Consider the following 72,089-nt stretch of genomic DNA (forward strand, 5'->3'; position numbering starts at 1 on the left):
GGCCAAGCAAGGTTCACACGTAAGAACGGGCATCGGCAAGAATTTGTGACCATCTGGTCCCTATCCCGTTGATTTTAGAGGGTGGTATATGACCATCCTTAAAAAAATATCTGCGAGGTTAGAACCTGTGACCTAGCCTAGTACACTGCACCAGCATAGATAAGGCTGCTCAGTAAGTCATTTAGAATAATTATCGCCCTCCAACCTACCATCCTTAAAGGCCTTTATTTGACGCTCACCTGTAAACTCCACCCCCTGACCTGTCACTAAGCTCTGTCCACTGCTTTCATTTAACAAATCAATGTATCCCTGACTACTTCTGGAGGTGAGTCTATACTGGTCTTAATGTCAGCAGAATGTGAATGAGATCAGGATGCAGGTTGCCACCAGGTATAAACAACGCTCATGGTTCACTCACTTTCACATCCCAGTTCTATTTGAACCCCAGCCCCCTCTGTTCACAGATCTGAAAGGACTAGACCGGTGAAAGCATTATAGGGCTATGTGCAGGAGCCATACAATGCTGTTTTATACGTCAGAGACCTGTCAAAGTAATATTTGCAGAAAAACAAGCTTTTTCATAGTCACAAAAATGCTGTTGTAGGTACATTTTTTGGGGGTTAGCTTTTATATTTTCAAAAGTCAAATATACAGTTGATATAATTTAGAATGCTTATAACTTAGGGAAATGTAACAATTGATCAAAGATTGACAGATGGAAAGCTTTGGTTTAATGGAATGTTTAGTGCTAATACATAACATAACAGTATTGAGAAGACACATTTAAATCAGTTGAACTTGAACAATGTCAGATTGCTTGACTGACCGGGCAAAATAAATGCATGTCAGCAAATGTTCTAATACATGGGCCTGAGGTACGTTGGGGCCATTTTGGAGTATAAAACTAACCTGATATGTGCAGACAGACTGGTGTTGCTCACTCTTCAACACCTGTCTACAGTAGTGGAATGCACTAAGCTTGCCAGAACTCTTGGTGTGATTTGTTTTCCCAATATGATTGAGTGCAAAGACAATGTACAGGTTAATTAAGCTATAATATAAAGCGTTCAATGTGCCATAGGCTAAATTATTGGAAATACCTCATTTATTGCACTAAGTTCAAACACATCACGCCCTGAGGTTCAAAGCAACAGCAGTTTTCAGGCAAGGCACAGCCTTTCTGGCTACAGGTCAAAGGGACTGATAAGTCAATGATACCGTTGCTTTCCTTACGCATTTGCAGAACAGATTGGGGTTTGGGATTAGTTTCAATTTAAGCACAGGAAACAAACCATACTTGTCTGCAATTGTCTAACCTTTGACAAAGTCAGTTTCAATATCGGAAGGTACCTGATTAAAAACTATTGTAAAATTCCTTGATAGATTTTTAGCTGGGTCATGCAATGAAAAAGACATCTCCTTTTAGGGCAAGTTGATGTCCTGGTCATTTAAAAAGGAAATCAACATGCCTTTGTGCATTTCTATGATAAGAAATAAACATGACCATAAATACTGTAGGACTTCTAGGGGGTAAGCTGTACAACTCAATGATTAAGGTTTCACTGCTAAGTTAGTGTTAGGCAAGGGAAAGATGTCCATACAGGAAAAGTGATGGGTACTGGTATGTTAAAGAAAGTTTAATTAATAAACAAAAATGTACACCAGAACGGTTGCTTACATAAAATGTGTTAAGGGGCCATTCACACGAGGGTTCTTAGTAAAAGCTAGGGAGTGCAGTCTTTTCCTCACACTTTCTTTGGTGACGTTTGTCTCTTTCAAGAACTCGCTGATTAAGAAGCCATAGAGGGGAAACATTTAACTAGCAGAAAATAAATGCCTTCAGAAAGGTCCAGCTTTGTCCTTGAGTCGTAGAGCTGGAGAGAACAATGTTAAGATGAAAGAAGTTAATGCTATGAAGGTAAGGACTTTAATGCTAACAGGAAATTAACATGCTAATATTTTGCCCCATACACATTCAAGTTGTACAATACAGGTACAATGCTTGTGATACAACAGAGTTTTGCACAATGGTTGTGTAAACATGTTTGGGCAGACAAAGTGTTGTATCACGAACATTTCACACAATGTGTTATATAAGAGTTGTGCACAGGGCTTGAGAGTCGAGGCTGTGGAGGGGAACAGGGATTCTAGAATAGGGTGTGTCCCCTCCCGACCTCTTTCTTTATGGGGTTAACTCCCTTGTTCAGTCCCGTCTCGGGAGGTTTAACGTCAATACATACCCCAACAGTGAGACTGGACCAAACCTACGTGGAAGGCTCCACACAGTTTGTTAGGTTCCTTTTTCAACACCTTCGGTTTTCCCCAAAAAATAGTCAGCGAATTAAAATACACAATGTACAGAATGTGTGCATTTCAAATACACAGGGTATCATTAGAATACACTATAAAATGGAGTGTGTGTGTGGAGGGGAGGAAGTGTTGCCCAACGCTTCAGGGCCCTTAAACAGACCCCTATTAAAGGGGAGGGAGAGGCAGTGAGGGTGCCCCGCTCCCCTGCCTGAGGGAAGACCTTCCACATCAGTGCCACTCACTCCCATGTAGCAACATCCCTTAAAACAACGACATCTGCTTTATAAAATGAGAATAATCATATAACAATATTAAACACTTTCCTAAAAATACATTCATAATGAACTCTGTCGACCTCAACTTGGGCATACACGTTCACTCATGAGTCCATCTGGCACTTGCTTGGAGTTTTGCGGTGACCTCTGGGCCAGCTGTGACAGGGAGAAAGGGAGTCGGCCGGTCAGAGGAACATGTACTGGTTGTCGATGGCCCGCTTGCGGCCCCTGTCTGGCTCCAGTTCGTAGTCGGAGTCTCGCTGAGTAAAGGGTGGGTGGGGGTTGGGGTGACGCAGTAGGGGTCTGCGGCCCACCGACTCGCTCCGACGCAGGGGACCCGAGGTGGGGAGGTCTGGGAGGGGAGCGGTGTATAGATGAGGGTGTCCGGGCTGGGGCAGGGGGCCTGCTGAGGGGAGCAGGCTGGGGCAGATGGCAGGGCTGCAATGGGCCAGGCTGGGCTCGGAGCTCCAGCAGTTCAGGGAGAAGGGAACCAGAACAGCCGCTGAAATCTGACCTGAGAGAGAGGACACAATGACATAACATTATTTATGCTGACATAAAGGATTTCACTTGTAACATCCTGTGCGGATTCCCATATACTTTATATCCAAGTAGTTGTTTACGGCACATCTATAATAAAATTGTATTTTCTTTGTGTGCAATTTAAACAAAAATACATTTATGTAAAGTTAAGTGTTAGCAGTAGCCCTAAGTTCAAAAGTATTGGTGGGGGTGGGTGTTTGTGTCCAGTGTAGGTCAGGGGTCAGTGACGAGGGCTCACCTTGGGAGTTAGCCACCACGAAGCTTGAGAGGGTGACGTCACAGGCAGTGCCACACTCCAGGGGTATGGGGTAGAGGCGAAAGTGACTGAGCATGTCCATGACGGATGGGAAGCGCAGGTGCTGCACCCTACACTGACCCCACTCTGTTAGAGACAGACGCAGGTGCTGCAGAAAGAGAGAGGCGGAGGGAGATACAGCGACATGAACAACAATGTCAATTATGCTTTTATTCAGATATCTTCATGATATCAAAAACTAAGAAGGTATTCTTCTAGAATCTATGGTAGATCCAAGGTGTGTGCACCCCACCTTGGCCTTGCTCTGGTAGTTGAAGGTGAGGACGTAGTCTCCGCGGCGAGTCTCACTCTGCCTCACTAGGAACACTCCATGGCCCTCCAGGCCCAAGTTCTGGACCAGGTGGGCTGCCTTGACCCGCGAGATGGGCCCGTGGAACCAGGGGTATGAACACAGGAAGTGGTCAGTCTTATGGAACACCTGCTCCGAGAGGGCAAAGGTCGCAGTTCCTAGTGGGGGGACAACAAGGGAAGTGTAAGAATAGAATGTAACATGGTCATTTAGCAGACCCTTTGACCCACAAATAGCTCATCTTTTGGGGGGGTACACCCACTGGATAGTTGCAGTGAAATTTGTTATTTAACAGGGTCAGCCATAGTAGTATGGTGTAGTATAGTCGTATAGAGCAAAATTGGGATTAATTGCCTTGTTCAAGGGAAAATCGACAAAATACTGATTACCTTGTTGACTCGGGTATTCAAACCACCAACCTTTCTGTTACTGGTCCAACACTAACCCCTAGGCTACCTGTCGCCCTGCCGGAATTTTCATAAGATATACATGTAGCCCATGCAGGAATCATACCCACAACTCTACAAACAGTTACAAGTGACTGGGCCAACCACTACAGCATCATTTCAAACATAAAGATACAATATCATCCTGAGATATTAATTGTTACACACTTCCAGGTTGGGGTCCGACCCTTCCTGTCCCTGACACCCACCCTGACTCCCTGACTCGGAGTTCCCTCTCCGTTTGGCCATCGCAGCATTGTCCACAGGGTAGGTTAGGAGCTCCAAATCCACACTGCCAGACCTGTGTAATAAACAATGACTTCAGTTAGCAGCAGCCAATCCAGACTGGGCTAAAATGTTAGCCCATCCTTCTTGACATGACGCTGCCATCAACTGCACAAGGCTGAAATGTACTATGTAAATAAATAATTAGATTTTTCCATTGCGTTAATGATGGCGGACTGATTGATACATCTTTTCAAGATGAGTGACGAGAAGAGAATCGTCTAGCCCAGGGGTGGGCAATTCCAGTCCTCGAGTGCCTGATTGGTGTCACAGTTTTGCCTCAGCCCCAGCTAACACACTTGACTCCAATAATCACCTAATCATGATCTTCAGTATAGAATGCAATTTGATTAATCACCTGTGTTTGCTAGGGATTTAGCCCATTGGGTATCTCACGACAACCCCATATGCCATGTCTTGAAATATGCAGACAGATGGATTAAAAGTAAGTGTACATTGTATACTGAACAAAAATATAAATGCAATATGTAAAGTGCTGGTCCCATGTTTCATGAGCTGAAATAAAATATCCCAGACATTTCTCACACTCACATAAAAAGCTTATTTCTCTCAAATGTTGTGCACAATTGTGGTTACATCCGTGTTAGTGTCCGATTCTCATTTGCCAAGATAATCCATCCACCTGAAAGGTGTGGCATATCAGGAAGTTGATTAACCTGCATGATCATTACACAGGTGCATCTTGTACTGGGCACAGTAAAAGGCCACTCTAAAATGTGCAGTTTTGTCACACAACACAATGCGACAGATGTCTCAAGTTTTGACGGAGTGTGCAATTGGCATGCTGACTGCAGGAATGTCCACCAGAGCAGTTGCCAGAGAATGTTAATTTCTCTATCATAAGCCGCCGCCAACATTGTTTTAGAGAATTTGGCAGTATGTCCAACCGGCCTCAAAACCACAGACCACGTGTATGGCATCGTGTGGGTAAGCGGTTTGCTGATGTCAACATTGTAAACAGAGTGGTATGGGCAGTTATAAGATACGGACAATGAACACAACTGCATTTTATCGATGGCAGTTTGAATGCACAAAAATACTGTGACGAGAACCTGAAGCCCATTGTGAGGCCCATTTTTTTTTTTAAAGGTATCTGTTTTCCCAGTCATGTGAAATCCATAGATTAGGGTCTAATTTATTTATTTCAATTTACTGATTTCCTCATATGAACTGCAACTCTGTAAAATTAAATTGTTAAATGTTGCATTTACATTTTTGTTCAGCTAACTTTCTAGGTCCGACCATAACTTTTGGACTTCATACCATTCCCAAGTATTCTCATTTATCAGGATGCATACACCACTACTGTTACTACAGTAGGTGGCAGCATGGGCCTCTCCAATCCAGCTCCTCTTTAAATAATACATTTCTCTCTTTTTTTTAAATGTAACTCTTGCAAGAAAAAGAGATTGTCAGCAGATGTGGTTAAGTGTTCGACAACCATATGCTTCCCCCCCCCCATCATGGAGCCCTATTTATATATTTATCTATTTATATAGCCCTATTTGATAAAAGACCAAAGACCATATTATGGTAAGAACAGCTCAAATAAGCAAAAAGAAACGACAGTCCATCATTACTTTAAGACATGAAGAGTTACCTCTGCTGCAGAGGATAAGTTCATTAGAGTTACCAGCCTCAGAAATTGCAGACCAAATAAATGCTTCAGAGTTCAAGTAACAGACACATCTCAACATCAACTGTTTAGAAGAGTGTGTGAATCAGGCCTTCATGGTCAAATTGCTGCAAAGAAACCACTACTAAAGGACACCAATAATAAGAAGAGACTTGTTTGGGCCAAGAAACACAAGCAATGGACATTAGACCAGTGGAAATTTGTCCTTTGGTCTGGAGTTCAAACCGGAGATTTTTGGTTCTAACTGCAGTGTCTTTGTGAGACACATGTAGGTGAACGGATGATCTCCGCATGTGTATTTCCCCCCGTAAAGCATGGAGGAGGAGCTGTTATGGTGTGGGGGTGCTTTGCTGGTGTCACTGTCTGTGATTTATTTAGAATTTAAGGCACACTTAACCAGCATGGCTACCACAGCATTCTGCAGCGATACACCATCCCATCTGGTTTGTTTTTCAACAGGACAATGACCCAACACACCTCCAGGCTGTGTAAGGGCTATTTGTCCATGAAGGAGAGTGATGGAGTGCTGCATCAGATGACCTGGCCTCCATAATCACCCGACCGCAACCCAATTGAGATGGTTAAAGGATCAGTTGGACCGCAGAGTGAAGGAAAAGCATCCAACAGTTGCTCAGCATATGTGGGAACTCCTTCAAGACTGTTGGAAAATAATTCCAGGTTAAACTGGTTGAGAGAATGCCAAGAGTGTGCAAAGCTGTCATCAAGGCAAAGGGTGGCTACTTTGAAGAATCTCAAATGTAAAATATATTTTGATTTGTTTAACACCTTTTTAGTTACTACGTGATTCCATATGTCTTATTTCATAGTTTTGACGTCTTCACTATTATTCTACAATGTAGAAAATAGTAAAACATAAAGAAAAATCCTGGAATGAGTAGGTATGCAGACTTTTGACTGGTACTGTACATGCTATATTTAAGCAATGAGGCCCGATGAGGTGTGGTATTTGGGTTGTTCTTATGCCCGGCGCAACGCGGAGTGCCTGGGTACATACCTTAGCCATGGTATATTGGCCATATATCACAAACACCAGAGGTGCCTTATTGCCATTATAAACTGGTTACTAGCGTAATTAGACCAGTAACACGATTTGCTTTGTCATACAGTGCCTTGCGAAAGTATTCGGCTCCCTTGAACTTTGCGACCTTTTGCCACATTTCAGGCTTCAAACATAAAGATATAAAACTGTATTTTTTTGTGAAGAATCAACAACAAGTGGGACACAATCATGAAGTGGAACGACATTTATTGGATATTTCAAACTTTTTTAACAAATCAAAAACTGAAAAATTGGGTGTGCAAAATTATTCAGCCCCCTTAAGTTAATACTTTGTAGCGCCACCTTTTGCTGCGATTACAGCTGTAAGTCGCTTGGGGTATGTCTCTATCAGTTTTGCACATCGAGAGTGAAATTTTTTCCCATTCCTCCTTGCAAAACAGCTCGAGCTCAGTGAGGTTGGATGGAGAGCATTTGTGAACAGCAGTTTTCAGTTCTTTCCACAGATTCTCGATTGGATTCAGGTCTGGACTTTGACTTGGCCATTCTAACACCTGGATATTTTTGAACCATTCCATTGTAGATTTTGCTTTATGTTTTGGATCATTGTCTTGTTGGAAGACAAATCTCCGTCCCAGTCTCAGGTCTTTTGCAGACTCCATCAGGTTTTCTTCCAGAATGGTCCTGTATTTGGCTCCATCCATCTTCCCATCAATTTTAACCATTTTCCCTGTCCCTGCTGAAGAAAAGCAGGCCCAAACCATGATGCTGCCACCACCATGTTTGACAGTGGGTATGGTGTGTTCAGGGTGATGAGCTGTGTTGCTTTTACGCCAAACATAACGTTTTGCATTGTTGCCAAAAAGTTAAATTTTGGTTTCATCTGACCAGAGCACCTTCTTCCACATGTTTGGTGTGTCTCCCAGGTGGCTTGTGGCAAACTTTAAACAACACTTTTTATGGATATCTTTAAGAAATGGCTTTCTTCTTGCCACTCTTCCATAAAGGCCAGATTTGTGCAATATACGACTGATTGTTGTCCTATGGACAGAGTCTTCCACCTCAGCTGTAGATCTCTGCAGTTCATCCAGAGTGATCATGGGCCTCTTGGCTGCATCTCTGATCAGTCTTCTCCTTGTATGAGCTGAAAGTTTAGAGGGACGGCCAGGTCTTGGTAGATTTGCAGTGGTCTGATACTCCTTCCATTTCAATATTATCGCTTGCACAGTGCTCCTTGGGATGTTTAAAGCTTGGGAAATCTTTTTGTATCCAAATCGGGCTTTAAAACTTCTTCACAACAGTATCTCGGACCTGCCTGGTGTGTTCCTTGTTCTTCATGATGCTCTCTGCGCTTTTAACGGACCTCTGAGACTATCACAGTGCAGGTGCATTTATACGGAGACTTGATTACACACAGGTGGATTGTATTTATCATCATTAGTCATTTAGGTCAACATTGGATCATTCAGAGATCCTCACTGAACTTCTGGAGAGAGTTTGCTGCACTGAAAGTAAAGGGGCTGAATAATTTTGCATGCCCAATTTTTCAGTTTTTGATTTGTTAAAAAAGTTTGAAATATCCAATAAATGTCCTTCCACTTCATGATTGTGTCCCACTTGTTGTTGATTCTTCACAAAAAAATACAGTTTTATATATTTATGTTTGAAGCCTGAAATGTGGCAAAAGGTCGCAAAGTTCAAGGGGGCCGAATACTTTCGCAAGGCACTGTACCCATTGTATACGGTCTGATGTACCATGTCTTTCAGCCAATCCAGATTCAGGGCTCGAAGCACCCGGTTTACAATTCCTTTTTTATATTGTCTTTTCATGTCTTTTCAACGACCATGTATCTCATTGGCATTGACTAATTATATTGTTACTTCCTAGATAAGAACAGTTACTTGGAGACAATGGAGTCTAGATTGTATGGGGGGGGAGAGAGGGAAATAATATTTTCTCAACTTACGATAAGATGGTCGTGGGCATCATTGTTTGTAGCCTAGTGTGCTTATCACTTTTTTCTGCTTCTTCCTCCTCAGGGCATTGGGCTCTCTTTCAACTGGAAAGGCTTACTGCAGCCTGTTCAGGGCTTCATCAGCACTTGTGAACGCCATCCTCTGTGTTCCCATACCATGTGAAGATATTTAGAGTTCTTCTGTTTCCAGAAGGCCATTTTTGTTGTCCTAGTCGTCCACGCTCCTCCTGCATATGCATATCTGACGATAGACTCTACTTTCCTTTTGAGTAAATCTACTTCTTTAACAACAGATTGTAAGAGTTTGCTTGTTTTGGGGAGTGTTGAGAGCATTTCAGCTATGTTTTCTAACGGAAGCCATGGCTTGTTGGCGTCGCTTAACACAGATTGGTTCGTGGCTGTATATAACCGACCGCTCACTCTCCTCCAGTTGCTTGGGCATATATTGATCTTTTGACTTTAGAGGCTTAATTTAAACAATATTGTCTAACTTCTACATAGAATCACAGTTTTGAGGGTACAAAACGGAGCTACTCACTCCCCATGCAATTGTATCAGTATGTGCATTGGCCTCTCCTAAAGATACTGCATTACTCACAAGAAAGTAAACATTTATATCACACTAGGTCAATATTAATCCAACAATTTGCTTATTCCATCATATAAACCACAAACGGGAGCTTTGGAGTTGTGGTTACACTAGGGGAGAAGTGAAAGAATGAAAGAAAGAAAGAAAGAAAGAAAGAAAGAAAGGAGGAAGCGGGAGAGAGGGATGGGGGCCATCAAGTCTACAGGAAGCAGCAGGACGGAGGCACACAAAAGCGTCGGGGCTCGGTCAGGAAGGATGTCTTGTTACAGTAAATCTTGAAAATGCTAGTGTTATTGTACGTGATACCTCCACTCCACCCCCAATATCACACACACTGTCTGTCTGTGAAAGAGAGTAAGAATGAGAGAGATGGAGTTTTTCCTCCTCATACATATTCACAGGTCCTCCACCCAGAAGGAGAAAGACGAAGCCTCTATATATTTCTCTAAGACACACACACACACACACACACACACACACACACACACACACAATATTGAGTACAATCTTGTGTACTGTGACTAACTGCCTGATTTGGAACAGCATGATAACATACATGTTGAAAGCGCAGCTATGCCATGGATAGAGAGCACAATCCCATCATCCGAAATAGAAAATGACAGCACTATCAGGGTCAATAGCTCACCATTCCCTGCACACTTCAACCATTTTACAGGGTGTCCATTTTGATGACAAAGGTGTTACCATACTGTGTCAGTACTGCATAAGAGAAATGCATGAGACTGACATAAGTATTGTACCTCTGACGCATTCATTAGCCTTTGTCAGCAATTCCGACAGCTACAGTAGCTAGCTTGTGATAGTCTAGCAAATACAGCACTGCCTTCTGAGATAGAAGTTTAATGTTTGGCGCCCCAATAAAAGGGGGTCCAACCATTAGCAAGAAGATTAGCGTTTTAAATCTGTGTGTGTGTGTGTGTGTGTGTGTGTTGAAGGCCTTGGGGCATGGGGGCTGCAGAGCTGAAGCCGTGCTGGACTGAAAACCAGAGTCTGGGGAGGGGAAGCGAGATGGAGAATTCCAGACATCTGCAGAAATGAGAAAGGTCCTGAGATTCCCCCACTGAGACTCAGACCTCCCCCACACTTCCTCTTTCACACGGCTGCGCCTGACACATACCTCCCCACATACACACACACACACACACACACACACACACACACACACACACACACACACACACACACAGAGAAACACGCTCCCACACACACACACGGAATAAAGCTAGATGAAGAAAATACAAAATAGATGGGGAGGGAGAGTAGCATGTTAAATAACTAGTGTACTGATAACATTACAGTGTGCCGTGTCCCTCACCTGTTGATACATTCTTTAATTTCTGTTGTCCAGGAGCTGACTTGCTGGTTATTTTCCGTCTCAAATATGAGACTACCTGGATAGTGATTAACCTGGAGAGGAGACAAAACTAGTGGTAAAGGAGATTGTATGCACACACACACACAGAAATATGAACACACCTTCAAGAACAGGAATGGAAAGAAACAGACAAGTTTGGCAGAGGGTGTGTGTGTGTGCTTGCTTGCGTGTATACACTTTTCTTGTGGCGAGGGACACGACACAAGGCAGGAAGATGGATCAGCATCACTAGCAGGGGAGAGTCTCCTCCTCACCTTTAAAACAAACGTGTTCATGTTGTCGGGCATCTCCAGGCGGTTGCAGCGGCGGATCTCCAGGATGTCTGCACAATGAACTGTCAGTTTGGGACTAGAGCCCTGGAAGATGGACACACCCACAGAGAGAGAGAGACAGAGAGAGAGAAGACATTGAAACAGCATGTCATGTTCTAGACCCCTCAAACAACACTCTGTTCCAGTAACACACCACATTGACGGAACTCCCTTTAAAACGCCACATAAGTCATACCGGTGTGTTTGTGCCACATTAAGAGAAGTTTCAAGCTAGAGTTTGCCTCTGCTTTACGTACATCTTCGTTCGTCAGGACCATTTTAGTCAGTGTTTGTGGTGAGGAGGTTAAGTTTGTGTTGGTTTGGAGAGTAGAAGTATTAGGTTGCATGAATTGTATCTATTGCTGTTTTGATGTTTTCCTTTTGCTCTACAGATCTCTCTGACAAGAGCTCCAGAACTGGATGGAGAGGGGTACCAGATGGTGGAGGAACTAGTGGGAAACACACATTCACTGGGACATGCAGGTTGTGTGTGCGTGCCTCTCCTTCTCAGTTTCAGTGTGTGTCTAAAGTATGTGTGCCTGTGTGTATGAGTCTTTGCTGTTGAAAATCCAGCTTGGCTCTTACCCTGGAGCGTCCCTCAGTGGAGCTCTCTGGGCTGAGCACCAGGCCCTGTTCAGACTGGAGAGACCGAGAGAGTGGGCTGGAGGAAGGCTACTGCTCACGAAACACACACTCTCCAGCCCAGCTCAGAAGGAGGAAAGGAGACGAGAGGAGGAGAGTTCACCATTTTCCAAATTGAATCTCATCGCTTTCTTTCCAGAGCAAATGGGTGGAGGGAAAGAAAGCAGAAGGTGCTCATTGTGTGCTGATGATAGCTAGGCTTTTGTGTGTGTCATGTGTGAGCTGTTCCACGTGCTGGCTGCCGGGATGGATGGAGTGCATGTGATATCAACCCCAGTCACCTCGTTATGAGGAATCCTTATGCTATGTGAAGGCAGGTGTACCATGGAGAGAGTGGGTGGGTGGAAACAATATGTACTGGATTTGCATATGGTGTAGTCAGAACGGCATAACCCAAAATGTACATCTCCTCACTCTACAGACAATTACTAAGCCTAGATCTCCATTATTTTTTGTAGATAATCCCTAAAATCCCTCCTTTACAATAAATCCTAGAAATGGGGATCAAACAGCAGAGCATAACAAAGCACAGTTGGCGCAACACTCAGGTCCTAAGAGGTGTATTCCAGAAGGCTGACTCAGATGAGTGTGACCCTATGCAAATGTGACAGTGTGTGAGCGGGAGGAATGTCTATGGATGCATCCCAAATGGCACCCTATCCACTATATAGTGAATTAATTTTGGGACGTGGCCTATGGGCCCTGATCAAAAGTAGTGCACTACATATGGAATAGTGTGCCATTTGGAATAATCACAGACAGGTTGGGCACATCAAAAGGAGATTCCTTTCCCCCTCGTTTCCTTTCCTCATGAGTCTTAGTATAAATTAATAACACAGAGCCATTGTTCATCCAAACAGCTTTAGGGAGAAATTAAAAGTATTCTGAGAAGGAATCTGAGAAGAAATGATTAACATTGCGCACGGTGATCTTAGGCTTGTGTACGGTTGCTCGGTCATGGAAACTCATTTCATGAAGCTCCCGACAAACAGTTATTGTGATGACATTGCTTCCAGAGGCAGTTTGGAACTCGGTAGTGAGTGCTGCAACCGAGGACAGGCGATTTTGTACGCGCTGCACGCGTTCAGCACACGGCGGTCCCATTCTCTGAGCTTGTGTGCTTCGTGGTTGAGCCGTTGTTGCTCCTAGACTTTTCCACTTTACAATAACAGCACTTACAGCTGTGTGCTCGATTTTATACACCTGTCAGCAACAGCTGCGGCTGAAATAGCCGAATGCACTTATTTGAAGGGGTGTCCAAATACTTATGTATACATAGTGTTTGTTGATTGATAAGAGCAAGAAAGATCAATAGCTATTGACACTGTCAAACAAGTGGAACAGACTGGCAAAAAAAAAGGTAGGAATATCCAACCCTCACCATCTCAGATTGCACCAAAAAAATGTGTAGTTAGAAATATAAGAGAAATTAAGATAATTGATTCCACAGGATTCAAAACATAATTCTTCCTAACAATGAGTAAGACCTCAGGAATCCAATAAAATGAATCAAAAGCCATCCACACACAGCTGCCCCACACCCCATGCCAATCCCACCCCGAAAACCAGTGTACTGTATGTCCACTATCATCAGTTCAGTATACTTTATGTCTGACAAGAAGTACAGGGCTGCAGCTTCTTCATCCTTTGCAATGTATTCCCTGTAAATCTGGTTAGGGCTGTTGCTGTGATCATATTATCACCACACCAGCAGTCATGAGTCATGAATGCAGTAAAATTCCACGTGACTTTTGAGTTACATAATCTCCTTTTGTGCACTCTGGACATGCTTTGGTAGTACTCAACTTGCTAACTATCATCATGCCCTGGTACTCAGGGCTCAATTCTCCCTCTAACTACTCTGACATCAATGCAAATTATATCGAAAATCACATCAAACACGTATCAAAACAGTAGGCCTATCATACTTATAAAACTCACCTCACTGTGATCATCAATTTGAAGAAATAAGTTCAACAGCAGGTTGAAACAATGTAAAACATGGTTGTTGTGGATGTTGTTTCAAAGCCTAACATGACGAAATGGACAGTGCTTTCTAAGGTGAAGATCAATTAAAAACACACATAAGCATTAAACCTAAAATAAAAAACAACCTGAATAAAAATGATGATTGTGCAGTTACATGATACATAGCCTACCGCATATTACGCATGGCCAGTGGCGACCCGTCATTCAGGGCACACCTGTTTTGAGCTCCACATTTTCTGCCTGTTTTGCATATTATGTTGGCATTAGTACGTGTCACATTTCAGTTTGCAAACAATGTATAAAAAAATATCATTTGGTTAATAAAGCCGCATACAAACATGGTCTCTTTTTTGTTTCCTTGATTAAGGAAGCTCCAAAATGAAGATGTTTCAGCCTATTTCAGTGCTTTCTGTGGTGGTGGGGCAAGCCAGCAGAAAATACGGTGCGGCGTGATTGGCTCAGTGTTCTGTAACTCATGGGTACACTACATCCCTGCCAAGTCTAAGGATAGACCTCAAAAAATTCTAGCCCCTTGGGTGCTGCCATAGAGTTACATTAGAAGTGCCCATCCAAGAAGGCTCAAAGTCATTGGCCACTGAAAAAATACATCACATCACATTATATGTACAGTAGCTTTGATTGGACTGATCATGTCAACATCATACTTTCAAAATCTTAGCTTAGTCATCGTCATGAATCAAGTTGACAATCTACTGATAAATCCTTTTTAAATTGCAGATAAAACGGATTGGTGCTCATTGGCCATTGGACATCAACATTACACAATAAGTTGGAAATTGCAAATTCAACAATAATTGGTTTGGAAGGAATCAGTGAAAGTGGCTGTCTGGTCCCAAATCTGGGATTAAGGGGCTCTTTTCCAAGTTTTTAAAATGATAAACATTCAACATTGGCCATGCTGTCAATGAAGCACGATTTGGGCTGTGCTCAAAACAACTGTTAACTTGGAACTTCCGAAAACTTGACTTCATTGAGTTCAAGAAAACTGGAAAGTAAGGAATACACGAGCTCTGACTGGGAAAATACATTTTGAACAGTCATCCAACTCGGAATTGTAAATCTGGCCTCTTTCTGGAGCTACAACCTGAAGATCAATGACATCATCATGACTCAAACTTGTTTTTTTTCCCCCAGAGTTCCCAGTTGTTTTGAAAGCGGCATAAATCCAGAGAATGCCAGACTGTCGCACCACATAGCCCATATAGTTTGTTGATTTCTACGACATTCCAAGGTTGAAATCATTCACAACTAAAATAGCCAAATAACTAAATCTAGCATATAGGACCGGTTTCAAATTATCAATTTTACGTTCAATATGCGCACTTGCTACATAACGGGAAACACATAATTTATATTTTATTCAGTTAAGTTCAATTATATTCCTCTTTAAAATCATTAAAATAAAACAATTGCACAGGTTTTAGAAGCATACAGCCTATGGCATGGTGCATAGCCAGATTCCATAAGCCTACAGTAGGCCAACTCATATTCTATTCACCTGAAATACAATTTCTTTGCATCATGTGGTTACTTTAGACCTGACTAAAATAAAGGATTTATTGTGATGGTGTACATTAAAATTGGTTGTAGATGTTCAAAAAAGCCACATCAGCAGCTTATGTGTGTGGAGGCCTAGTTATGCTAAAGGTGTTTGTTAATTAACGGTTAATTACCGTGAGACCAGTGGACTTTTGCATGACAATAACCTGCTGGGAAAAAAAATCACGACAGCCACAGCCCTAAATCTGGTGATGTTTTGTTTGTTTTGACCACTAGAGAGTGAATTCCTTTCATGGAGGACTGGCTTGACTTGTGAAGATCACCACACAATTGCTTTTCATCATGAGCAAAAGCTATTGGTTTTTAATCCAAAATTGCAAAGAAAATATTGTGATCCATAATTTAATCAACACAAGAGACCAGCAAAATGTATAAAAGGATGTGGCAGTAGCAGGAACAGCGGCATCTAGTGTGAAAGTTCCCAGTAATTCATGGTATATAAAGCAAGCAACTTCAACAGCTCATTTCTCTCAACAGGGGGAAAAAAGCATCACCAGTACAGTACAGTACAGTACACCAATACATTACAAAGGATGAAGAAGCAATACTTCAATCCGCAGATCCATAACAAGGCCTTGTCAGACATACTGAACTGAATACTGTGTAGTGGTTGATGGGGTAGGATGTGTGGGTGGCTTTTTACTATTTTATTGGATTCCTCATGTCTTATGCAAATCAGATGTTTGCTACTATATTTTTTTAATATTATGTTAATCCTATAAATTAAAAGGGCTAATTTGGGTGCAATCATGAAGCTTAATTTCTCAGATATCTAAATTAATGTTCAATAAAACAATTTAGCAGGAATGCTAATATTATCGGTTTCTAAATACAGAAACGATTTCAGAACAATCAGAGATGGTAGGGGTCATGGCATGCTGGCGTAAAGAAAAACTCCAGAACTCTTCAACCTTTAATACAAACAGGAAAGAACACCAGAGAGGCTACATGTGACTGATGTATTAAGAGTACGTGACAGGAAGGCTTTGTGAGGGTGATGACATTAGAAGCCTGTGAGCACTTGAAAACTAATGTCTATGCACAAGGACTACTCTCAACAATTTCCACTGAACAGCATCACTCTGTTACCGTGGAATTGCCCTTACTGTAGCTGTCTACTTTGAAATGCCAGACACCATCTCCTCAATTGTAAACACGACGCATCGAAACTGTTTGTCCGTTTCCAAGCTTGTTTAGTAAATTTTTGTGTACTTCATAAGGTATGCTCTGAGCCTGTGAAGCCACAAGTGATGAGGAAATAGAACATGGTGTAGGCAGTAAGAGATGTGACACAAATCAAGAGTTTGATGCGAAGCAGAAATTACTGGGTGACAACAGCGAACAGCACACATGCAGAACGGGGGTCTCATGCTACTCAGTCAGCGCCCATCCCAACCACATTGCACATCAGAGATCAGCTGCGTAAAAAAAAACAGTGGTGGGGTGCCTTTAATTGTTGTTTGAACTGCAGAAACCCACTCAATATGACGCGGAGAGACAAGTGAGTGCACGTCGGCCTTTCACATCTGTCTTTCAGCTTCAGTCACACACAAACATTACATTTGATATTGTGGTTTGAGGAAATTGCCAATTTAACCCAGACACGTGGCAAAGCAAATACTCACACGATCACATTCACAAACCCAAACATGCGTGACTTAGACTACATAATAAGCCTATGCCTACATAGTAAGCCTATAGGCCTACTTCATCTACACATTCACAAACAAACTTAGGCTACACATACTGTATGTACAGGCTTCAACTTACAAGACAACACAAAAAAGTGTTGGTGTCAGCTGTAGACCTTAACATTGTTCACCCAAATTACAAACCGACAGAAACTGCTTACGGCGTAAGGAAACCAACGTACAAGGTACGACAGTAATCCATGCTTTGGTTTAGTTTCCCTGGCGGTGGCTGGCACTGTTTCTAAATGCCAACATTTTAGCACAAATCCCACTCAAGTCATGGGACCAATATTTGAAATCTAAAAAAAAATAACAATATTCAAATCATCTATAAGTGACTTTGGTGAGCTTCACAATAAATTCGAGATACTTTCTGATGATTTGGACATGCGCAGAAAATGCTTATATTGGTCCCATGACTCGTATGGGATTTGTGTTACAAATGCTAAAACGTTAGCATTTAGAAACAGTGGCAGCAAGGAAACTAAACTAAAGCACATATTGCTGTCATCACACCTTGTCCATAGACTAAGATTCTTGTTTGTAATGAAAATCACTATATTAAATAAATGCAATGTAATGTAATTTGTAATGTAAATGTAATTTTGTAATTTGGGTGAACTATCCCTTTAAACAAAGACATATTGGTTGTTCAGACCCACCCCCACAGTCATACTGAACCAGAGAGGAGACACAGGAAGTTTGGGGTCCCAGGGCGCCTCCCAGGGTCCCATTCTCAGGCCGTCTCCATGACAACACCCCCCTCACCCAGAATTCCGCTATCCCCTAAGAGGCTCAAGACCGCTGTCACTGTCCACCCAGGGCAGGACTCCAAGCCTGCTTTGCTCTAACATTCCGCTGACTCTGGGGTTGTCGTCATCATCAGAACTGTCTCTAGAGACTTTCCAAATGTTCCCCTCCGCTATTAGTACACACACAATACAAGGGGATTTGATTTTCATTTGCCACATTTGATTTAGATTTAATTTGGTTGACAAACTCATTAGGTTAGGTTATTGAGAATTTGGTAGTTCACGTTTAGAATAGGTCCTTTACCACATCCACCCATGGCCTCCGGTACACTAAGCTATGTGCTTGCTAATCAGCTTCAGCATGGATGCTTTGCATTCTTCATGGTGAAGCAGGTTTTCAAACCCTACATCCTCAGAAGTGTCACAGAAAAGAGTGCTGTTCTCTGGAGTCTCTAAAGGGAACAGCAGCGAATAGAATGGTGATAAAGCTCTCAATCAGATCTAGCGAGATATGACATCAGCAAGGATGTGGGGACAGCGGGGCCGAGGTAAAACTGAGAAATGACAGGTTTCTAGGAAACATTTCAGAGACACCGACTTTCAATGTGTGCCAGGGAAACAAAGTGACAGAGGTCAACAGAAATGAATAGACCCTATTTAGAATTTGTGTCAAGTATCTTCAAATTAAATGGTAATAATAGATATTACAGCGCATTAAAAGGTTCTACACATAGGATTTTCTAAAATTTTTGCATTGTAATTTCAGAAAATGTCCAGAATATATCTGTCGCTAATAGTGGAATGATAGTGTATCACCGTGCTACTTACCCACCAGTGTTGTGATTGGCTATGATATTCGCCTATTGATTTCTCACGCAGGACCGGAATCTGTTGTCAAACTGGGAAACCTGTTGTGACTTTGTGGCTACGTATCTAGTGGAAAACGCTCTGTCATTTCCTGGTTGCTAAAATTCTACACTGCTCGCTCAATTTCAGTTTATGTGAGAAAACAAGCTCTTTATTATGTAGGAAATCATTGTGCCATCTAAATTGCTGTGAAATATTGTTTAATACGATGAAATACAATTTCTACACCAGTTTCAAACAGAGGTTTTGGTCCACCAGCTTCAAACAGTTGTAAAAACTATATTTTTTGTTGTGTTACTGTGTAGAAAGAAGAACATTTATGAATTCAGTGTATTGCTAGTAGTTTTGAATATTGTCCAGGTTTATATGATCAGGACTATTTTCTAAGTAAGAGAACATAAAAAATTGAACCTGTCTTCTCTTGAGATTAAAGCCTTATTTATAGTTATACTGCAAGATATGAAGTGCCACAATGATGTTTGTTTTTCAAATTATGCATTTTATTGAAACAGAAATATGAGGTAAATAGCCCACATTATTATGAAAAATAAGTACCTTTTTTGTGATTTTATAAACAGAACATTGCATTTGGTTGTTTTTTAAAGTCCACAACAATGCTTAAACCCCATCAGGAGAAAACTGGGAAATATCTGAGAAATTTTGATTTTTGGGTGTAGTTACCCTTTAATTCAAGTGCACACCTAGCCAGAGGTTGTTTTTTAGCAGTGTTTTTGTAGCACCCTTGATCGTAGAGTTTGCAAAACAAGTACCCACTGGATTGATGAAAATAATCATAATATTCTGCCAGGTAACCATAGGCTACTTGGTAGTTACCATTTAATTGAGAAGGTTTTTGTGAAAGCCTTTCCATCTACCAGAAGACTGTTTGACTTAGCATCATCGCTACACAAAGTGATAGACGCTCGCACCGCACACAGACGGGCATTCTCGTTGTCTCTTCAGGAAATATCTATCTTGGGCAAATTAAATAATTTTCAATACATTTAGTTGTTCCTAGTGATTATTCACCATCTTCATTAGGTGTTTTCATAATTTATCTACAGATAATCACCAAAAAGTTGAGGCCTAACAGTAGCCTATACAATTTAAGGAGACAAATTAACGGCTTTCTCACCGATGCGATAGTCTACGCTGATTGACGAGAAGTGTCACTCACTTTAGCGTCACGGTCTGGCAAGCCCCAACATCCTAGGAAAGGAAACCTGGGAAATCCTTTGTGGATTTCGACTCATCGTTACCACTTACATTACTTACATGGGGCGAGCAAATTCACGAGGATCATGCTCTCTCCATCAGTGTAAAGAAATTTGACTGCACAGTATAGCTAGCTACACAGTATAATGACGAGATACTCATGTCGCCGCCCTAACAATAGGAGTTGTTGTCCCAAAGGCGGGAAGGCAGGTGAGAAATCTAGGTCCAAAATAAGCCCATAGAAACACTTGGGCTTATTTTGGACAGATTTTGGCGAGAGTGAAACCTTCCTCTCTGCAGAGTTTCCCTGTCATTGCTCACTTTAATAGATCACCAGAAGATGCATTTCGTTCATTCTAGCGGGAGAGGACTCGACGTACTAGTGAATTTAAACTTTTAAATGAAAAGTAGCCTGAAGTGGTAAATGAAGCCAGCTGAAAATGAGTCTGTAACCGATGGATTTGAAAAACAGTGTGTGTGTATGTGTGTGTGTGTGTGTGTATATATCAAGGTTATTATTAGTAAACAAAAACTTAAAATAAAATCTAAGATTGGAAAAACAATTTAGTAAACTGAAATAAAAACTATAGGCTACTGAAACTGACTGCAAAACTAATTTTATTTTTTTATTTTCTATGTGGCAAAAATCTAAATGGGTTTAATCAAGCTTTTTTTCAAATGGGCTTTTCTAGCATCTGAATCTGACATGTAAAATGCTGCCAGTAGACGGCAATGTTTCAAATAGGCCTATCTTGTGCAATATTATCATTAGCTATCAGAAGCTAACAGGGAATAAGCCTTATATGGGATTATTTTGAGTGATACAGCTATTATTTTATTTTTACAATTCGGTCAGGATTCGCCTCCTGGTATCATATGAACACACATAAGACTTGGAACATTTTTAGAATTACAGGAAATGTGCTTTGAAAATGCACATTTTTCTCTCTGCCAACAAGAAGGGTGTTTGGGGTCTCATGGGTTGCGAAGGTGGGCGTTTGTTACTATGCTGATACATAACAATGCATCCGGACTTTTGTCACATAGGAAATTTGTATTACAGGACCATCTGAAATTGTATATGAGTACCCCTGCTATAGGCCTAGAACACATAAATAGCTCCTAGCCTCCCATGCATAAGGCTACTTTCTGCTGTCAGACTCTGCATGCTCATGGGGCTGACATCGCTGGTCCAAATGGAAGCTAATAGCAGTAGCTCATGGATGTGCATTTCAACAATACTGTGTAACTCCGGTAATGGATTTCGCCTTTTAGTTGTCTCGCTGAAATTGTCTTACTCTTTCAAATCACTGCTTGACTTATTGTCTTGTTGCTCGGTCCACACAGCAGACATTGTGGGCTAGGTTAGGAATGCTGTGTTGCACGTGTAGAGCTATATTTTTTGTGGCGTCATTACTACATCTACCTACGTTATGTAGGTATGCACGTCAGCTTTGACATCGGTTTTGCACATCGGCTTTAAACTAGACAGACATCGGGCCGATGCTAAATGTTGGCATTTTTAGCTAATCTCGTCCGATTCCGATATGCTTACTGATATATTGTGCATCCCTAATTACCATGGGCTGCTCATTTCTATTTCTCAATGGTACCAGTATCCAGGGTAGATAAAGCACAGTTCTATTGGGCCTCCCGAGTGGCGCAGCGGTCTAAGGCATTACTACAGACCCGGGTTCATTCCCGGGCTGTGCCACAACCGGCCGTGGCCAGGAAGTCCAACAGGACGGCGCACAATTGGCCCAGTGTCATCCAGGTTAGGGGAGGGTTTAAAATTCAATTTAAAAAAGCACAAAGTATTTCTTTAAAGACGTTGCTGCTAGTGATGCGATTTAGAAAATGTTTTATACTTGCTTTTAAAACAGCCTAGTTTGGGTTGTAAATAACTCTTTATTATGCGCAACTTGTTTAAAATCCTTCACTATTTCAGCAGGGTTCTCTACTCGTTAGGTTTAGTGTTCTCCACTACAAGCACATCATGTGTGGATATCTTTGCGTGGGGATTAGCAGTTTCCTTGTTCTATAAGGAGACCAGGGTGGGTTTTCTTTTTCATACCAGGCTTCAGAGTATTGTTTTGTTTTTGTTTTTAATTCTTCAACTTTTATTTTTTTAATTTGCTATTTTTGGAAACATTTTTATTGGATCAGTTATTCTTGTATTATGGCATCTATCCTTTCCCCACCTGACTCTACATGGCCAGGCCTAACCTCATGAGGGACAACTGGAGGGACACTTTTGCTAGCTGGAATGTTAAATCTTTAAAATCACATAGTGAAACGTAAAAGGGTTCTTTCTCAATCATATCACCTTAAAGTAGATATCATCTTTCTTCAGGAGACATCTCTGCACTTTCGACCACTCTCTTTTAAAAGGAGGGTGGATCGGTCAATCATATCATTCCAATTTTCATTCTAAAACTAGAGGAGTCATCATTTTAATTAGTAAAAACATACCATTCGTAATGTCAAGTGTAGAGGCAGACTCAGCAGGCCATCTCATTATTGTAGTAGGAAGACTGTATAATACACCTGTTATCTTAGCTAACATTTATGCACCAAATTAGGATAACAGTTAATTCGGCACAAATGCATTTTCTCGATTACCAAATATGGACACACACCACCTAATACTGGGTGGTGATATGAATTGTCGCCCAATCTGGATCATAGCTCTCCTAAGGTATCATCTTCATCAAACACAGTATCCACAAATTAGCCATTTCTTATGACACGGCATATCTGATGCTTAGCGTTTCCACAATCCCATAGCAAGGGAGTATTATTTTTTCTCACCAGTTCATAAGACCTTTCATGTATAGACTACTTTTTCCTAGACAATAGATTTCTGCCACTTACCACTGAGTGTGATTACCAAGCTATAGTCATTTCGGATCATTCTCCCCTTACTATGAAACTACTTCTACTTAACTCACTCCTGCAATCAGAAGAAACCTTGGTTGCTTTTATTTCATCTTAAATTGAGCTATTTCTCAAGCTTAATCAAACCCATGGAATGTCTCCTACAACAGTATGGGAAGCAATGAAGGCTTATCTAAGGGGACAAATTATTTCGTACAGTGCGATTAAGGAAGTGCAATATTCAACGCCTAGGAGAATTGACAAAAAAAATATTGGATTTGGATATGGCATATTCCCACTCTCCATCTGCAGATTTACTAAAACAATGTTTGACAGAGTTGGATCTTCTTTCAACTCGACAAGCTGAAAATCAAATTAGTAAATCTCGATACAAAACTTATGAACATGGAGAGAAATCAGGGAAAATGCTCGCACACCAGCTGCAAATCAAACCATACCTGAGATAACTGACAAGCTGGGTAACAAATGTATTGATCATTTAGAGGTCAATTCATGCTTTCATAAATTTTACTCACAATTGTACACTTCGGAATCAGCTGGTAATGCCACCTTACTCGACACCTTTGAGAACCTAGATATTCCTACAGTTGAACCTGAAATAACTATTCTTCTAATTCAGCAGCTATCTGTAGAAGAGATTGTGTTGGCAATTAAATCTATGCAGTGTGGTAAATCCCCTGGATCTGACAGATTTCCGAGTGAAGTATGTTTTTTTTTAAATTCTCAGATCAACTCTCCTCTTGCTTTCCGTACTTGAGGAATCGTTCTCCTCAAACTCTTTACCCTCAACAATGAGAAGCATGTATTTCACTTATTCTGAAAAAGGGAAAAAACTATTGAGTGTGGTTCATTTAGGTCAACTTCTTTACTGCATTGTGATGTAAAGATACTTTCTAAGATGATTACCTCCCGTTTTGAGTCAGTACTTACCTCCATTATAGATTTCATTTAAAAAAAAATCATCATTATTTTTTCAACATCAGACATCTTTACAATATACTTCATAATCCCTCTTCATCTGACACTCCAGAGATGTTATCACTTGATGCCTTCAAATACCTTTGATTAAGTGGAGTGGGATTATCGATTATATACTCTCAAACAATTTAGATTCGGTCCCAATTTTATGTCCTGAATCAAAATTCTTTACCCCTCCCATGGCTGCAGTGCGCACAAATAACAATAATAATATTTCAAACTTCAACGTGGAACAAGACAGGGTTGTCCTCTATCCCCGAGCCTTTAACCATAGCAATACGTAATAACACCACTATCAAAAGTATATGAAGAGGGGGCTTAGAGCATAAAGTCTCACTCTATGCAGATAACATGCTATTATATATGTCTGACCCTTTAACTGGTCTTCCAGACATCCAGATTCTACTAAAGACATTTGATAAAATATCCGGGTATAAGGTTAATCTACAAAGAAGTGAATTGATGCCTATTAATACTTATGCCATGAAAACTTATTTTAGTCATGTGCCCTCAGAGTCACTACACAGAAATTTCAATAATTAGGAATTTGAGTCACACACAATTTCAAAGATCTCTATAAAGCCAATTTCCCTTGATACCAGGCTGTATGACATCGGCCATGATTGGGAGTCCCATAGGGCGACGCACAATTGGCCCACCATCGTCCAGGTTTGGCCGTCATTGTAAATAAGAATTTGAACTTGCGTAGTTAAAAGGTTAAAATAAAAAATACATTTAAAAAACACTCAGCCTGAAACAGAAACTTGAACACTTCTTTGGGCGGAAGAATTAACAATTAAAATGAATGTATTACCTACATTTTTATACTTATTTCAATGTATTCCTATCTTTCTGACAATTTTTTTTTATCTCCATAGATAAACTGATATCTGCTTTTATCTGGAACAAGAAAAACCCTTGGATACGTAAGAGCGTATTGCAGAGATCTCGCTCTCAGGGTGGTCTAGCACCTCTGAACTTTCAATACTATTGCTGGGCAGCTAATATTAGAATCATTCTATATTGGCTGACATAAATCCCAGATGTTACAGGCCTGAAATGAATGACCTTGGAAATCTCATCATGTGGCCCTGCTGCCTTACTCTGCTCAAAACTTGCATTAGCTGAGCCTGTTTCCAAATACACTAAAAACCCTATTGTGAAACATTCTCAAAATAATCTGGAAACAGTTCAGGCGATTGTTTGGTCACAGGGAATTTAAAAAAAATCTGCTCCATTATTAAAGAACCATATGTTCTCTCCATCATTATTAGACCGGTCATTTCATATCTGGGCTGGGAAAGGGATCTCCTCACTGAACAACTTGTTCATTGATATGACTTTTGCATCTTTTGATAAGTTACTACAAAAGTTTGATATTCCTAGATCCCATTTCTTTAGATACAAAACTACGCAATTGTAGGCCTCTTCACACTCTAGTCACTTCCCTTCACACCCACCTATCTCCCTTCTAGATTCTGTTTAAAGTGAAGCACATGGTTGAAGCACATACGGAACAGGAGGCTGTGAATTGACGCTGTGAATAATGTCCTGCGCCAAGATAGGCCACCAGTACTTCTCGGAAATAGAAATACCTGGATGTCCAGCGACGACAGCTGTGTGCACCCAGGTCAGCAGCCGATCCCTTATCCCCGTAGGAACGTAGATGCACCCATGAGGACAGGTAGTGGGTGCGGGCTCTCTCTCCAGAGCCTGGCAAATGTGCACATCTACATCTCAGACCACAGGGGCTACGACTCGAGAGGAAGGGATTATGGGTTAATTCAGGACAGGACCCTCTCCCGAGTCGTAGAGACAGGACAAGGCATCAGCTTTGGTGTTCTTTGAACCTGGGGGAATAGGTCAGCGTGAAGTCAAATCTCGTAACGAAAAGGGCCCACCTTGCTTGGCGCGGACTCAGCCTCCTCGTTGTCCGTATGTACTCCAGGTTCTGATGGTCAGTGAGGATGACGTCCTCAAGCCAGTGTCTCCACTTCTCTAATGTCAACTTCACCACCAAGAGCACTCGATCACCAACGTCGTAATTCCTCTCGGCAGGGGACAGATTCTTAGAGTAATCCGCACACGGATACAATTTTTGTGATAACCTTGTCATTCAAACAAAACTGACCCCACTCCCACCACAGAAGCATCCACCTCCACCACAAAGGGTATCGTGGGATCTGTACGTTTCAGCAACGGAGCAGATGTGAAATGTCCCTTCAATAGGCGGAATGCCTCGTCAGCAGATTGATTCCACACCAACCTACAGGGACCACTCGAGGAGAGAGGAGCGGCGATGGAGAAAGTTCCTGATGAAACGACAGTAGAAGTTGGCAAACCCCAAAAACCGTTGTAACCCCTTTATGGTGGTTGGGACTGGTCATGGACCTGACTGCATCTACCTTCTTGATGTCCATCTTCACCCCCTGCGGGCTGATTTGGTAGCCTAGGAAGGAGACAGCCTCCAGATGAAACTGGCACTTCTCAGTCTTGACAAACGGTAGTTAGCCAGGAGGCGTTCCAGGACTATTCGGACGTGAGCGATGTGATCCTCCAAGGTAGCCAAGTAGACCAGGATGTCTTCAATATGCACAACCACCTGGAGTCCAAGAATGTACCGGGAACACCTTGTTGACGAATGCCTGGAACACTGACGGAGCATTGGCTAAGTAAAATGGCATCACCAAGTACTGATAGTGACCAGACATCATGCTAAAAGCTTTCTTCCATTCATCCCCCTCCCAGATGCGGATGACAGGCCCCGATGAACTGTTCGATGGCTGCCGTCACCAACGGGCGAGGGTAGCGGTACTTGGTGGTGATATCATTGAGTCCTCTGTAGTCAATAAATAGGTGTAACACTCCATCCTTCTCAGTCACGAAGAAGAAGCCTGCAGACGCAGTGGACGTGCAGATGAATCATTGTTGGAGTGCATCATGGATCATGGAACACAGAAGCAATACTGCCTGGGGAATGAACCTAATGGCGTTCCATATAAAGGAGAGGTAATGAGTGAGGTAATGTCCAGGTGTGCCTCATGATGAACCACAGGTGCCTGTAATGTTTGATACCATGTACACGTGATTATGGTTGTTAGGGTAGCGGTCCCAGTTACATCACAAATGGTCCTTTTGTTCAATAAAGTCGTTCTTTATATCCATAAAACTCAGTTTAGCTGCGTAATTCATTACCAATAAAACTTAGCCGGTTAGTAAACCGGCTATGTCGAATGCCGGAGGGGAGGAGCGGGAGTACATGACAGCAGGCCCCTTCTACTTTATTGCATGTTTTGAACCCAAAATGGACAGATTTCTGGATATCGATTTGAGACCTTTTCTAAGATACTGGAGAGACCTATAGAACGTTCTGCCTTTATTGTATTATTCAGTGTGGCACCACAGGAGGCCCCTTACACTTATTATGGGCAGGTGGGACAATAGCGTCCCACCTGGCCAACATCCGGTGAAATTGCAGAGCACGAATTTCAAATTACGGAAATATAAATATTTAACATTAATGAAAATACAAGTATTATATATCAAAATAAGGCTTAACTTCCTGTTAATCCAGCCGCTGTGTCAGATTTCAAAAAGGCTTTATGGCGAAAGCACACCATGCGATTATCTGATAATACAAAAACCTTTAAAACATTTTTTCAACCAGGCAGGAGCGACACGAAAGTCAGAAATAGCTAAATAATAAATGCCTTACCTTTGAAGATCTTCGTCTGTTGGCACTCAAAAAAGTCCCAGTTACATCACAAATTGTCCTTTTGATTTGATACAATTTAAGACGGAGAATAGTATGTTCATTACCGGAGATAAATAACAAAGAATGTGCTTTCACTCACGCGCATGGAAACACTACAGCCAAAATGGGAGCCACTTAGAAAAACTACAACTTCTATCTAATTTTTCCAAAAACCAGCCTGAAACTCTTTAAAGACTGTTGACATCTAGTGGAAGCCCTAGGAGTTTGCCTCATAATAAACATGAAAGCCATTGGAAACAGTGGAAGGCAGATTTTTTTTGTGGGATGGTTTGTCCTCAGGGTTTCGCCTGCCATATCAGTTCTGTTATACTCGCACACATAATTTTAACAGTTTTAGAAACTTTAGAGTGGTTGCATATCCTAGCTTCTGGGCCTGAGTAACAGGCAGTTTACTTTGTGCATGCTTTTCATCCGGACGTGAAAATACTGACCCCTACCCAAGAGAGGTTAAACAGTTCTATGGGCAACATGCTGGCATTTAAGTGGAAGGATGGTTTCTTCCTACTTTTAACCATTTGAAAAGTAAGCTATGCAACATCTCAAGCTAGAGAAAATACACTACTCCATCCTATCCTTTGTAGAAGACATGGACCCAGCTAATTTCACAACTCCATAAACCAACCCAAATTAGAATGTATCATTTTTAAACTTTTTTGAATAATATTATTTTTACTATTTGATAATATTGCTCATTGTATACATGCCTCATTTAAGTCTGATGTTGGGTTGGTGCTCTGTTAGAGCATGGGAGGGGGTTGGGGTGGATTTGATTTGGTAGAAGATCAGTGTGTTTTGATTTAATATGCACTCAAATAGCGAATGGAGACCACTTTAGCGCATGTTCATTTTTCACTCATGTTGGGTAGGCTACTCCGGTTATTTCGCTACGTGACATTACTCCCAACCTCTGTATGCCATGGGCTCTCCAACCCTGTTCCTGCAGCCACAAGTGTTTGGGCAAGTGAAATCTGTTCGGGAACATCAAAAGTAACATGTTTTCACAACTAAACATATTTCAACTGTTGAAAGCCCCTCTCTCTGCGCACTGGAAAAAGGAAAGGAGAGAGGGGAGAAGATGGAAATACATGGTGGTAAGATATTCTGTAGCTAAAGCTAATATGTCAGCCTATTAACTATGTTACTATTCTATTCAAAAAGCAAATACAAATTCACTATAATTATAGGCTAACTGTACCAAAAACTATCAATTAAAGAAAATGTTTCTGCCATGTGTAATATGCGGTAGGCTGTGCTTTGTATAACGGGACAATCATTTTTAATTACGTTTTTTGGGGCTTGGACTTATATAGGCCTATGCATATACAGTGCATTGAAACAAAGTACTGAGTAAAGAGTCTGAATACATATGTAAATATGATTTCAGTTTTTTACTTTTAATACATTTGCTAAAATAAAAACTGTTTTTGCTTTGTTATTATGGGATATTGTGTGTAGATTGATGAGGGGAAAAACATTTAAATCAATAAAATAAAATAAGGCTGTAACGTAACAAAATCTGGAAAGTAAAGGGGTCTGAATACTTTCCGAATGCACTTTAGCGTATGCATAAGCTCTAATATGCATATGTGTTAGGTTTTGAAACATCCAAAATGACCATGTTGAACATCTTTCTTCAAATTGATCACTCACAGTGATGTGAGTTTTAACCGTTTTTATGTGATTTTCAACTGCATTTGGATTTATGACAGAGTGGTTAGAGGGATAATAAAGCCCTGAGTACCAGGCCATTAGAGAACTGATGATCGTTAGAGGTGTCCAGAGTGCACAAGAGTAGATTATCGTGACTCAACACGTAGAACATGATGGGAGCTAACATGATGCAGCCCGACTCCCAGGGCAGGCTAGCTTGCTTCACGAGCCATTGTTTACAGATGGCTCGTTGCGAAAGCTTCTGTAGCCTGGCGTCCTTGATCAATGAAATCTAAACTATTCGGTTTCACCAAAATAAAGTTTCCAGTACTACGGAGGCATAATCAGTATCTTTTAGGAAAAATACTTACGATTCTACGTGTTGAATGTGTCCTTCACTGTTAAATAAGCATCTAAACCCCATTTTCTGTCTGTAGAAGTGGGAGATTACCTTGTACCTTACTCTCGCATGACTGGGTGGTCTAGAAGGGACTACAAAGGCAACCCACAGGCATAAAATGGGAGACCCTGGATGAAAAACATGTTTTAAAATGTTCGTTTGATAGTGAAGGACACATTCAACATGTCAAATCTTTCCTAGAGATATGGGATATGCCTCTGTTGACTGGAAACTATATTTTGGTGAAAGCGAATAGTTTTGATTTTGTTGCTCAAGGACACCAGCCTACGGAAGCTTCCGCAACAAGCCGTCTAAACAATGGCGCAACAGGCTAGCATGTGTAAGTGGAGCAGGCACAGTGCGCATTATAACAAGGAACAAGTGGGCTGCACTGATATAGACTGTCTGGATCCGTGAGACACATTTGACATAAGTAAAGAAATCGACACAAATTCTAGTACAAGACCATTTATGTTCTAGTATCGAAAAAATACAGACGTTTTGGTATACCGTGCAACACTAGTTCGCTGATGTGTGTGTGTGTTGTGGGCAACAATGCTCATCGCTCTGTGATGGACCTGTAACCACAGTGCTAGTGCACGTGATCTTGCAGAGTTGCCTGTGGAAAGCCCCTAAGGGGAGCTTTGTCTCTCATCTAGCCTACCTCTGTCTCTGCAACCCCTTTCCTCTGCTCCCTCAGTCTCTGGTCATTTTCTCTCTTTTAAATTACCTTTCCCCTATCACTCTGTCTATGCCTCCCCTCTCTTTGGCTGTGTGCCCCTACCCCCCTGTGTGTGTGAGACATGGTACTGTGTGTTGGTTTACAGTCTTTAGCCTGTACACAAGATGAGTGGACCCGTGTGATTGACTGATCTGCCTGAATAGCTTTTTACAGAGCCAGGGCCAGTGTACACAGACCAACTGACAGACAGAACCAGACACCACCACTAAGCCCCTGAGCCACGAAGGCAGCTTTATCGGTGCTGCACCTCTGGGCCTGTTTTGCCGGGGACAGTCCCTGTTATTTTAGGAGCCCCGGTCAGAGGCCAAAACTGCAGAGCTGTACATGTTTCATTCTGTGCCCAGCAGTGGACAAAGACAAGGGAGAGCAAATGTCTGGAGTGTACACTCACAGTCTCCCACTTTTACCAGTCCTCCTTACCTCTGATTGTTTGCTTCTGTGCTCGCATGTGCACGCACACACGCACAAACTTAAACGTATGCACGTGCATACACAAAATGTTGAAAAAGTCAAGGGATCTGAATACTTTCCGAATGTACTGTATAGACCTATAGTAAGATTATTGGTAAGAGAGCAGCGTTTTGGTCCGGAGGTCAGCGCATGGAGAATGGACTGATTTGACCATTTTGGGAAATGGTTTAGCCTGAAAGTGAGACTAACTAAACAAAACAAAAACCTCCACTCACAGTAAGTGTTAAAATGTAATGTATTTTTTAAAAGAGCAGAGGTCAATCAAATACACATTGTTCTGACATCCAGCATCAGCATTGCCCGTTTACTTGACCGCTGCTGCTAAAAGACATTTAAATACTATTTCTGTGACAGCAGGTTTTCCTAGTTTAAAATCACAAAAACATACATTATCAAAATGGCAGCTTGGGTGTTATGTGCAAAATTATCAGGATAATTTTACTGCGCTACAATTCTGATAGAAACATGGCACGTTACATTCAGATCTATTTCCACCGGAGGACACTTGCCAGTCTACACTTAAGGAGGCCACTGACACATTTTAAAATGGCGGAAAGCTATACATCTCAATAAGCACATTTAAAAGCAACATTAATTAACCACACATTGCCCTTTGCACACAGTCACTGTCGGTGTGTTAACTGTTTCTCTCTCACATGTGGACATACACAATAATATGCGTAGTGTCAACTCCCATACAATGGTTAGCCTATGATTACTTACTAAGCTTGAACAAAAAAATATGTAATTATAGCACATACAATGAAAATGGTGGCATTTTAATGAATTCAGGTCTAGTAGGCATATTACGTAGCAGATAATACCTTGGCAATGCCTTTATGCCTACCTGGAACAAGCAAACTAAATGTATAGATTATTTTTGCCTACATAATTCTACCATTTCATGGTTGCCAAATTGCTTAGGGTTTTTGAGAAACAGGACACTGGTAAGAGAAAAACAGTTGGTTTGATATTGAGACCCGAGTGATGAAAACTGAAACTGCAGTGTCTAGTCACCTCTTTGGATGATTATGAACTCTGTACTAGAGCCAGTTGAGTTGGTTTTCATTTGTCTGTGTGCAGTAGGCTAGTAGCAGGTGTTCTGATTTATACATTCCAGAAAATATGGTGTTTGGTTTAGGGATGTTAATGGTTAACAATTAATCAGTTAGCCGCTGAAAATACATTGGAATGGTCATGCTTATCGGTCTATAGGTTACTTTGCATAATTTAGTGGAATTAAATTGGCGCATGTGTATTTTCGTTCGTCGCCGTATCTTAATCACATGGTGCACAGCACACAGAGTCTAGTTTGGGGAGCGGAATGGCCTATCACCTATCAGACAGCGCAAGAGCTGCTCCTCAAAAAGCTGGTACTGGAGTGAAACCTGCTTTTATAAACCCAGTCATTGCGCAACAAATAACAATTCTAAACGCAATTGCGTGTTCAAACTGTTTTGATGGATACGATTAAAAATACATTATTTTTATTTCTCCATCTCAACACGTAAATAAAAGTGCGCCTCCCATTCGAGTGCATAGGCTATAGTCAACAGTAAACAGGCAATCAGCGCGTCACCCACCAATACAATGTGAGCTTGAGGCAGTATACTTGTTTGAAACCTGAACGTTTTACTTTACCTCAAATAACGAGGAATGTCTTACCTTGCTTGAAATTAGCCGTGCCAAAATCCAACCATAGAAATGTCGCGGCAATTATTTTATAGACTTCCTCATGCCGTTAACCTCTCTAGGGTACATGAGACGCTCGTCAACAGCCAGTGAAACCGCAGGGTGCCAAATTCAAAACAGAAATCCCATAATTAAAATTCCTCAAACATAAAAGTATTTTACACCCTTTTAAAGATACACTTGTTGTGAATCCAGCCACAGGGTCCGATTTCAAAAAGGCTTTACGACGAAAGCACACCAAACGATTATGTTAGGTCAGAGCCAAGTCACAGAAAAACACAGACATTTTTCCAGCCAAAGAGAGGAGTCACAAAAAGCAGAAATAGAGATACAATGAATCACTAACCTTTGATGATCATCAGATGACACTCATAGGACTTCATGTTACACAATACATGTATGTTTTGTTCCGTAAAGTTCATATTTATATCAAAAAATCTGAGTTTACATTGGCGGCGTTATGTTCAGTAGTTCCAAAACATTCGATGATTTTGCAGAGAGCCACATCAATTTACAGAAATAATCATAATAAACATTGCTGAAAGATACAACTGTTATGCATGGAATTTTAGATCCACTTCTCCTTAATGCAACCACTGTGTCAGATTTTTTTAAAACTAGACGGAAAAAGCACATCATGCAATAATCTGAGTACAGCGCTCAGAGACCAAAACAACCCAAAAGGAGATATCCTCCATGTTGTGGAGTCAACATTAGTCAGAAATAGCATTATAAATATTCACTTACCTTTGATGATCTTCATCAGAATGCACTCCCAGGAATCCCAGTTCCACAATAAATGTTTGTTTTGTTTGATAATGTCCATCATATGTCCAAATACCTCCTTTTTGTTCGCGCGTTTAGCCCAGTAATCCAAATTCATGATGCGCGATCACTAGGTGCAGACAAAAAGTCAAAAAGTTCCGTTACAGTTCGTAGAAACATGTCAAACAATGTATAGAATCAATCTTTAGGATGTTTTTAACATAGATCTTCAATAATGTTCCAACCGGAGAATTCCTGTCTTCAGAAATGCAATGGAACTCAAGCTAACTATCGCGTGAACGCGCATGGCTCGCTGGCAGACCTCTGACTCATTCCCTCCTCATTCGCCCCCACTTCACAGTAGAAGCATCAAACAAGGTTCTAAAGACTGTTGACATCTAGTGGTAGCCTTAGGAAGTGCAATGTGACCCCATAGACACTGTGTATTCGATAGGTGAAGAGTTGAAAAACTACAAACCTCAGATTTCCCACTTCCTGGTTGGATTTCTTCTCAGGTTTTTGCCTGCCATATGAGTTCTGGTATACTCACGGACATCATTCAAACATTTTTACAAACTTCAGAAGATTTTCTATCCAAATCTACTAATTATATGCATATTCTAGCTTTTATGGCTGAGTAGCAGGCAGTTTAATTTGGGCATGCTTTTCATCCAAAATTCCCAATGCTGCCCCCTACCCTAGAGAAGTTAACCAGCATTTCTCCCCTGTTCTATTGGTTTTCATATCAACGTTCTTTCGTTGTCCAAAAGCCAACAGGCACAATCCTAATCATATTAGCAACCCATCCTGGTTGTTGCTATTAGATTCCCCCTCTAAGTTTCTAACTGCAATTTTTGCCATTTCTCTGTCACATATGGAACCGCTCGCATGAGGGGTGCTGTTTAGAAAGGTGTTTTCCCGCGAATTGCATTTTGGCAAGTGCTTGAAAATGACATTTTATTAGCTACTTCATTAAATCAAATCTGATTTGGCACATGCGCCAAATACAACAGCTGTATGTATTCCTTACTTTACCACCCCTTAACCAACAATGCAGTAAGAAAAATACCCCCCCAAAAAACATAATAAAGTCAGTGTGCGGGGCACCAGTTAGTCGAGGTAATTGAGGTAATATGTACACTACCGTTCAAAAGTTTGGGGTCACTTAGAAATGTCCTTGTTTTTGAAAAAAATTATAATAATTGAATGGAAAAAAAAAGCTTAACTAGGCAGAACAAATTCTTATTTACAATGACGGCCTAGGAACCATGGGTTAATGGCCTTGTTCAGGGGCAGAATGACAGATTTTTACCTTGTCAGCTCAGAGATTCCATCCACCAACCTTTCGGTTACTGGCACAACGCTCTAACTACTAGGCTACCTGCCGCCCCAAAATAACATCAAATTTATCAAAAATACAGTGTAAACATTGTTAATGTTGTAAATGACTATTGTAGCTGGAAACGGCAGATTTTTAATGGAATATCTACATAGGCGTATAGAGGCCCATTATCAGAAACCATCACTCCTGTGTTCCAATGGCACGTTGTGTTAGCTAATCTAAGTTTATAATTTTAAAAATGCTAATTGTTCATTAGAACACCCTTTTGAAATTATGTTATTACAGCTGAAAACTGTTGTACTGATTAAAGAAGCAATAAAACTGGCCTTCTTTAGACTCGTTGAGTATCTGGAGCATCAGCATTTGTGGGTTCGATTACAGGCTCAAAATGACCAGAAACAAAGTACTTTCTTCTGAAACTCGTCAGTCTATTCTTGTTCTGAGAAATGAAGGCTATTCCATGTGAGAAACTGCCAAGAAACTGAAGATCTTGTACAACACTGTGTACTACTCCCTTCACGAAACAGAGCAAACTGGCTCTAATTAGAATAGAAAGAGGAGTGGAAGGCCCCGGTGCACAACTGAGCAAGATGACAAATACATTGGAATGTCTGGTTTGAGAAACAGACACCTCACAAGTCCTCAACTGGCAGCTTCATTAAATAGTACCAGCAAAACATCCGTCAAAAGTGAAGAGGTGACTCCGAGATGCTGGCCTTCTAGGCAGAGTTGCAAAGAAAAAGCCATATCTCAGACTGCCAATAAAAAGAAAAGATTAAGATGGGCAAAAGAACACTGACACTGGACAGAGGAAGAGTGGAAAGAAGTGTTATGGACAGACAAAGCTAAGTTTGAGGTGTTCGGATCACAAAGAACAACATTCGTGAGACGCAGAAAAAATGAAGATGCTGGAGTGCTTGACGCCATCTGTCAAGCATGGTCGAGGCAATGGGGTGCTTTGGTGGTGATAAAGTGGAAGATTTGTACAGGGTAAAAGGGATCTTGAAAAAGGAAGGCCATCACTCACAGGCATACCATGTGTCCAACAACAGGACCCAAAGCACAGCTCCTAACTATGCAATAACTATTTAGGGAAGAAGCCGTCAGCTGGTATTCTGTCTATAATGGAGTGGCCATCGCAGTCACTGGATCTCAACCCTATTGAGCTGTTGTGGGAGCAGCTAGACAGTATGGTACGTAGACGTGCTCATCAAGCCAATCCAACAAGCATGGGGTGTAATCTTCAGAATACCTCAACAAATTGACAACTAGAATGCCAAAGGTCTGCAAGGCTGTAATTGCTGCAAATGGAGGATACTTTGACAAAAGCAAAGTTTGAAGGACACAATTATAATTTCAATAAAAAATAAAAAAACATTGTGACTATAATTCCTATTCATTTTGCAACTCATTTTATGTATGTTTTCATGGAAAACAAGGACATTTCTAAGTGACCCCAAAGTTTTGAACGGAAGTGTACATGTAGGTAGAGTTATTAAAGTGACTATGCATAGATAATAACAGAGTAGCAGCAGCAGCTTAAAGGGTGGGGGGGGGGGGGGGGGGGGGGGCAATGCAAATAGTGTGGGTAGCCATTTAATTAGATGTTCAGGAGTCATGGCTTGGAGGTAGAATCTGTTTGGAAGCCTCTTGGACCTAGACTTGGTGCTCCGGGAACCGCAAGCCTTGCGGTAGCAGAGAGAACAGTCTATGACTAGGGTGGCTGGACAATTTGACAATTTTTAGGGCCTTCCTCTGACACCACCTGGTATAGAGGTCCTGGATGGCAGGAAGTTTGGCCCCAGTGATGTACTGGAGCCGTACGCACTACCCTCTGTAGTGTCTTGAGATCGGAAGCAGAATAGTTACCATACCAGGCAGGGATGCAACCCGTCAGGATGCTCTCGATGGTGCAGCTGTAGAACCTTTTGAGGATCTGAGGACCCATGCCAAGTCTCCTGAGGGGGAATAGGTTTCGCCATGCCCTCTTCACGACTTTCTTGGTGTGCTTGGACCATGTTAGTTTGTTGGTGATGTGGACACCAAGGAACTTTAAGCTTTCAACCTGCTCCACTACAGCCCCGTCGATGAGATTTCATTACAGCATTTGCACGTTCAATAATAGGCTATAGCCTTTAAGACAATAGGCTTGCCATTATTCCATGTTTTCATTAAGCTCTTAATGAAAAATGTCAGTTCCTTGTATGTATGCATAGCATGTTTTTTTATTTTACTGTTTGAGGGGGAAAAAAATACAGTTTATTGATCAGTTAATGAGGGTTGGTTCGTCGGAACCAACATTGACAGACATTTGCATCCCTAGTTTGGTTATCTATTCTCTTCAAATTGATATTGTTTTTTTTACCAAATAGTCTAGGCCTAGATTGCAATATCAGTTCATATAATATCATAAGGACATAAGCATTTGGAAATAGGCCTATATTACATTACATCCCAATAATTGATCATTGTAACATTATATAAAGACTATATTAAAAAGCAGAAAAACATTTCCCCAATAGCAAATTGTGGAACAATTCCCACAATTTCATGCAAGGTTTGAGTCACATCACATTCCTGGTTCCATAACGATGTAGTGACTAGGCCTAAACAAGAAACTCACTGGTGTGCATACTGATAGCCTAAGAGAAGACAGTAACAAATTTGCGTAGCTTTAACTTTGATTAAAAAGAACAAGGCAGAGAGGGTTATTCTGAGTGCTAAAGCATGTCTTTTTCATCACTCATTACGTTTCCTGTAACTCTTGAGGGAGTCTAATTGAGTAACTGTTTTCACTGGCTTAGGCTACATTTTCAGATGCTTAGTTGTGGTATGCAGTGTGACTGAAATTAACGCTGCATGTTGCTTTGTGAGTTTGAAGTATAGGCCCTAACAAAAAACAGATGGCCGATGAGGTTTGGTAGTTTAAAAAGTATTTTCCATTGTGGCAATTCCGTGGGAAAGTCAACCTGAGCATCCACAAATAAAGTTAGTCATTTTCGAATGAAACCATGGTCAAATGTATCTTTTTTAAAAAAAATGTATTTTTGTTAGAGTTCAGACTTCATTTGAAATGTTCAGTTGGGAAATTGTATGAATTTAGACCATTACAGAGTAGGATGTCAAGTCTCAAAAAAGTATTTGTCAATCAATCACATTTCATGGCTTTTAGAAAGGGCTCACAGAACTCGTTTTTCCACACTGTCCCCCAGTGTTAGTTATGAAGATGAGATGTTATTGAAACAAATGGGACAAGCAATGTAACATTCATAAAGTATTTTTAGGAAAAGGTTTTGTCAAAAATGCACCTTACATCAGAACATCTTGAAACTTTCTCTGTAATTCTAACCTTCTATCAAGGTTTTATATGGTCTATAATTGGTTTCTCTTTTCATTATCAGTATCCTTTTTTGGCGTATTGATATCCGTAACATCCATAAAATCTGGATGTGATGGCTATAGATGCACCGTATATTCGCTTCAGAAGATAGTGAATTTACCACATTGTGTGATTGTTCTGAGATGTATTCTTCAGACTTTCCCTGAAGCAATTGTTGACATCTTGAAAATGATGTGTTGTAGCGAAGATTCTCTTGGAAACTATATACTGAAATGCGTTTCTCATACATGGCAGTAATATTTCTTTTGATTTTCCCATGATGTCAATTGAAGAGGGGCCGAGTTTGAAGAAGGGCCTTGAAATACATCCGCAGGTATACCTCCAATTGACTCAAATTATGTCAATTAGCCTATCAGAAGCTTCTAAGGCCATGACATCATGTTCTGGAATTTTCCAAGCTGTTTAAAGGCAAAGTCAACTTAGTGTATGTAAACTTCTGACCCAATGGAATAGTGATACAGTGAATTAAAAGTTAAATAATCTGTCTTTCGAAGCACTGTATGTCAATCTACTATCCCCCATAGTACAAAAGGTAAACCTATTCTATCCTAAATATTCCAAACATAGTCTGGGACAGTTGTGGGATGCGATAGATCCATAGATCCCAAATTAATACAACCACTAGCATCAAAAAAACTTTTTTAAGCATTGTGGCTGACACAACAGATCAGAATGTTTAGCTTAAAATGTTTATAAACTATTAGGCTATTTATTCACATTATAATCACAGAAATGCACACATGGTAGTAGGCTATAAGCACAAAAGTTTCATTAGCACAAAACAACATTGTCAAAAGTGACCGCAAATGCAATTATGCATGTAATGCTTTTAGTTTAAAGATGCATTTATATGGTGAAAATTATCTTCCAGAAACTTGAAACTCACGCACTGCGTATGCATGCCACTTGGGCACCCCTTGTAAACTCATTAATCCGCTTTACATTTCAATCAGTTATTTGGACCCCTTTTGTTTAAATAATATTTGTATCAAAAGCTACATAGGGTGTGCGACTATGATTAGAAAAAGTCGCAGAAAAAGGCTTTGTTTCTTATGCTGGGCATCATTCACAAGTGATAATATGTATTTCACAACTGATAGGCTAATATTGTCACCCATTAGACTATTCGTGATTTAATCTTGTCTTTACATATACTAAATAATATAAACTCATTAAAAAAAAGAAACGTCCCTTTTCAGGAACCTCTCAAAGATCATTCGTAAATATCCAAATAACTTCTCAGATCTTCATTGTATTAATGAACATGTACCTGTGGAACGGTCGTTAAGACACTAAGGTCACAGTTATGGAAACTTCTACTGACTCTGACAAACACCAAAAGAAAGATGCCCAGGGTCCCTGCTCATCTGCGTGAACGTGCTTTAGGCATGCTGCAAGGAAGCATGAGGACTGCAGACATGGCCAGGGCAATAAATTGCAGTGTCCGTACTGTGAGACACCTAAGACAGCACTACAGGGAGACAGGACGGACAGCTGATCGTCCTTGCAGTGGCAGACCACATGTAACAACACCTGCACAGGATCAGTACATCCGAACATCATACATGCGGGACAGGATGGCAACAACAACTGCCCGAGTTCTTCACTGACGAGTCACGGTTTTGTCTCACCAGGGGTGATGGTTGGATTTGCGTTTATCGTCAAAGGAATGAGAGTTACACCGAGGTCTGTACTCTGAAGCAGGATCGATTTGGAGGTGGAGGGTCCGTCATGGTCTGGGGCGGTGTGTCACAGCATCATCGGACTGAGTTTGCTGTCATTGCAGGCAATCTCACCGCTGTGCGTTACAGGGAAGACATCCTCCTCCCACATATGGTACCCTTCCTGCAGGCTCATCCTGACATGACCCTCCAGCATGACAATGCCACCAGCCATACTACTCGTTCTGTGCGTGCATGTCAGTGCTCTACCATGGCCAGCGAAGAGCCCGGATCTCAATCCCATTGAGCACGTCTGAGACCTGTTGGATCGGAGGGTGAGGGCTAGAGCCATTCCCCCCAGAAATTTCCGGGAACTTGCAGGTGCCTTGGTGGAAGAGTGGGGTAACATCTCACAGCAAGAACTGGCAAATCTGGTACAGTCCATGAGGAGGAGATGCACTGCAGTACTTAATGCAGCTGGTGGCCATACCAGATATTGACTGTTACTTTTGATTTTGACCCTTTGTTCAGGGACACATTATTCAATTTCAGTTAGTCACGTGTCTGTGGAACTTGTTCAGTTTATGCATCTTGTTATGTTCATACAAATACAGTGCCTTGCGAAAGTATTCGGCCCCCTTGAACTTTGCGACCTTTTGCCACATTTCAGGCTTCAAACATAAAGATATAAAACTATTTTTTTGTGAAGAATCAACAACAAGTGGGACACAATCATGAAGTGGAACGACATTTATTGGATATTTCAAACTTTTTTAACAAATCAAAAACTGAAAAATTGGGCATGCAAAATTATTCAGCCCCCTTAAGTTAATACTTTGTAGCGCCACCTTTTGCTGCGATTACAGCTGTAAGTCGCTTGGGGTATGTCTCTATCAGTTTTGCACATCGAGAGACTGACATTTTTTCCCATTCCTCCTTGCAAAACAGCTCGAGCTCAGTGAGGTTGGATGGATTCTTCCAGAATGGTCCTGTATTTGGCTCCATCCATCTTCCCATCAATTTTAACCATCTTCCCTGTCCCTGCTGAAGAAAAGCAGGCCCAAACCATGATGCTGCCACCACCATGTTTGACAGTGGGGATGGTGTGTTCAGCTGTGTTGCTTTTACGCCAAACATAACGTTTTGCATTGTTGCCAAAAAGTTAAATTTTGGTTTCATCTGACCAGAGCACCTTCTTCCACATGTTTGGTGTGTCTCCCAGGTGGCTTGTGGCAAACTTTAAACGACACTTTTTATGGATATCTTTAAGAAATAGCTTTCTTGCCACTCTTCCATAAAGGCCAGATTTGTGCAATATACGACTGATTGTTGTCCTATGGACAGAGTCTCCCACCTCAGCTGTAGATCTCTGCAGTTCATCCAGAGTGATCATGGGCCTCTTGGCTGCATCTCTGATCAGTCTTCTCCTTGTATGAGCTGAAAGTTTAGAGGGACGGCCAGGTCTTGGTAGATTTGCAGTGGTCTGATACTCCTTCCATTTCAATATTATCGCTTGCACAGTGCTCCTTGGGATGTTTAAAGCTTGGGAAATCTTTTTGTATCCAAATCGGGCTTTAAAACTTCTTCACAACAGTATCTCGGACCTGCCTGGTGTGTTCCTTGTTCTTCATGATGCTCTCTGCGCTTTTAACGGACCTCTGAGACTATCACAGTGCAGGTGCATTTATACGGAGACTTGATTACACACAGGTGGATTGTATTTATCATCATTAGTCATTTAGGTCAACATTGGATCATTCAGAGATCCTCACTGAACTTCTGGAGAGAGTTTGCTGCACTGAAAGTAAAGGGGCTGAATAATTTTGCATGCCCAATTTTTCAGTTTTTGATTTGTTAAAAAAGTTTGAAATATCCAATAAATGTCCTTCCACTTCATGATTGTGTCCCACTTGTTGTTGATTCTTCACAAAAAAATACAGTTTTATATCTTTATGTTTGAAGCCTATAATGTGGCAAAAGGTCGCAAAGTTCAAGGGGGCCGAATACTTTTGCAAGGCACTGTATTTACACATGTTAAGTGAAGTTGAAAATAAACGCAGTTGACAGTGAGGGCGTTTATTTTTTTTGCTGAGTTTATGTGTGAAAGTTGTTTTGATTTAGAATGGACCATTATCATGCACCTGTATCGAAACCAGGTCAGCGGGATGTCATCTATGCACTTAAATAGCGAATGGAGGACACTTTTCCCCGCGGTTTATTTTCATGCCAGCTAGGTAGGCTATACTGCTGTTGTAAATATAAGGAATGTGCTTAATGTGTGTGTCTATAGTACCCCTTAGGGTGCTACATCTATTGTAGTTAAAGTTAACACTCGATGAGAGCCCAATATGGTTACTGCTCAGAGAAGGACCATGCCAGCTGAACTGAAATGTTTATGTCAAGCTTTAGATCACCTGTATTTGACAGCGAGTTTAGGTAGAGCAACCTAAACGTCACTTCCAAATTATCAGTGCTCTTGCAGCAGCAATTGCCAATAATAGGTGAAGCCCAGTTTAATGAAATAAAATCCCATCAGAAAGAGCCAGATTAATGTGATAGTAGAAGGGGAGAGCCCAGTTCATCAGCTGGGACCAGGGGTCTTTACCTTGGGGGGGTCATAGAGCTCCAGCTGGAACCTCTCTCCTGCTAGGCCGTCTCTGATCTTCCTCACCAGTAGGCGGCAGCGCTCCCAGCGATGCTGCATGTCCGAGATAGTGTCGTCAACCACCAGGTACCTCAGCTGCCCCTCTTTGCAGCTGCCCGCAGCCTGCGGCCCGCGCTTCACACTCTGCCTACTGCCAAACCTGCTGGCCAGACGGTCTAGGAGGTGGACCGCCATGGACGAGGCAGAGGCAGTGGTCTCGGGGGAAGGGTTCACAGTCAACGCTGACAACGATAAGGCCGCCACTTCGTCCAGAGTCCCTCCTATTCCCCTGTCCCCCGTCCCTCTCGACAGCAGGTCTTGAGGTGGGGGCAGGGGCTCCTTAAGAAGACAGCGCACGCTCTGCCTGATCTGGCTGACAGAGAAGTGTGTGACATCAGCAGCAGCGCAGGAGGGTGAGGTGGGGGTGTACCATTCAGACACAGGCCGCCGCTCCGACACAGACACCTCCTCCTGGCTGTGGCTCCGGGCGGGTGCTCGAGCTCGCACCCCTGGGTTGGCTGATGAGCACTGGAGGGGCTGCTCCACCACCCCGTGCTTAGGCTTTTGGTCCAGCACGGTGAACAGGGCCGGGGCGCCAGGCTGGCCCGCCTCCCGGTAGTCTTGCACCCCGGAGGAGGAGGTGATGCGGAGCTGGCCCATCATGTGTGAAGGGGCCAATGTAGGGATCTTTTCAGCCACCTCGCTGTGGAAGTGCTGCTGGAACAGCTCGCTGAACTGCTTGGAGAAGCTGTCCGGTGGGATGACATCATGCTCTGGCCGCTCCCTGGCAAAGTTACGGTAGTGGTTGGCTAGTTCCCGGGCCGTGGCTATGGCATGCAACTCGCAGAATTCCCTCCAGCCACACGGTGCTGCAATGGAAGCTGTGGTTGTCGCCTGATGGATAGTGTCACCATTCATTGCAGTAACCAGCACAGCTGAGAATCACTACAAATTAAAAAGGTGTTGGGGGGACAGGGGAGGGAAGAGATGTATTATTAATAGGGGCCATTTTAATACATTCACTTACATTTGAAAAAAATCTATTGATATAGATCCAAGGCCTATTCAAATCAAACTTAAAACCTTCAACTATCATTAAGGACCTCTGTGCACCCAAAATCCAAGACCTTTGGAAGTCTAAGGGAAGAGTATGATACACAACACGTAGTCGGACATTTGGAAAGGAGAGCAGATTTCTGATTTTATATACCATAAAACAAATTCAATTTATTTACAGATTAAGTATCTGCTGCACCCAAAAATGTCATTGATTCATTGGGAAAACACACACACACACACACACACACACTTTCATAAAGAAGATTCTGATAAATCTGAAGAGCAACCAGAGGAAAAAGTTACTGGATGATTATAGTAGCCTCAGTCAAACTATTAAAGCATATATCCTTAAAAAAAAAAATGTTTAAAGTGTGTGCTTGCTAGTCTTGAAGTAATTGTTGTAGCAAAGTAAGTCTATTTACTTCTATGACCATTGAAATGCAAATAATAAAAGAGGGTGAGATGTCTAGTGTTCTTGCTTTCAGCAAGCATAATAAGGAAAAAGTATCCTTAGACGTTAGTATCCTCTCTCAAGTATCCTTGGGAACAACTTCATTACACCTCAACTCTCGAGTGGCGCAGCGGTCTAAGGCACTGCATCTCAGTGTTAGAGGGGTCACTACAGACACCCTGGTTCGATTCCAGGCTGTATCACAACCGGCTGTGATTGGGAGTATCATAGGGCGGTGCACAATTGGCCCAGCGTCGTCCGAGTTTGGCCGGTGTAGGCCGTCATTTTAAATAAGAATTTGTTCTTAACTGGCTTGCCTAGTTAAATAAAAGGTTCAATAAAAAATATAAACCTGAGTTACTAAAAAGGCGGGACAATAAAACCTGATTAGATTAAGTCCAAATCAGTTTCATATGCTTTACAGAGGAAGAAGGCCACATGAATGGAGCCAATACAGTAATGTGACAGTGAATGAAGTGCAGATAGAGGAAGTTGGCTTTAGCATTTCTCAATAGATGCTGCAAACAACTGAGGCTTCTCCTTTTTCAAGACGAGAGCCCATGTTGTAGACTACTGTTGCCAATACACACACACACACACACACACACACACTAGGCAGTCATCTGTGGCCTCTCCCTCGAGACAGAAGACCAAGGCCTATGAAACGCCAACATTCTGAGCTTAATTGTGATATTGTATAAACCTTACGGTTTTAGTCAGAATTCATTGCTTTTGTGGAAAAAAGTCTAACGTCAAAGTCTCCAACTGCCTTCAATAACCGAAAGGTCACATGCTGTGGCATTTTTTCAATCAAATGAGATAACGTACCAGTTGCCTTACCAATGGGTGCAGTGATCAAACCTCAGCTTTCTACTCTCATACACATTTTAACCGGAATAAGGAAATTAAACAAATCACTGGACGCTTCCTTTAAGTAATGGGTCAATGGGACTGATGCATCCATCTCACCAAAATAGAGACATTCAATGACCCTTCTGAGAACGGAATTTTTTTCAAAAGACAATCTCTGCCTAGGGTTTGTTTTTCAACATGGCTCCCAACATCAAAAAGCAACACAACCCAATGCTGGAGTTACGCACTTTCATGGTGTATTAAACAATAATTTCCTCGTTACATACTTTCGCAGCAGAGTAAGGTCTACTAGAGGAAGTGGGGGCGAACCTTTCTCAACAGATCACAGAAACCACAGAATCAGGGGGAGTGGCCCAGCCATGCATGGAGGGGGGGGAAAAAAACAGTGCGGTCTCTTGGACTGAAATCTCTAACCTAAATTTGACTGAGTGCCCCACTTTTTTCTGTTTTGGCTTACTAACAAACCATGTTTTTTTATATAATGTATAGGAGTCTGAGGCGTCACTTCAATGTGTGTCAGAGGCATAGGTAGCATCCAGATATATTGCGTCACTAACCATCAATGCCCCACTACCCTTCCTCCCCACCCAAAACCCCTGTACGCATGCTCCCGCTGGCACTCCCACCCCTGTCGCTGGCCCCTAGATCACTGTTTCTATCAGCGTAGCCAGCTCAGTCATGACTCAGCAGCCTCCAGCACTGCAAAAAACACTTCCTCTCCTCCAGTGTGCCTGCCTTGCCCTGGCCTAGGCGGTCTCAGTCCCCCACATTCTCTTTGGGCTCAGCTGTGTGCCCAGTGACACTACCCAAACCCTCCTGCCTGGGTCACCAACAGTCCATACTCACTGTGCCATCATGTTTTACTAGAGGCAGAGCAGAGACAACCCTACACATACACAGCAGTGTCATCATGTGATATTATCAGCCCTAGTGGATGCCCTCTTGCAGCGTGGACCTATTTAGATATCTGAGGTCATATCTGTGCTCACACACACTACACAGTGTTTCTTGTTAGCCCCGGTGGGAACGGCAGTTACTTTAGGGCATGGAGAAGACAAAAGAGCCCTCACTGACTTGTTTACATCCTCAAGCCTGCTGCAGTGGGCCCAGTAAAGAGCTTATCCCGGGCAGATGACAAACACTCACCTTGAACATACCATGACACAGGGATAAAGTTGACTGTTTTACTAAGGCTGTTTTTAGCAAGAGAAACCTCCCTCTATTCTTTGGCTACATAAGTAACTGTTAAAGTAGTCAATCCCCCGTTATCACACAAGGAGTTTTCAGGAAAGAAGAAAACACTGACAAGCTGGGCACACAGAGAAGTATGTAAAAGCCACAAAATGGCCTGGGTCTCTGAGGGAGGGAGGGAACGAACCCAGGTGGCAGACTCACTGAGACAAAAGATAACTCTAGCGGCCAGACTGCTTGGGCAGCAATCTCAGGAACAGGAAACCCTGCCCTGCCCTGGCAACCAGCTCCAACAGAAACCCTACCCCTAGACTAGCCTGGAAACTGTGGGAGCCAGCTCCCATACAGTTCAATACCCTGAGCCAGAGAGGAAGCTGAAGTGCACACCAGCCAGCTTGAAGTCCACATACAGCAACGACATCATATTGGTGTAGGCTATGTGGGAAAGGGATGGGATATGTAGGCTGTGTTCAGTTCTCTGTGTCAACTTTGTCCATACAAAGCAACAATCTAAAGTGGTCGTAAACTATAGTATAGGCTACTAGTGGAGTATATTGTATTGGCAACTGGAGCATTTCTTTACCTCTCTAGTAGCTTCTGGGTACATTACCAGTATAGTTGATTCCTCTTTGGCAGAGGAGCCATAAAGTCTACTCTTTGTTTTAATCCCCAGTCCTTCAACATGCTTTACACACAACAATGCAAGCTCAGACCAACACAATGTAGCTATACTTTAGACGCACAGAAGGAACTCAAACAATTTCCTGGATTTACACTGAAATATAAACGCAAACAAAATAAAAACGCAACATGCAACAATTTCAAAGATTTTACCAAGTTACAGTTCATAAGGAAATCAGTCAATTGAAATAAATAAATTAAGCCCTAATCTATGGATTTCACATTACAAGGAATACAGATATGCACCTGTTGGTCACAGATAGCTTTTTAAAAAGTAGGGGCGTGGATAAGAAAACCAGTCAGTATCTGGTGTGACCACCATTTGTCTCATGCAGCGTGACACATCTCCTTCGCATATAGTTGATCTGGCTGTTGATTGTGGCCTGTGGAATGTTATCCCACTCCTCTTCAATCGATGTGCAAAGTTGTTGAATATTGTCGGGAACTGGAACACGCTGTAGAGCATCTAAAACATGCTTAAATGGGTGACATGTCTGGTGAGTATGCAGACCATGGAAGAACTGGGACATTTTCAGCTTCCAGGAATTGTGTACAGATCCATGTGAGAGGGGCCGTGCATTATCTTTGTGAAACATGAGGTGATGGAGGCGGATGAATGGCACAACAATGGGCCTCATGATCTCATCACAGTATCTCTCTGCATTCAAATTGCCATCGAATGCAATTTGTTCGTTGCCTATAGCTTATGCCTGCTCATAACCACAGCGCAACTACGGGGCACTCTGTTCACAAAATTGAAATCAGCAAATCGCTGGCCCACACGACGGCATACAAAGCTGTCTGCCATCTGCCCAGTACAGATGAAACCGGGATTAATCCCTGAAGAGCACATTTCTCCAGCGTGCCAGTGGCCATCGAAGGTGAGCAATTGCCCACTGAAATCGGATACAACGCCAAACTGCAGTCAGGTCAAGACCCTGGTGAGGACAACAAGCAGCCATATTAGCTTCCCTGAGACGGTTTCTGACAATTTGTGCAGAAATTATTTGGTTGTGCAAATTATTTGGTTGAGTTTCATCAGCTGTCAGGGTGGCTGGTCTCAGATGATCCCGCAGGTGAAGAAGCCGGATGTAGAGGTCCTGGGCTGGCGTGGTAACACTTGGTCTGCGGTTGTGAGAACAGTGAGACGTACTGACAAATTCTCCAAAATAAGGAATTAACATTCAATTATCTGACAACAGCTCTGGTGGACATTCCAACAGTCAACAACCAACTGCACACTCATTTAAAACTTAACATCTGTGGCATTGTGTTTCATGACAAAACTGCACATTTTAGAGTGGTCTTTTATTGTCCCCAGCACAAGGTTTACCTGTGTAATGATCCTGTTGTTTAATCAGCTTCTTGATATGCCACACCTGTCAGGTGGATGGATTATCTTGATATAACCATTGATATTTAAATGTACATTTTTACTTCTAATTACTACCACAAAGATGACTGCCGGTCCACCTACCATTGAATGTCAAGTTAAACTGTCATGTATATTCTATTATCTATATTTCCATAGGTTTCCTATGGAGGATTGACAGTATAATTTAAAAACAGATATTCCATTCAAGAAAACATTATCCGAAGTGTGGCCCTCCAACCATCTTGAATTTTGACATTTTTTACATTTATTAAACATGAGCATGTTGTCTCAACCGATGGCGGGTACAACACAAAAACCTTAGATGATGTAAAATAGGCACTAATTGACAAATTACATACTTTTTTTACGTGGAAAATTATACAATAGTTTGACAAGCCTGTTTATAAGCTTTTAAATGATATCAACTCTCAACCGTTTATCTTTTCCATTGATGATTATATGGATGTCTCATAGTACAGTGGGGTACGTAAAATGGGTCAACATTGAGGACCGCGAATGTTCTGGCATTCAGGTCCAAAAAGTCACTTTCTGAGCACTTCTACAATGGGCATATAGGTACAGATGGTTTTGTTCAAATCAAAAAAGTGATAGAACTAAAATGGATTTACCCATAGCAGCGTGAAGTAGGGGTCTTGGGGCTAATGAAAATTAAAATAATTTGGGCAAAATTAGACCAAAAAAATATTTCCCACAAAATTATATTACTCGTTTCTAAACAGAAATAAATAACATAATTCAAATTACTACACCAGAGAGCATAATTTAGCAACAGAGGATCAATAGCTTCTCAAAAACTGGCTGTGGATTAAGTTTTATAACAAGCACTTAAAGTCGGGAAGGCCGCAATTCGGGAAGCACTCGCACCTAATATAGAACAGCTTGATGCATTGTGGCCATAGAATACAGTTGAAGTCGGAAGTTTACATACACTTAGGTTGGAGTCATTAAAACTCGTTTTTCAACCACTCCACAAATTTATGGTTAACAAACTATAGTTTTGGCAAGTCGGTTAGGACATTACTTTGTGCATGACACAAGTAATTTTTCCACATGACATCATAGGAAAATCAAAAGAAATCAGCCAAGACCTCAGAAAAAAAAATCTGGTTCATCCTTGGGAGCAATTTCCAAACGCCTGAAGGTTATTCTGTAGAAACAATAGTACGCAAGTATAAATACCATGGGAGCACGCAGCCGTCATACCACTCAGGAAGGAGATGCATTCGGTCTCCTAGAGATGAACGTACTTTGGTGGGAAAAGTGCAAATCAATCCCAGGTCAACAGTTAAGGACCTTGTGAAGATGCTGGAGGAAACAGGTACAAAAATATCTGTATCCACAGTAAAAACAAGTCCTATATCCACATAACCTGAAAGGCCACTCAGCAAGGAAGAAGCCACTGCTCCAAAACCACCATAAAAAAGCCAGACTACAGTTTGCAACTGCACATGGGGACAAAGATCGTACTTTTTGGAGAAATGTCCTCTGGTCTGACGAAACAAAACTAGAACTGTTTGGCCATCAGGACAACAAAGTCAAGGTATTGGAGTGGCCATCACAAATCCCTGACCTCAATCCCATAGAAAATGTGTGGGCAGAACTGAAAAAGTGTGTGCGAGCAAGGTCAACAAACCTGACTCAGTTACACCAGCTCTGTCAGGAGGAATGGGCCAAAATTCACACAACTTATTGTGGGAAGCTTGTGGAAGGCTACCCGAAACGTTTGACCCAAGTTAAACAATTTGAAGGCAATGCTACCAAATAGTAATTGAGTGTATGTAAACTTCTAACCCACTGGGAATGTGATGAAAGAAATAAAAGCTGAAATAAATCATGCCCTCTACTATTATTCTGACATTTCACATTCTTAAAATAAAAAGTGGTGACCCTAACTGACCTAAGACAAGGAATTTTTATCAGGATTAAATTGTCAGGAATTGTGAAAAACTGAGTTTAAATATATTTGGCTAAGGTGTATGTAAACTTCCAACTTCAACTGTATAATCCATAGAAGGATTTTGGAACCTCTAACCCTGACACGGACTGTTAAACTCATGGGTACACTGGCAATGGCTGCCAGACCTGAATTGAATGGGGACTGCCATCTAGGGTTTATATTTTTATGGTTGATTGCAGCTGTCAGTTTGCCTTTCACAAATTTCAAAATACAATCGCAATTGGGAATGCAAATGCCTACTGCTGAAAAGAGAAGATTAATCAAAAACAAACATTGTAAGCACTGTTTTTCAAAGTAACTTATCTTGAGATATTGGCACAAGCACATCGGCCATCACCGGTGAGTAGCCTATGCTTCATCTTCATCATTGGGCGGGTCCCACGGAAACCAAATCGGCAGCGCGCGTGCACCATCATGCACCATCATGAATACATTTATTTTGTCCCCCTACGCCAAATGCGATCACAACATGCAGGTTAAAATATCAAAACAAACTCTGAACCAATGTCATTAATTTGGGGACAGGTCGAAAAGCATTAAACATTTATGGCAATTTAGCTAGTTAGCTTACACTTGCTAGCTAATTTGTCCTATTTAGCTAGCTTGCTGTTGCTAGCTAATTTGTCCTGGGATATAAACATTGAGTTGTTATCTTACCTGAAATGCACAAGGTCCTCTACTCCGACAATTAATCCACACATAAAACAGTCAACCTAATAATTTCTAGTCATCGCTCCTCCTTCAAGGCTTTTTCATCTTTGAACTTATATGGTAATTGGCATCTAAACTTTCATAGTATTAATACACCGACTGGCAACACAGTTCATCTTTCAATCATCCACGTGGGTATAACCAATGAGGAGATGGCACGTGGGTACCTGCTTCTATAAAAACCAATGAGGAGATGGGAGAGGCAGGACTTGGAGAGCGATCTGCGTCAGAAATAGGAATAACTTCTATTTTAGCCCTTGGCAACGCAGACGCGCACGAGCAGTGTGGGTGCAATAATTGAATAACATAGATTCCTAGATTTATTTTGCAACGCGAGCGGTGTGGTCAGCCTGTTTGCTGGAATGTTTATTTTGTAGCCTATACTATATCTTCAGTGCCTTCAGAAAGTATTCACACCCTCTAACTTTTTCCACATTTTGCTGTGTTACAGACAGAATTCATAGTGGATTAAACTGATGTTTTGTCACTGGCCTACACACACACAATACCCCATAATGTCAAAGAGGACAAATTACAAATGAAAAGCTGAAATGTCCTGAGTCAATAAGTATTCAACCCCTTTGTTATGGCAAGTCTAAATAAATTCAGGAGTAAAAATGTGCTTATGTCACATGTTGCATTATTTTTAATGACTGCCTCATCTCTGCATCCCACACACACAATTATCTAGAAGATCCCTCAGTCGAGCAGTGAATTTCAAACACAGGTTCAACAGCAAAGACCAGCAAGATTTTCCAATACCTCGCAAAGAAGGATACCCATTGGTAGATGGGTAAAAATAGACAAAGCAGACTTTTAATCTCCCTTTGAGCATGTTGAAGTTATTAATGACACTTTAGATGGTGTATCAATACACCCAGTCATTACAAAGGGTACAGATGTCCTTCCTAAATCAGTTGTCGGAGAGGAAGGAAACCATTCAGGGATTTCACGATAGAGATACAGAGTTTAATGGCTGTGATAGGAGAAAACTGAGGATGGATTAACAACATTGTAGTTACTCAACAATACTAACCTAATTGACAGAGTGAATGAAGCATACAGAATACAAATATTCCAAAACATGCATCCTGTTTGCAACAAGGCACTAAAGTAATGAAGGAAAAAAATGTAGTAAAGCAATTCACTTTTTGTCCTGATACAAAATGCTAATTTGGGGCATATTCAATACAACACATTACGGAGTACCACTCCTCATATTTTCAAGCATAGTGGTTGCTGCATCATGTTATAGGTATGCTTGTAATTGTTTTGGACAGGAGAGTTTTCCCAGGATAAAAAATAAACAGAATGGCGCTAAGCACAGGCAAAATCCTAGAGGGAAAATTTGCTTCACAAGACACTGAAGATTAGTTTACCTTTCAGCAGGACATTAACCCGAAAACACAATGCCAAATCTGTACTGGAGTTGCTTGGAGTTGACTTAAAGTCTGCTTGAAATCTATGGCAATACTTGAAAAGGGTTGTCTAGTAATGATCAACATCCAATTTGACAAGGCTAGAAGAAGTTAAAGAATAATTGGCAAACAGTACACAATCCAGGAGTGCAATCTTAGACTTACGCAAAAAGAAACATACACTACATGAACAAAAGTATGTGGACACCTGCTTGTCGAACATCAATTCCAAAATCATGAGAAATTCATATGGAATTGGTTCCCCCTTTGCTGCTATAACAACCTCCACTCTGCTGGAAAGGCTTTTCACTAGATTTTGAAACATTGCTGTGGGGGACTTGCTTCCATTCAGCCACAAGAGCATTATTGAGGTTGGGCACTGTTGTTGGGCGATTAGGCCTGGCTCACAGTCGGCGGTCCAATTCATCCCAAAGGTGTTTGATAGGGTTGGGGTCAGTGCTCAGTCAAGTTCTTCCATACAGATCTCAACAAACCATTTCTATTTGTGCACATGGGCATTGTCATGAGGAAACAGGAAAGGACCTTCCCAGCACAGAATTGTCTAGAATGTCTTTGTTTGCTGTAGCGTTAAGATTTCCCCTCTCTGAAATTAAGGGTCCAAGCCCAAACCATGAAAAACAGCCCCAGGCCATTATTCCTCCTCCACCAAACTTTAAAGTTGGCACTATGCATTCAGGCAGGTAGCGTTCCCCTGGCATCCGCCAAACCCAAATGAGTCCATTGGACTGCCAATTGGTGAAGGGCGCGTCATCACTCCAGAGAATGCATTTCCACTGCTCCAGAGTCCAATGGCAGCGAGCTTTACATCACTCCAGCTGATGCTTGGCATTACGCATGGTGATATAAGGCTTGTGTGCAGCTGCCGGGCTATTTCATGAAGCAAACAGTTATTGTGCTTACATTGCTTCCAGAGGCAGTTTGGAACTCGGTATTGAGTGTTGCAACCAAGGACAGATGATTTTTACGCGCTACACGCTTTACAGAACAGGACCGCCGAGTGCTGAGCTTGTGTGGCCTACCACTTCGCGGCCGTTGTTGCACCTAGTCGTTTCCACTTCACAATAACAGCACTTACAGTTGACCGGGGAAGCTCTCGCAGGGACGAAATTTGACGAACTGACTTGTTGGAAAGGTGGTATCCTATGGTGGTGCCACGTTTAAAGTCACAGCTCTTCAGTAAGAAGAGCTGTGACTTCCATTCTACTGCCAATGTTTGTCTATGGAGATTGCATGGTTGTGTGCTCAAATTTATACACCTGCCAACAACAGGTGTGGCTGAAATAGCCAAATCCACAAATTTGAAGGGGTGTCCACCTACTTTTGTATATATAGTGTAGCTGTGATTGCTGCCAAAAGGTTATTCGAACATGTATTGACTCGGGTGTGAATACTTAACGAAAATATAAAACGCAACATGTAAAGTGTTGGTCCCATGTTTCATAATAAAATGATCCCAGAAATAAGCACAAAAAAGCCCCTAGACCACTGCGCCACCCGGGAGGCCCTTACACATTATTTTTACGATGCATCGTTAACAGTCAATGTCTGACGATGTCACACCCATTTCCCAAAACACCACACAGTGTACTTGTTACAAAGTGGAACTTAACTGTCATTACAGGAGCTGTCCCGTGCTGAAAATTATTACAGAAAATAAGCTAAAAAGAGTTCACTGTAGCTCAAATCTATTGTAATCAGGGGTTTTTTTAAATACAGATTTCCCATCAAGAGAATAAATGCTATGTAGCCTAGTATATATTTAAGTGTTTGTATTATGTTTGCATTATGTTAATTGTTTTCTTGTTATTTTGTATGAAACGTTTGTCAGTTCTGCATTTCTTCAGTTTGCTCACAGTTTACGCAAAAATGAATAAAGCCAATGTCAGTTGCTATTTAGAAAATATCAACTTGACCTAAAAATAGGATATGATGATATTGCTTTTTGTAATTGCTCAACAAGCCTAAAAGGTAGGCAGAAATTGTGCTTCAAGTAGGCCTACAGATATTCTATAATTAAACATGAAGCAGCCCGGCCTAGGCTACAAGTTAAGCAACATTTCCATAGAAGAAATATGTTGACCTTTAGGTTATTGGTTAGGCTACAGTGAAATGTGTGAGCTTTCAGATGAGTAGCCTATAGGCCTAATAGATACAAATACTGCTCTGCTTGGAGAAGAGGGGGAGGGGAGGAGCAGACACGGAAGAAAAAAAACACAAGGAAATCAAGATAGCAGTGGCAGCTGTACAGAACTCATCCAAAGGACATTGACTTCTCAAACACTGCAGAAAGCTAACCCAATACGATGCCCTGTACACCATATTAATATGATGCCCTGTCCAACTTATTAATTCAGCCACTTACTTAGATAACTAGCAAGATCAAATTAGGAGTTGCGCTAACATAGAATTCAGAAAGAAAATTGTCACTTAGCCTAATGCAGCATTCACGTCATGTCAGTTCACCTTCAACCAATCAGATGACCAAATGTAATCCAAAGGGTAGCATTTGACACCTTGAGTTTTCTAGCTAAGATCGGGGTTCCTATGCTTAAATGTTGCTGATGCCAGACAGATCTTACAACACCTAAATAGGTATTTTAAGTATCAGCTAACTGCATAATATGTTATAGAAATGTGTCAGTCGATGATGTGGCATGCAAACATTGGTAGCCTAGTGGTGTTGGGCCAGTAACCCGAAAGTTCCCCGTTTCGAATTCCTGAGCCGACAGAGGTGAAAAACCTGTCGATGAGCAAGGCATTTAACCCCCATTTGCTCAAGGGGCACCGTACTTTATGGCTGACCCTGTAAAACAACACTTTCCACTTTTCTTTGAGGTGAAACTAAGAGTTCTCCTTAGTGTAACATCACTGTTGATTGCATAATAAGGCCTACAAATTCTGCCATGCATTGAAATCTCCATGTGGAGCCCTCTGTGCAGTGTGGTGAATTCACAAAGAGGTTGTGGAGCCTATACAGAGTAGTCTACTTTTAGTTGAGTGCAAATCCAGCCTTAGCCCATCCATAGTTTTTGAGAGAACACTGATTTGCCAGTCCAAGCCAACCCAAGGGATATTCAGATTAGATACCAAGTGTGGAGGGGTGTGACCACTGATCTTTACTTTTAGAGGCCCACCTCTTCAAATCAAATCACATTTTTTATTTGTCACATGAGCCAAATGTTATGTTATTTAACTAGGCAAGTCAGAAGGCCTCCTGCGGGGATCGGGACAATTTATATTAGGACAAAACACACATCACGACAAGAGAGACAACACTACATAAAAAGAGACCTAAGACAACACAGCATGTCAGCAACACATGAAAACACAGCATGGTAGAAACAACATGACAACATGGTAGAAACGCAACATGGTAGCACCTATAAAACATGGTACAAACATTACTGGGCACAGACAACAGCACAACCGGCAACAAGGTAGAGACAACAATACATCACACAAAGCAGCCACAACTGTCAGTAAGAGAGTCCGTGATTGAGTCTTTGAATAAAGAGATTAAGATAAAACTGTCCAGTTGTTTGTTGCAGCTCCATCCAGCCGCTAGCTGCAGCGAACTGAAAAGAGGAGCGACCCAGGGATGTGTGTGCTTTGGGAACCTTTAACAGAGTGTGACTGGCAGAACAGTGTTGTATGTGGAGGATGAGGGCTGCAGTAGATCTCTCAGATAGGGGGAGTGAGACTAAGAGGGTTTTATAAATAAGCATCAACCAGTGGGTCTTGCGACAGGTATACAGAGATGACCAGTTTACAACAGGTGTACTGTAGACCTTATAGTGAAATGCTTACTTACACGCCCTTAATTAACCAACAATGCAGTTCTAAGAAAAATAAGTGTGAAGTAAAAAAATAGTAAGTAATAAATAAGAAACAAAAGGAACAAAAAATGTAAAAGCAGCAGTAAAAGAACAATAGCAAGGTTATATACAGAGGGTACCGATACAGAGTCAATGTGCAGGGGCACCGATTAGTCGAGGTAATATGTACATATAGGTAGAGTTAAAGTGACTCTGCATAGATAATAAACAGAGAGTAGCAGCAGCTTAAAAGGTGCTTCAACAAAGTATTGAGTAGTGTCTGAATATTTATGTAAATGTTATCTTTTTTTGTTGCTAAAATTTCAAAAAAACGGTTTTTGCTTTGTCGTTAATGGGGTATTGTGGGTAGATGGAGGAGGTAAAAAACAATTTAATGCATTTTAGAATAAGGCTGTAACGTAACAAAATGTGGAAAAAGTCAAGGGGTCTAAATACTTTCCAAATGCACTGTATATTTGCTCATGTTTGGTGGGTCTGGTATAGCCTGGTATCCAAACTGATTATCGCTCAGATTTTTTACAAAAATAGTCAGTTAGTTTAATGTCGCGTTCATGTCATGTCAGTTCACCTTCAACCAATCAGAAGACCAAATGTAATCCAAAGTGTAGCATTTGCCAACTTGAGTTTTCTAGCTAAGACTGGGGTTCCTATGCTTAAACGTTGCTGACGCCAGACAGATCTTACAACACCTAAATAGGTATTTTAAGTACCAACTAACTGCATAATGTTATAGAAATGTGTCAGTCGATGATGTGGCATGCAACCATTGATAGCCTAGTGGTGTTGGGCTAGTATCCCGAAACGTGGTTTCGAATTCCCGAGCCAACAAAGGTGAAAAACCTGTCAATGAGCAAGCATTTAACCCCCATTTGCTCAAGGGGCACCGTACTTCTATGGCTGACCCTGTAAAACAACATATTCCACTGTACTTATCCAGTGTATGTGACAAAAAAAAAAAAATGGGTTGCACTCCACCAAGCGTTCTCCTTAGTGAAATATCACTGTTGCTTGCATAATTAGGCCTAGAAATTCTGCATTTCATCAAAGCAGAGGAGCCCTCTGCGCAGTGTGTGGTGAATTCACAGAGGCTGTGGAGCCTCTACGGAGTAGTCTACTTCTAGTGGAGAGAAAATCCAGCCTTAGCCCACCCATAGTTTTTGGGAGGACGCTGATTAGCCAGTCCAAGCCAACCCAAGGGATATTAAGTTTGGATCAGATACCAAGTGTGATCTTTGTGTGTCACTGATCTTTGTATGTGACCCCAAGCAGCAAGTGACCTATTTTAAGAAATTGACAGGCTTGTGCAGTAGCACAGTATACAACCACCCTCTGAGCAACCGGAGGATGGGTGTAGGCTATTTTGTGCTGCTTGGTTATCTTCAGTAGGTTTCACCGTTGCAAAATTTTGTTCAACAGGGCAACATTTTGTAGAGCGTTCAGATAAACATAATGTAGAAGAAAATGCATTTCTAGCAAGCAAATGTATGCCTGACAAGTAAGAATTGTGCCAGCTGAGTTTTTTTAAATGCCATGTCTATCTGCATAGTTCACTACATTTCACCCTTCTGAATGCGACCCTGGAGTTCAGACAGCACCATTTCCATTTACCCAAACGACATGTTCATTAGGCAAATGTTACAAATCGACATGATTCCTTATTGAACATGTCAGAGGGATGTGAGTTCTACATAACTATAACGTTACAGAACTGCACTGAACGTGCCCTGGTGTAATGTTTCTGGTATTGTGTTTCAGTAAAAACAGTATTACATCACCATTCAGCAAGGTTGGCTGTTTTACTAACTAAATAAATAAATCCAGTTCGTGGTCTAACGTGGTAGTCTTTCTGAGAACAAGTATGCTAGTTAGCTATCAAAATGCTTTGCAAGAAACTACCCAAAGTAGTGGCAACAAGTCCTCGCCTCAGTGATGGAGAGGACAGCTCTTTAAATGTCATCCAGAAAAGTACACTAGATAGCTATCAACAGTAAAACACATTTGGAGTTCGTTATCAACCTTTCCCGAAAATACTTTCGGAACAACTAACTACAAGCAAGCCACCATATTCTTTATGACACTTATTCTAACGATTTATGTTTTGAGCACTACAGAAACAAGACCAAATTTGACACGGCTCTTGACAACATACTTACGTTCTCTGTTATTTTGTTGGATGAGCACACGTAGCACGACGACGTACCAAAAATGTGACGTAGCATAACCCATATGCGTTGAGAAACATTTATAATAACTAAAACCAACCTCGGTAAATAATAATAAATATGTATTTAAAATGTACCTGCATGCCCAAAAGCCCGTTGCTTTCTCTCTCATTTTGAATGCGTGCAACAGGCTACATACAAACTTTCAGGAAGGAAATTGACTGATGTGACACCAGCAACATTAGCAATATCGTGGTGATCAGTTCCGGGTGACGTTCCAGCAACACCTTCAAAATAAAGGTACGGACCTAAATCAAATCAAAATCAAATCAAATGTATTTATATAGCCCTTCGTACATCAGCTGATATCAGACAGAAAAAAAAGAAAAAAGAAAGAAAAAGTACAAACGGCAGTGAAATTAATTGTGAATTCTTAACGATTCATTAATGACATTTCAGCCATTCTTATAAATTGTTGGTGAAATAATTGCTGGTGAAATAGTTATTTTATTTACTATTGCATAATCAGTATCTAACTCAGAGGAGGCTGGTGGCTGAAATGGAATAAATGGAAAGGATTCAAAAATATTGTCAAACAAATCCATATGTTTGATGTGTTTGATAACGTTCAATTTATTCCATTCCAGCCAATACAATGATCCCGCCTTCCTATAGCTACTACCACCAGCCTCCACTGAAAACTCAATAGAGAACGAAAATTATATCTGTGTCAAGCCCATGGAAAAATCCAGGGCCGGATAATCTGGGGCCATTTCAGAGCCCCCCCCCTCCCCTCAAATCAAATTTTTTAAAAACATTGTCACATGGGCCAAATGTTATTTTATTTTATTTGACTAGGCAAGTCAGTTAAGAACAAATTCTTATTTACAATGACGGCCTACCAAAAGGCAAAAGGCCTCCTGCGGGGACGGGGGCTGGGATTAAAAATATACTTTTTAATAAAATAGAGAACAAAACACACATCACGACAAGAAAGACAACACTACATAAAGAGAGACCTAAGACAAGAACATAGCATGGCAGCAACACATGAAAACACAGCATGGTAGCATCACAACATGACAACACCATGGTAGAAACACAACATGGTAGCAGCACAAAACATGGTACAAACATTATTGGGCAGAGACAACAGCACAAAGGGCATGAAGGTAGAAACAACAATACATCGCGCAAAGCAGCCACAACTGTCAGCATTTTGACATGTCCCTCCAGTTTTTCCGACTTCTAGGTAGATTTTAAACCACTTAACCAAAAAATGGCCCCAAGCTTTCACTATAATTGTAAAGCCCTAGTTAGTTACTTTGTTGCTTTGACATTACTGAAGATTATTTGTTTCACATGATTAGTGATTAATTTAGGTTTGTCGCTCATTTTAAAGTCAACCCTCATTTTAATATGGTGGGGGAAAAAAATCCTAATTCGTTTTTTTCAAAAGAAACATTGAACATTAATTAATAAGTAGTCAAATCATAGTGTGAAAGCAGGTGAGCTGGTTCTACTCCTTTTGGCCATTTTTGTGTGTTTTGTGGTGGAAAACTGAGCAGGTCGGGCATAAACATGTCAAACCTGATACCCATAGATAGATAGGCTAGACATGTTTTAACAATTCCACATTTTTTTTGTGAAGCTTGCATTCACAAATAGCCCATTATGTTGAAGAAGCGTCCATTCCACCTGTCAGAAGGGGAGTTATGGCTGATTTAGGATGAAAACTTTACTTTAATTGACACTTACTATAGTAATTGTTCTTAATTTGAAACCTCTTGAGATGGGAAGAAATGCTTTTTTATGAATTTCAACATGTGCTCTTTATGACAATGCTGTGACATCGGCTGATGTAAAAAGGGCTTAATAAATACATTTGATTGATTGACAATGTTAAAATTAGGTAAAATAAAATGTTTTGACCAAATTACACTACCCAAAAGGCATCTTGTTGGTGAAATGACCCGTATAGCCTATATATAATCATGTTTAATGAGAATGTAACATAAAATACTCCAATACTATGACGTTCGTATGCCGTTTATTCGCAGGACTTTTATTTTGCATATCACAGAGATAAGGGCATGTTTGTAGCCAGCTGTTGGTTGGCTTTTCTGGCTTCACATAGATGAAACTCTACATGGAAAAAAGTTGACCTCATTTCCGCTGTCAAAATTGCTGTGGTCTGAGTGCATGTTTTCAGGTTTCACCAGTGCTTGACTTGGGCAGGAGGACACTGGAGCTGAGTACCGGCACCTAAAATGTTCTACTGCTTGAGCTCCTGTCCCACTTACAGAATATTAGCTCAAACGTATTGTGGCTCTCCTGCACCTTAGTATAAACAGTGCTGGCACCCAAAATTAGTACCAGCACCCAAGGGCACAACTTTCACTGGGGACGTGGGGATCCCCTCTCACTTCTAAAACCAAAGTTGTGCCCCTGCCAGCACTTATTTCAGACCAAGTCAAGCACTGGGTTTCACCCCCAGTAGATTAGGCTAGCTTATGCATTTAATATAAATGTAATTATTTAAAGTAGCTCATAAAACAAGTTAATTTCCTTATTGATATGTTGGGGAAACAGAACAAGTGAAATGTGCAAGAATAAAGTTAAATAAATAATTCAATGCTGTATGTTAAGTTATTTGAATTATTATTTAGACTATCATGTTAGACTTAAAGTTTAGTGTTAAAAAACAACACATTACATCCTTATAACACTAATAAATAAAAACATGAATTGTCTTGTTGTAGATTTGGCCATACAATTTATAATATTCACCCATTCCATACAGCTTTCATACCCCAATTTAGGAATTCACCTAGGTATTTCTCTGAAGCGACATCTGGTGGAGTAAAATATTTTGATTTCCTAATGTCCCCTCTGGACTTGTCACCAGATCTTGATTCAAGCTGTGCATTTATGTTTCCTAACTCACATTAATTTATTCTCAATTTCCGCCTGACTGATGTGCCCAAAGTAAACTGCCTGTTGCGCAAGCCCTGAAGCCAGGATATGCATATAATTGGTACCATTGGAAAGAAGACACTTTGAAGTTTGTAGAAATGTTAAAATAATGTAGGAGACTATAACCTAATTTATATGGTAGGAGAAAAACCAAACTGACATTTTTATTTTGAGAGCCCATGCTCTTACAATGGAAAGTAAAGGGACATTCTGAAATCTAGCAGGATGCAATTCCTATGGCTTCCACTGTGTTTCAGCACTCAATGTTCAAGGTTTCAGGCTTGTTTCTCCCAAAATGAGAAAGAATAATACGTTTTACCACAGGGATACCACAGGGATACAGACTTGGAAATTCGCGCGCGCGAGGAAGAGGACCTGCTAATATCATTTTCCTGTTGAACATACTTCTTTCCGTATGAAATATTATAGTTTAATTACATTTTAGGGTACCTGAGGATTAAATAGAACCATATTTTGACTTGTTGAAACAAAGTTTAGGGGAAGATTTTTGCATTCCTATCTTGGCATGTTGAACGAGTGGATTACTCAAATCAACGACGCCAACTAAACAGACTTTTTGGGGTATCAAGAAGATTTTACATAACAAAACTACATGTTATAGCTGGGACCCTTTGGACAAATCAGAGGATTTTTTTCAAAAAGTAAGTGAATATTTAATCGCTATTTGTGAATTCATGAAACCTGTGCTGGTGGAAAATTACTTTGATGTGGGGCGCCATCCTCAAACAATCACATGGCATGCTTTCGCTGTAAAGCCTATTGTAAATCGGACAGTGCAGTTAGATTAACAAGAATTTAAGCTTTTAACCGATATAAGACACTTGACTGTTCCTAAATGTTTAATATCCATAATTTTAATGATTACTCATTTGAATTGCGCGCCCTCCAGATTCACAGGAAGTTGTCCCGCTAGCGGGACACCCATCTTTATTCACAAACATTCTACAGACATGCCAATGCCAACACAGATAAACTGGCATCAGTGTACCCTCAAAAAGGTATTCCAGCCAACAGAGAATCTGTCCAACATAAATGTATTCATTTAAACACTGGAATCGAGGACAAACAATTGGATAAAATAAGGTATTTTTTAAATTTGTTTAAGTGACTTATAGGTTCCTCTGTATCTCCTGCTCATATCATGTTAGCTAATTTATTGAAAATGAAATACAGAAATTTCTCATTTACGTAAGTATTAACAGTATACGTCAAGACAGCCATTTTGAAGTCTTTCCATAGATTTTCAAGCTGATTTGAATCAGAACTGTAACTAGGCCATTCGGGACCATTCAATGTCGTCTTGGTAAGCAACTCCAGTGTAGATTTGGCCTTGTGTTTTAGGTTAATGTCCTGCTGAAATGTGAATTTGTCTCCCAGTGTCTATTGGAAGGCAGACAACATTTTGTCTGTGCTTATTGCTGTATTCCTTTCCTTTTTATCCCCCCAAAAACCTAGTTCTTGCCAATGACAAGCATATCCATAACATGATGCAGCCACCACCATACTTGAAAATATGATGAGTGATACTGAGTGATGTATTGTATTGGATTTGCCCCAAACATAACCTTTTGTATCCAGGACAAAAAGTGCATATCCTTGCTCCATTTTATGCAGTATTACCTAAGTGCCTGGTTACAAACAGGATTTTGGAATATATGTATTCTATACAGGCTTCCTTCTTTTCACTCTGTTGGTTAGTTTTGTGGAGTAACTACAATACTGTTGATCCATCCTCAGTTCTCATATCACAACCATGAAACTATTTAACTGTTTTAAAATCCCGATTGGCTTCATTGTGAAGTCCCTGAGCAGTTTTCTTCCTCTCCAGCAACTGAGTTAGGAAGGATGCCTGTATCTTTGTAGTGACTGGGTGTAATTAATAACTTCCCCATGTTCAAATGGACATTCAGCATCTGTTTTTTTTTATTTTTTTTTACACATATACCAATCGGTGCAATTCTTTGCGAGTCATTGAAAAACCTCCCTGGTCTTTGTGGTTGAATTTGTGCTTGAAATGTACTACTCGATTGAGGGACCTTAACAGATATTTGCAATGTCTCATCCGATAATTTGACATACTCCAAATATCATGTAATTAAAAAGGGAAATCTAACTAGGTATATAATCAGTAAGTACAAAAATGATCTCCTAGTGCCAGAGAAATTAATGTAATAATAATTTAAAAAATTGTAAATTACAACTGATCATCTTTCACCCAGCAACAATGAGGGTTAGTCATAATCACATCTGTATCACCACCTTCAGCCTCACAGTCCATCCTTCTCTAGAAGAAATCAATACAAGAGTATTGTTTAGCAGGTCACAAATCTTTTCGTTATTCCTTGTCCTACATGACAAAAAAACAAAAAAAAGTATTTACTCAGCCACCAATTGTGCAAGTTCTCCCACTTAAAAATGAGATGAGAGAGGCCTGTAATTTTCATCATAGGTACACTTCAACTATGTCAGACAAAATTAGAAAAAAAAATGCAGAAAATCCCATTGTAGGATTTTTAATGAATTTATTTGCAAATTATGGTGGAAAATAAGTATTTGGTCACCTACAAACAAGCAAGATTTCTGGCTCTGACAGACCTGTAACTTCTTCTTTAAGAGGCTCCTCTGTCCTCCACTCGTTACCTGTATTAATGGCACCTGTTTGAACTTGTTCTCAGTATAAAAGACACCTGTCCACAACCTCAAACAGTCACACTCCAAACTCCACTATGGCCAAGACCAAAGAGCTGTCAAAGGACACCAGAAACAAAATTGTAGACCTGCACCAGACTGGGAAGACTGAATCTGCAATAGGTAAGCAGCTTGGTTTGAAGAAATCAACTGTGGGAGCAATTATTAGGAAATGGAAGACATACAAGACCACTGATAATCTCCCTCGATCTGGGGCTCCACGCAAGATCTCACCCCGTGGGGTCAAAATGATCACAAGAATGGTGAGCAAAAATCCCAGAACCACACGGGGGGACCTAGTGAATGACCTGCAGAGAGTTGGAACCAAAGTAACAAAGCCTACCATCAGTAACACACTACGCCGCCAGGGACTCAAATCCTGCAGTGCCAGACGTGTCCCCCTGCTTAAGCCAGTGCATGTCCAGGCCCGTCTGAAGTTTGCTAGAGAGCATTTGGATGACCCAGAAGAAGATTGGGAGAATGTCATATGGTCAGATGAAACCAAAATATTACTTTTTGGTAAAAACTCAACTCGTCGTGTTTGGAGGACAAAGAATGCTGAGTTGCATCCAAACAACACCATACCTACTGTGAAGCATGGGGGTGGAAACATCATGCTTTGGGGCTGTTTTTCTGCAAAGGGACCAGGACGACTGATCCATGTAAAGGAAAGAATGAATGGGGCCATGTATCGTGAGATTTTGAGTGAAAACCTCCTTCCATCAGCAAGGTCATTGAAGATGAAACGTGGCTGGGTCTTTCAGCATGACAATGATCCCAAACACACTGCCCGGGCAACAAGGAGTGGCTTCGTAAGAAGCATTTCAAGGTCCTGGAGTGGCCTAAGCCAGTCTCCAGATCTCAACCCCATAGAAAATCTTTGGAGGGAGTTGAAAGTCCGTGTTGCCCAGCAACAGCCCCAAAACATCACTGCTCTAGAGGAGATCTGCATGGAGGAATGGGCCAAAATACCAGCAACAGTGTGTGAAAACGTTGTGAAGACTTACAGAAAACGTTTGACCTCTGTCATTGCCAACAAAGGGTATACAACAAAGAATTGAGAAACTTTTGTTATTGACCAAATACTTATTTTCCACCATAATTTGCAAATAAATTCAGTAAACATCCTACAATGTGATTTTCTGGATTTTTTTTTCTCTCATTTTGTCTGTCATAGTTGAAGTGTACCTATGATGAAAATTACAGGCCTCTCTCATCTTTTGAAGTGGGAGAACTTGCACAATTGGTGGCTTACTAAGTACTTTTTTTGCCCCACTGTATGTATTTTTTAAAGGTACTAATGATAACACTTTGCGTTAAATCTGGCTAAATGTCACAAATTAACAAAATTGCACTGGGATGTGGCTTTGGCAAAAACAGAGATGAAGGCAGAGGGTACACTGTCATTATTAGACGGACCAATATTGTGTGTCGAATTGTCAATGTTTGGGAGGAAAATCATAAGGCACAGACAAGCAAGCAGAGAGAGAACAATTTCCAAAATATATAATCCATAACATGAGCATAATCATTGTGGTTTAAAGAATTAATGAAACCGTGTTCATTCTTCAATGGTCCCCGTTTCAAGACTTCTGGTAAAACATCATAATATGCATATTTTCAACATAGTACAGTACCAGTCATAAGTTTGGACACACCTACGAATTCCAGGGTTTTTCTTAATTTTTTAAACTATTTTGTACATTGTAGAATAATAGTGAAGACATCAAAACTATGAAAACTACATGGTAACCCAAAAAATGTGAAGCAAATCATGCAGTCCTCTGAACTGTTGATGTTGAGATGTGTCTGTTACTTGAACTCTGTGAAGCATTTATTTGGGCTGCAATCTGAGGTGCAGTTAACTCTAATGAATTTATCCTTTGCAGCAGCGGTAACTCTGGGTCTTCCTTTCCTGTTGCGGTCCTCAGAAGATTCAGTTTCATCATAGCGCTTGATAGTTTTTGCGACTGCACATGAAGAAACTTTCAAAGTGCTTGAAATGTTCTGGATTGACTGACCTTCATGTCTTCAAGTAATGATGGACTGTCGTTTCTCTTTGCTTATTTGAGCTGTTCTTGCCATAATACGGACTTGGTCTTTTACCAAATTGTGCTATCTTCTCAATACCACCCCTACCATGTCACAACACAACTGATTGGCTCAAACGCAATAAGGAAAGAAATTCCACAAATTAACTTTTAACAAGGCACACCTGTTCATTGACATGCATTCCAGGTGACTACCTCATGAATGCCAACAGTGTGCAAAGATGTCATCAAGGCAAAGGGTGAATCTCAAATATAAAATATATTTTGTAGAAAATAGTGAAATAAAGAAAAACCCTTGATGTGTGTGTGTCCAAACTTTTGACTGGTACTGTACATACCGATATACTGATTTCTATCATCTGTCGGATATACTCAATTCAGTAACATTCAGGAGTCATCCTTTGTGTTTAGAGAAATGGTAGAAAACAATTATATAAAACGTGATAAAATAGTTGATTCTATTGTAGTTTAAGATTAAAAAAATACAAAATAACTAGAAATGTGTAAATACAAAGCTTTTCTTTGAAATACAATAGTCTTATATAAAATTAAGTGACAGTAAAGTCCTATGACAACACATCATATTACAGATGGCCCATGACAGCTAAAACTACCAGGAAAGTGCTGCTTTTAGCAAGCCAGCCAGCTTCCCAGACTGCCCCAAGACAGTGTTTGGAATTACAAGGACATACTCTCTGACATTAAAATCAAGGTATTTTGGGGTGAAACAATTTGTGCGAGGTGACAAGTACCCTTTCTAATGTTGGGCTGTGAGGTGGGAGGGAGGGGCACCTAACTAGCTCTGAAGCCACTCCACCCTCAGTTCAGCAACCTATTTTCTGTACCAGTCCTGAAATGTGGAGAAGCAAAACTCAGGAGAGAGACGCACCCGCACTGCGCGGCGGCCTGACCACATCGCTCCACCCCCCCTGTTCCCATTTCTGTTCCCCTTGATGGTGAAGGTGAGCTCTTCAGCTGACTTGCAGAGCATCACGGTGCAGCACTCCAACACGATGACACCGATGGGTTCCTGGCTCTCACACTCCTCAAGGTAGAACAGCATGTTGCCCTTCCGGATGAACCAGCGCCTGTGGTAGGCTGTGTTCCACTCCCCCTTCTTGAACAGAAAGCCCATCATGTCTGGCGGCGACGCAGGTGGCATAGTGAGCCACACTACATTCGTTCAGCTTCATTACTCTTCCTCCACAGGGGAGTCCATAATAAAAATGTAAAAAGTACAATACAGCATCTGGTTACTAGTCAAACTCGCCAATAAGATTATGTATTAGTTATTTAGGTGAACATCTTTCACAATACGGTTTAGAGGCGTCTAGGATTAGACTACTGTAAACAAACACCCTATCTACCCATTTGTAGGTTTCAAGTAGTGTAGTGCAACGTCTTGAATTATTTGGATTTGTTTACGAGATGCCTGGGGTCATGCAAGAGGTGACTGTAACGGTCTCTGCTAGCTAGAGCCACTTAGACTAATGGCATTGACGTAATATGATTGGGCAGGTGAAGGCGAGTGCTCTGCCACATACAGTAACTTTCACATGTTCAGACAAGTCTTTTCAGTGATGCATTTTTTAAGTATTAGGCTACTACAGGGTTAGAGTGCAAAAATGTGCTTTTACATTTAACACCATTTCCAGTCAATTGGTGTGTCAAAAACTGGATGTAGACGAGGTGTATCCTCATAGGTCTATCTCATATCCAGTAAGTGAATCCTTCACAGTCCAGTTTAACCTCACAACAACAGCCTTGGAGCTCAGAATTCAACATCCCTCTTCTCGCCTTCTGCTGGAGTTGAAACAGAAAATAGTATACTGCAAAATGTTACTGTCATTTCAGAAACAAATTATAATTTCACACCACAGCTTTTTTGTTGTTGCCTAGAACACCCAATACGCAGTGGAGGTATACTGTAGCTACACTCTCGACTCACACATGAATGTTTCAGGTATAATGTTATCTTAACCTTTCCTGGTTTAGCTTGCTTAGTTTAGATTAGACTAGCATTTCCAAACTCAGTCCTGGGTACCCCAAAGGGTGCACATTTTGTTTTTTGCCCTAGAACTACACAGCTGATTCAAATAATCAACTAATCATCAAGCTGTGATTATTTGAATCAGCTGTGCAGTGCTACGGCAAAAAACAAAACAGGCACACCTTGGGGTCCCCAGGACCGCATTTGGGATTATGCTGAATTAGAATAAAGGTTAGTGTAAGGGACAAGGCTAGGGCAATGGTTACGTTTAGGGTTAGAATAAGGGTTATGGTTATGGTTAGAGCTACTGTTAGTAGTCGATAGTTAAGGGAGTATGTTAGGCACATAATCAGCGTAATGAACACACCCCATTGTTAGCTAGTCAATCCAATCAGGAAAAGTAGAAAAAAGACAAAGGTCACAACAACTTTAATTTGCTGCCCATACTATCTGCATAGCTAAATGTTTTTGGTCCAGACAGTAAAATTATCCAACTTCAGAAAGTGCAGTTTGCTCACTGTAAAACAGGGTAGCCTACTTTATGCTACGTTGGTAATTAAAAATCGTATTTATTTTAAATTTGGTATGGCAGTTGTCCCATGTCCATCAGGGTTTTTTATCATACCTTGCAGTGTTGTTGAAGCCAGAGACAGAAGAGGAAACGAGACATCGGACCTCTGGGGGTCAACATCCCACTCCCAATTTTTTTCTGCTTCAATGGAAGTCAATGGCCTCTCCTCTCCTTCCTTAATCCGAAGACCAATAACTGGATAAGTGCTCGAGGAGTGTGTCAATTGGAAAAGGCTATAAGGACAGAATTTATTTGAAAAAATGTGGTAAGGGTTAGGGTCAGAGTTAAGGGTTTGGTTAAGGTTAGGTTTAAGGTAAGGGTCCGTTTCAGGTTTATGCAAGTTGGTTTGAAATAAGACTAAAGTTGATGTCCACACCCCCGCGGAATTCTAATTAGCATAATAAAAAATAAAAAACATAAAATCTGTCAGTTAAAAGATATGTTTTTTTGAATTGGATTCATCTTAATCCACTACATCCTGATTGCTCTGGAGCAGATTTTCGTCAAGAATCCGTCTGTACTTCGCTCTGCTCATCTTTCCCTCGATCCTTCCTAGTCTCCCAGTCCCTGCCGCTGAAAAACATCCCCACAGCATGATGTTGCCATGACCATGCTTCACCGTAGTGATGGTGCCAGCTTTCCTCCAGACGTGACGCTTGGCACTCAGGCCAAAGAGTTAAATATTGATTTTATCAGACCAGAGAATCTTGTTTCTCATGGTCTGAGAGTCCTTTAGGTTCCTTTTGGCATACTCCAAGCGGGCTGTCATATGCCTTTTACTGAGGAGGGGCTTCCCTCTGGTCACTCTACCATAAAGGCCTGATTGGTGGAGTGCTGCAGAGATGGTTGTCCTTCTGGAAGGCTCTCCCATCTCCACAGAGGAACTTTGGAGATCTGTCAGAGTTACCATTGGGTTCTTGGTCACCTCCCTGACCAAGGATCTTCCTCCCTCGATTTCTGAGTTTGGCCGGGCGGCCAGCTCTAGGAAGAGTCTTGGTGGTTCCAAACTTTTGCTCTCAAATCAACAAGTTCATAACAATGCTTAATAAAACCTTTTACTGCTAGGAGTTCCGCTAGCGGAACGTTTCGACAACATCTGGTGAAATTGCATAACGCAAAATTCATAATGCATTTTTAGAAAATTTTACTTTCATAAAATCACAAGTGCAATACACCAAAATACAGCTTAACTTCCTGTTAATCCAGCCACCCTGTCATATTTCAAAAAGGCTTTACGGTGAAAGCAAACCATGCTATTATCTGAGGACAGCACCCCATCAAACAAACACATGACAATCATATTTCAACCCGCCAGGCGCAACACAAAACTCAGAAATAACTATATAATTAATGCCTTGACTTTGAAGATCGTCTTCTGTTGGTACTCTAATATCTCAAATAAACATCACAAATGGTCCTTTTGTTCGATTAATTCCGTCATTATATCCCCAAAATGTCAATTTATTTGGCGCGTTTGATTCAGAAAAATACTGGTTCCAACTCGCCCAACCTGACTACACATTATCTAATAAATTCCCTGTAATCTTGGTCCAAACATTTCAAACAACTTTAGGTATTTTAAAACTTAAATAATCGATAAAATTTAAGAAGGAATAAATCGTGTTCAATAGCGGATAAAATGAAAGTGGAGCAAGCGCTAGGTCGCGCGCCCCAAACACGAGTACACTAGACTCGACACTCATTCTGAACAGTCATACTTCTTCATTACTCAAAAGAAAAACATCAACCACTTTCTAAAGACTGTTGACATCTAGTGGAAGCCCCTAGGAACTGCAACCAGATGCCTCAGAAATCTAGATTCCCATAGAAAAGCAATTGAAAACAGTCACCTCAAAAAAAAAATTCCTGGATGGTTTGTCCTCGGGGTTTCGCCTGCCAAATAAGTTCTGTTTATACACAGACATAATTTTAACAGTTTTAGAAACTTTAGTGTTTCTATCCAAATCTACCAATTATATGCATATCCTAGCTTCTGGGCCTGAGTAGCAGGCAGTTTGCTTTGGGCACAATTTCATCCGAACATGAAAATACCGCCCCCTATCCCAAACAGGTTTTAAATCACATCACAAGACCACTTTTGAGGTCTGCAAAAAAAAACAAGAAATTTAGATTTTTTTAGTAGTTACCATTTAATTCAAGTGTGCAGGCACGTTGCACTGTTCGGTTAGCGGTGTTTCTGTAGCGCACATGAGATGGAGTTTGCAAAACAAATGGCCACTGGATTGATGCAAAGAATCATGATATTCTGCCAGGTAAGCATAGGCTACTTTGTAGCTAGAATCCTGACTAGAACCCCAAAACAGCTGGAGGCAGGGCATGATCTGCCTATCCATGTGAGAGACGCAGACTCGGTCTCAACCTTTAAGTCCTTACTGAAGACTTGTCTCTTCAGTAGGTCCTATGATTGAGTGTAGTCTGGCCCAGGGGTGCGAAGGTGAACGGCAGGGCACTGCAGCGACGAACTGCCCTTGCTGTCTCTGCCTGGAAGGCTCCCACTGGGACTCTGCCTTTGACCCTATTACGGAGTCTGAGTCACTGGCTTACTAGTGCTCTCCCATGCCGTCCCTAGGAGGGGTGCATCACTTGAGTGGGTTGAGTCACAGACGTAATCTTCCTGTTTGATTTTGTGCCCCCTCGGGCTCATGAGGTGAGGTGGAGGGGGTATTCAGGGGCTATACTCAGTCTGGCATCTGAGTTGTAAGTTGGTTGTCTGTTAATATCCCTCGGGTGGTGTGGAGGCTGTGCTTTGGCAAAGTGGGTGGGGTTATATCCTGCCTGGTTGGCCCTGTCTGGGGTACCGTCTAAAGGGTTTCATTCCTATGTTGTGAGCTCTGAGCTACAGATCTGTCTGTCCTCAGAAGACCCCTTCCAGAGAAAAGGGTGAGGGAACAGACTCCTAAGCCAAAAAGGACACTGACATCATGAGGACGAGCAGGGAGGTGCGCAGGAGAAGTGCGTCATCGAACAGCCGAACGGTCCACTCAGAGAATCCTCGGAGATCATTCCCACGTAATTACATCATTATATTCTGACCCATAAGAGCGGCAGTTTGGGGCAAGTCTAGGGTTAGAATAGCATAGCTGACAAATTCACCCAAATGTATATTTCTCTTGTGTACTTTCTTTTTTCTCTCTCTTTTGAAATTCCCATTGTGGGTAACACGCGCCACAGTGTGTTGGCCTGTTATACTAAGTTCTAATCAATAGCCTATAATGTGTTTTGTCTATCTTTTATCATCATTTTAGCTTTTTAGTAAATAAATATTCAACTAAGATTGGTGTGGTACGAATTCATTAGTGAGACCCGGGTCCGTGCAGATTCACGGGCTATACATTGGAAGTTACATTGAAGGTCTACTTGGGACAGTAGATGGATCACACAAGCTCATGGTTCATGCAATACTATTATTAAAATATCTATTCTGTTTTTCTTCCTTTTGCCTCTTATGT

General features: G+C 41.2%; 1 protein-coding gene across 2 annotated transcripts; it reads right to left on the reverse strand.

The window, feature by feature from the left end:
• Window positions 1-708: 708 nt before the first annotated feature.
• LOC110535686 (SH2B adapter protein 3) lies at window positions 709-58,621 on the reverse strand. 2 transcript variants are annotated; one of them, XM_021620856.2, is made up of 8 exons: window positions 58,314-58,621; window positions 42,528-43,511; window positions 11,355-11,456; window positions 11,041-11,132; window positions 4,389-4,480; window positions 3,677-3,891; window positions 3,367-3,532; window positions 709-3,099 (listed from the first exon to the last, which is right to left on the reverse strand). In XM_021620856.2, the coding sequence occupies exons 2-8, from the start codon at window positions 43,482-43,484 to the stop codon at window positions 2,771-2,773; spliced, it is 1,953 nt and encodes a 650-aa protein (XP_021476531.1). In that variant the 5' UTR covers window positions 43,485-43,511; window positions 58,314-58,621; the 3' UTR covers window positions 709-2,770. The 2 variants fall into 2 exon arrangements, with proteins under 2 accessions (XP_021476531.1, XP_021476530.1); XM_021620855.2 differs by having other exon boundaries at window positions 58,460-58,620.
• Between the last annotated feature and the right edge of the window lie 13,468 nt (window positions 58,622-72,089).

The sequence above is a fragment of the Oncorhynchus mykiss genome, chromosome 11 (assembly GCF_013265735.2).
Source record: "Oncorhynchus mykiss isolate Arlee chromosome 11, USDA_OmykA_1.1, whole genome shotgun sequence".
Classification (NCBI taxonomy): Eukaryota; Metazoa; Chordata; class Actinopteri; order Salmoniformes; family Salmonidae; genus Oncorhynchus; species Oncorhynchus mykiss.

What these genes read in the sequence shown, in the direction of transcription:
- LOC110535686 (XM_021620856.2), bottom strand. Translation starts at nt 43,484, where the DNA reads ATGAATGGTGACACTATCCATCAGGCGACAACCACAGCTTCCATTGCA. An exon ending in TGAACACGTTTGTTTTAAAG is followed by an intron (nt 11,133 to 11,354) that starts GTGAGGAGGAGA and finishes TCTCCTCTCCAG; the next exon opens with GTTAATCACTATCCAGGTAG. An exon ending in CGTGGTGGCTAACTCCCAAG is followed by an intron (nt 3,100 to 3,366) that starts GTGAGCCCTCGT and finishes CCTCTCTCTCAG; the next exon opens with GTCAGATTTCAGCGGCTGTT.